This window comes from Diceros bicornis, chromosome 6 (assembly GCF_020826845.1).
Source record: "Diceros bicornis minor isolate mBicDic1 chromosome 6, mDicBic1.mat.cur, whole genome shotgun sequence".
Lineage (NCBI taxonomy): Eukaryota > Metazoa > Chordata > Mammalia > Perissodactyla > Rhinocerotidae > Diceros > Diceros bicornis.
This window is the reverse complement of record NC_080745.1, coordinates 80,543,875-80,614,505: the sequence shown is the minus strand read 5'-3', so window position 1 is coordinate 80,614,505 and position 70,631 is coordinate 80,543,875. Positions and strand designations below refer to the sequence as shown.

The 70,631-nt window shown below is 50.4% G+C and overlaps 1 protein-coding gene and 1 long non-coding RNA gene across 3 annotated transcripts; one reads left to right on the top strand and one right to left on the bottom strand.

Annotated features, from left to right (window-relative positions):
- Positions 1–26,445: 26,445 nt before the first annotated feature.
- On the bottom strand, positions 26,446–32,448 carry EMX2 (empty spiracles homeobox 2). Of its 2 annotated transcripts, XM_058542714.1 has the most exons (3): positions 31,415–32,448; positions 29,315–29,499; positions 26,446–27,087 (listed from the first exon to the last, which is right to left on the bottom strand). In XM_058542714.1, the coding sequence occupies exons 1-3, from the start codon at positions 31,818–31,820 to the stop codon at positions 26,920–26,922; spliced, it is 759 nt and encodes a 252-aa protein (XP_058398697.1). In that variant the 5' UTR covers positions 31,821–32,448; the 3' UTR covers positions 26,446–26,919. The 2 variants fall into 2 exon arrangements, with proteins under 2 accessions (XP_058398697.1, XP_058398698.1); XM_058542715.1 differs by lacking the exon at positions 29,315–29,499 and having other exon boundaries at positions 26,984–27,087.
- Positions 32,449–32,550: 102 nt separating this feature from the next.
- LOC131406827 (uncharacterized) lies at positions 32,551–62,547 on the top strand. The gene is made up of 2 exons (XR_009220357.1): positions 32,551–32,809; positions 61,468–62,547. It is a non-coding gene; the product is annotated as an uncharacterized LOC131406827 (long non-coding RNA).
- Positions 62,548–70,631: the final 8,084 nt, after the last annotated feature.

The following is a 70,631-nucleotide window of genomic DNA, read 5'->3' as shown; positions in this document are numbered from 1 at the left end:
GCTTGAAGTAAGGAGGAAATACCACCTCCTGGGGGAGCGGTGGGGGCAGATCGGGGGCAGAAAAGGTTGTGAAATGGAGATATGTCCACATTTCAACTACTCCCTTCAAAGAATTCCTCTGTCCTGGCCTCTTTATTTCAATCCTTTTATAACCTTCTGCGAGTAGCATTTAGCATCCTACTATATGTAGATGAATATCTGGATAGAGAAACTAGACAGTCTTCACAAGGTCACCTGGGCATTGAAATTCAAAAAACTCAGATTGTAAGTATAAGAAAAAAAGAATCTGGAAAGACAATTTAAAAGTAGATCTGTTGTACGTGAGGCAGTGCTGTTCATTTATCCACAGCTTTTTAGCGTGGGCTGTACTGGGCCAGACTCTAGCCAGTAGCTCCCACCTGGTCAAGGAGACACCCAAGAACAGACAACCAACTGGAAGTAGCACAAGACAAAACTCAAAAGGAAGGACGGGGCAAGTATGCGGGCTTTATACACCAGGCTAAGATGTTTGCATTTTTCCCCCTAAGCATATGGTTTCCCCATCAGGCATTCTGACCCCTGAGAGTCTGAGGAGACAGTTATGGGGAGGGGGGTCGATCAGCTATCGTCAGCTATTCTAGAAGCTTAGCAGGAACCATACATTTATCCAAGGTAAGTCTGCATAGTTCAGTAAACATCAAGTTTCTTTGCTTTGAGCTGAAATTTTATCTCTTGATAATCAACTATTCTGATTGGCAGCCACATGACTTTGATTATTTGTAAATGGAGACATGAATTAATTCATAAGTTATGGAGTTTGGTCTATACATGGTCCACAGAAGAAAATTATTAAAAGAGAGTACCATGGAAGAGGATGAGACTTGGGTTTTAGAAGCATCTCTGCAGCTGCAGTGGGGAAAATGGATTGAAGAGGCCAAAAACGGAGGTGGGAAAGCCTGTCAGGAAACTGCTGTGGCCACCTGGGAGAGGCTGGTGAGTGACCAAGACTCTGTCTGTCCATCCGTCTGTCCATCCATCCATCCACCATCCACCCATTCAACAAATTCATTGAGCAGCTATGATGTGCCAGACACTGCATGATGTGCTGGGGACTCAGCAGGGATGAGCCACAGAGATAGAGCCTGCACTTACCAAGCATGCCATCCACAAGGAAACAGCTGTGAAACCATCGCATGAATGGATGTGTGGTTAAGAATCAGGATGGGTTCTGTGAAGACAAAGTCCAGGGTGCTAGGACAGCAGGACAGGGTCTTGATGTTGATCATATCATTGTGCTTTTAAGGTCTGGGGAGATAAACGGGATCCCAAGAATGACATGCTGGAAGAAAGCAACAGCCATAACCAGAAAACCCACCGCTCTTTACCACAGAATGAGAAAGGACTGGGTCTGCCTCCCACCCCCGCTGCATGCTCCCATATTTACGGTTCCAGCTCGGGGTGAGTGTCATTGAGTATTTGTTGAGTGTATGAATAAAAAGATACCTGTAACCTCGGCTGGCGTTTTATTTCATCTAGTTAACAAACACTTACAGAATACTAATTTACCATGTCCAGATACTGCTGTAAGTTCTTTACAAATATTAACTCAGTTAATCCTCGTACAATGCTTAAGAGGTGGATATTATGACCAACCCCACATTACAGATGGTGAAACTGAGGCTGACAGACTATGTCCATCTACACCAGTGGCTCCCAAAGTGTTGTCCCCACACCAGCAGCATCCACATCACCTGGGAGGGTGTTGGAAATGCAAGTCCTCAGGCCCAGATAAGAAGGTCAGCTCTGTTTTTAACAAGCCCTCCGGCTGTTTCAGATGCCCGCTGTAGTTTGAGAAGCTCTGGGCCACACCTGCCGAATTCATCCAATCATACTCCTCCAATCGTAGGAATTTCCTGTGGCCTCATTGAAACTATGACTTCTTAACACACCCCCTCTTCCAACTTACTGAAGCAGATTGGGAGGGAACCTGAGAATCTGTATTTTTTAGCAAATTCTCCCATCAGGCAGCTTTTGGAAAGTTCGTTTTAACACTGCACTGGAAGAAAACAAAGACGAGACGTCACAGAGTGTGGTGGGGGTGTGCAAGTGAGTGGGTGTATAAACCTGCAGATGGCAGGTTTGTCTTTCCTGAAAGTAGAGTCAAACATTGCAGCTGTTCCATCCCCGGAGTTGAGGGGACAGCAGATCACAAGCGAAGTCACAGGTATAAATCTCCCCGGCTGGACCCCGGGTATATACTGTTCACAACTTCCTAATCAGAAGAGCAGATTCCATCTCCTACAGGAATGTTAATGCTGCCTCAGTCAGATACTTGCAGACCAGCCTCAGAAGTCCAATGCTCCGGGCAAAAGCTTGCCTTTATTGCTGTCTCTTTGAGAAGCAGAGACCGTTGTTGCCAGTGATTTCCTGTAATAAATACCTTTGTCATCTTGACTAAAGAAGCTGTTGACCTGAAACACCTTGGACTGAAATATTACCTCTGCCTACCTATCCGTAGTCACCTGGGCTTTCACGGTTTTTGGTTTTGGGGGAGGCTGGGGAGAGAATAGACAGGCCAGGAAGGACTGGGTCACCTATGAACAGTGTCATTTCCCCACAACCCCCAAATCTCCTGGTTTTCACCTACTGAAGACCAAAAGGGGAATGATGTCAAAAAAATTGGGTATAAGTTAGCAGAACTTTTAAGGTTAATATTTCTAAATTAAAAGGATAAATCCAGGCATGTGGCTTTTAACCCAGCTTTCAATTTATGATACACTTTGGAATATTCATGATGCTCAATCTGTCCGAAACAGACGAAAATATACTTGACTGAGCTACAGAGGCCAGGTCCTGCTCTGCCGTCATTGACAAGTCAGTGTGGCCTTGAGCAAGTCTTCACACCTTCTCAAGCCTTGGATTATTTACCTATAAAGATACATACCTGTAATCACACTCACACAGCCAACCTGGAGGATTGTTGGGGGGAATATATAAGAAGATGGCTGTGAAAAGTGCTTTACAAACTGTAAAGTGCTCTCCACATGTGGGGGGTTATCATGGCATCGGAGCAGGAATGGGCCCTGTGCAGATCCCAGACCTGCGAGTATCAGACACAGAGGAAGGTGGGTGGGCAGTGTGATGTTGCAGGCAGGGGGTGGGAGATGTCCACTCTGTGGGAACAGATGACTTTCACAATGAAATCCATGTCCTCAGCTTGTCAGTATGACACCCACTGGGCCATGGCTAAACGGACCCAGGGAATCATTTCTCTTCCCGGACCACCATAAAAGTCAAGATCTGACCCTTAGAATCCAGCTCTGGAGATAGAGGAGATAGAGACATAGGGGGTAACTGACTTGCAGTGGTCTGCTGGAGCCAGCTCACACCAGCTTACCAGAGCCAATTCTGCATCTTGTCCCAACTCTGCCTTCAGTGACATCACGTTAGTAGCACGAATGGGCCGTGGTGGAAATATTTACACCATGGAAATTGGCAAACACTACAAGTCAGGTGCTCTTTTTTTTTCTGCAGAGAGCAAGTTGTTAAACACTTACCAATGCATCACTGGGTAACAGCAGAGACAGGGTGGGATCTAAGTCCACTGCAAAAGTTGAAGAGAACAGACAAGAAAGTTCTTTCTCCACTCAGGAGTGGGGGTACCATTAAACCATGAAACTTCTACTAACTAATCTAGGAAGATTTCTCAGAGGAGAGAGCATTTTTTGTAAACCACTTATACAATGAGAGATTGCCTTCTCTCTATGTGCACAGGGGCAAAACTCACTCCCCCAACACACATGCTCCAACAGCAGACTCAGTGCCGCCACCTCCAGGCTGTCTTCCCTGATATTCCTTACCTTACACTACAGAGAACTCCAGCATCTTAGTTCATACACAGACAACAGAAGGTGGTTCTTCAGAGCTCAGGCTTTGGAGTCAGAAGGCTTGAGCTAAAAATCCCAATTTGACCACTTACTAGCTATTTGTGGGAAAGTCAGTGAACCCATCTGTGAAATGAGGCTAAAAGACTCTCTAGCTATCAGGAATTATTATGAGAGGATAAATGAGCTAATGCTTATAAAGTACTGAGCATAGTGCCTGGCACACAGTAACTGCTTAAAAAACACTCACCATTGTGACAGTGGTTCCTCTGCACTCTCATTTCACTTTTCACGGGCAAAGCTGGGGCTCTCCAGCTGGACTGAAGTTTCGTGAGGATTGGGACCTTGCCTTGTTCATCTCTCAGTCCTCCACAGGGCCTATAAAGGCCCGAAACACAGGAAGTCCTCAGGAAATCCATGTTGACTTAAATGGAATCAGAAGCCAGACAGGTTTCCTTTCTACAACTTGTCTGCTCAAAGGTTGGATGAACAAGTGATGAGAAAATGCCAGGTGGGAACAGGACAACAGTCAGTCAGGAGGCGTCTGCTGCACTGCGCAGCCGAGATCCCTCACAGCTGAGCCCTTCTCCAGAACCTGCCCTCATCCGGAGGAAGCTGCCTAGTCCAAGGAGCAGCCAATGTCCAGTGACTGGCCCTGGCCGGAGTACAAAGACCCACCCCCTAGCCTTGATTGAGGACATCTCTGAAGGGCCATCCCAGCCCCAGAGGTCTCCATGGGATCAGCTGGGGGCTCTGTTACAACTGCATTGCAATCCAATCTCCCGCTGCCCACTTTCCTCACCCCTTGGTAGGTTTAGTTCCTAAAAATCTCTCTCTCATAGATGTCCTGCATGCTAGTCTCTGTCTCCGACCTAGGGGAGGTTTGTGCCCCTGTCCGTAGCCAGGACTCACTCCCCAAGCTCCCACCTCCTTCATTCAGAAGAGAGGATGAGATCTCAGTTCTCTAAGATCATGGTTCATTCGCAAATAGATTCTAGCACATTCTCAGATGACCTCTTCACCACCTCTGTGCTGGCCACAGCTTCACTAAGTGCTCCCCTCGAAGGTCAGATTTTAGCAAAGGAGGTTCCTCTCCCTCTCTGATCCCGTCTCTTTTCACAATCTTGATCCTGGAGCCCTTGTTCAGCACCTGTGTTGGGTCGGGTTCAGAAGCAGATGATGAGATAAGAATTCATTTATAAGTGATGTATTAAGGAAGTGCTCCCAGGAGAGACTGGAGGGAGGGAGTGGGGGAAGCAGGGCAGGGAAGAGAGAGAGAGGAAGCCAGGGTGCCATCCCAGGAAAGTCCCAGGACCAGCCTGATCCCACAGGGCACTCGAGAGTGTAAATTACACCTCGGAGGCTGTCCCGCCTAGAGGTGAGGGAGCTCGGCTTTCATATTCTCGTTCCAGTCAATCACTGGCAATGGGCCACTCCAGTAAACTCAGGCACCTTCGGCCCTACGCCTGGGCAAATGGGTCCAGTGCTCAAAGGCAGCCTCCTGAAGAAGGTTGCAGGCGAGAGTCATTGGAAGCAAAGCGCACAGAAGCTGGCAGTGGTCACATAATGAGGATAAAGGGGCCCCGTGGATCTGGGCAGAGCGCCACAGCACCCGCTGCAGCTCACCACTGATATTTTTTAACTTGAGAATGGAAAACAAAGACTTCTGGGGAAAACTGTGGTGTCAGGAAGAGAACACCAGGCTTGGCCCGAATCCCAGCCCTGCCTGCTCTTTGCTGTGTGATCTTGAGCAAGTCTGAGCGCGTCTCTGAGCTTCAGTTTCGCCATCTGTAAAATCAAGATAATAAGGCAAACAAACCACTGCTATCTCTCAGGGCGGTTGCGTGGTTTAGATAGAATCATGTGGGGCACAGTGTTTTATAAACCACAGGGAGACTCCTGTCCTGGAAGATGCAGCCTGCTGTCACCAGCATAATCAAGCCCTATTCCCAAACTTAGCCTGGGATTTCCTCCTTTCTCCCCTGCGCACGCCCCCTTGCCCACTTCATTTACTCTCTCTTCTTAAAAGCTTCTATGTTTGCACTGCAGGCTGTTAAGACTCCTAATTCAAAATAACCTGATAAAATGCTCCGGGGAGCTTGCTGGTTCCAAATAGATATACAAGGAGCAGGTTGGCCTGAAACACGAAACTCTGAGCCCTAGCCGGGGCGGAGGTGCATTCCGCAGGCCTGGAAGAACGGCCACAGCCGCTGAGCTCTCTGCAGCCAGCTCCTTAAATCCTAATCACCGGGACCCTGAGCCAGGTGGTGGGGGCTGTGTGTCCAGCGCTGTGTGAGAGGCACTCGGGAGAAAATGATGCACCTCTTACCTGGAAGCCAGCCTAAACAGGACCCCCGGCCTGGGGTCGCAGCCAGCTGCCCACATTGCCCGTCCTGTGGTCGAGGACCCCTTCCCTCTTTCCTAGAGCCCTGCTACAAGCTGGACGCAGATCCATGGGGCGGACCCAATGCACTCGCAACCTGAGGGCTGCTTACTCCTCGGAAGAGGAAAACACAACTGATCCCCCAGGGCAGGTGAAGAGAAGGGCTGAGAAACTGCTGACTTGCTTCATTTCAGCCACATTTTTGTCAGCCGCTGAACCGGAAGCGCAGAAGCACCATAGCAGCAGGAGGACTGGCCTGGGAGCCCAGAGGTTTGGCCTGAGGCCCTGGCTCTGCTGATGGTTACTTGGGCAAGTCACTTACTGTCTCGGGGCCTGACTTTCCTCTCCTGCACAGCGGCAGTAGGAATGCATCTCCCACCTGTGCAAAGGGCTGCGAGGAACGCGCTGGAAGGAGGCGCGTGTCTGTGCGGGTGGAGACGGGACGAGGCTCAGCAGCAGCTTCCGTTCTGGAACCCCCTGCCATGTGCCAAACGCTCCGCACACACCCTCCCCCTGAGTCCTGCAGGACGCACATGACCCCTTTTGCAGTTGAAGAAACAGGCCAGCTGGCTCCAAACTCACAGTTTCTGCCTTAGAGGCGAGCTGCGGAGGGGGCCCAGGTCTGCAGAAATCCACAGGCAAACATTCCATCCTTCATTCATTCAGTAGGAGTATTCTGGAGCCCAACTACGCCAGGTGATGACAATAATGACACGCGGGGCTGCCCTCAGGGAGCATTTTCTCTCCTGCTTGAAGCTCTGCCTCCCTGTGGCCTGGTCTCCGGAGGCCTCTATGATCTAGTCCAGGCCGCAGGACAAAGCCAGAGCGGATCTGCTGTTGGACTTTTGCTGGGCAACTCACCAAGGTGGAGAAAGACTTCGCCGTGAGCTAACAGTCCACACTGCAGATCGGGAGGTCTGGGCTTAATGACGACAACAACAACAAGAACAGTAGCAATAACTAGCACGTGTTGAGCCCTCAGTCTGTGCCAGGTAGTGCTGGGCACTTGAGATATATTCTCTCAGTCCCCTCTGTGGTCCTACGAGATGAGGGCATTTGCTGTCCCAGGTCACCCAGCCAGTGAGGGGCAGCGCGGGGCTCGCAGCCTCATCTTTCTGCCATCAGGGCCCACGCTCTTATCGGCAAAGGCTCTTACCCTGACATGCTGGGTGACTGAGCAAATCCCTCCACTCCCTGGGCCTCAGTTACCCCACCTGCAAATTGTTGGCATAGGACTTGCCAGGATCTCATCCAACTCTGACAATGCAGAGTCTTGACCTGGAGCTGGAAGGGGAGGGTGGCCATGACTGGCCTCCAGGACCCCAGAAGGACCTCCTCCGTGGAGAAGAGGATGCACAGCCCGGCTGGGCCTCAGCTGAGTGGAAAGGGAAGCCTCCGGATGGGGGTCAGCCCTCCTGGACAGCTTCTCCCTGGAAGCCCAATTCTCACTGACGCCCAAGTTAAAGCCCCTTTGTGACCTCCCCATGGCAAGCTGCTCGCTGTAAGGGACTCTAATGCTGAGCGCTAATGAGCTTGGAATGTCAAATTCCATCAGTCAGGCAGCATGGACACGAAGTGATGAAACTTCCCATTCCAGGAGGAGGTATGGTTCTCTTGCCTTTTTCTGTTTTTGTGGTAACATTCGTCACTGCTACACATGAAAATAAAAACCAGATGGAATCCCTGAAACGGGGAGAGGGTGTTCCCCCTTGCTATGCAGTAGGACAGAGCCCTCAGTGGGCACCAAGGGTCACTGTGGGCAGGGAGGGGCGGGCTATCTGCTTCTCAGCAGAGCAGCCACCCAGCCAGGGCCACAAGATGGCAAACACTTGGGTCTTACCTGTCTTTTCTCTGGGCCTAAGGTCGTAGAGCAGGTGAAGAACTGAGGTCTTCCCAGACCTTCCAAACTCCAGCCCAGCCATGGACACTCACTCCCCTCTCCCTCCTCCCAGGAGCCTCTGTCCAACCCCTGGGCACAGTGCCAGGGCCACTCACTGACAGCATGCTCCGGTGAGTCCTGGCTACAAGCACAGGACACTGAATGGGAGCCTGAACCTCACCTCCTCCAGGCAGCCTCCCCTGACCACCACAGCCTTCTCCATCAAGGTCATCCTATACTTTAAAACCAAGTTACATGACTTTCACTCCCCACCAGCTTGCCTTGCTCGCTAAATTTGTTGTGTGTGGCTTGCTTAGATCCTCATCCAGGCTGTCAGCAGTTCCCGGGGGACAAGAAGCGCTCGATACTTGCCCTGAGGACCCCCTTGGTCCCTAGCATAGTGCCTGCTTCAATGAAGCTGCTCTATAAATGTGTGTGGAAAGAATGTAGTTACAGCATCACTGTCAGCATTAATAAAGCAGTAATGATCGTCTCCCAACCCCCTACTATGTGCTGTGCACTAAGCAAAGTCTTTTACCTGCATTCACGCATCCCACAACAACCCTACCAGTTGCGATTATTCCCACTTTACAGATGAGGAGCAGAGAGCCAAGACTTGTCCAAGGAATAGGACAAAGCACGATTTTGCGCCTGAGCCTGCAGGCCCCAAGCCATGTCCTTCAGCACTCCCTGTGTTGAGATTGGAGGTGGGTTGCCCCGCTGAGGTGTCTGAGAAGAGGACTGCCCCTCTGTTCTGATCTGGGAAGGTAAAGGGGAGGGTAGAGAGGTGGGTTGGCCAGCAATCCCTCCGTAAGCCTCAGCTTTGCCACACAGCTTGGTTGGTCCCCTGCACACAGTGGTGCCCACTAACTGCAGCTCCCACCTATGCTGGGTAGGCTGAAGCCCCACAAGCCAGGAGAAGCCAGTCCAACTCAGTCTCAGCCAGGAGCCAGCGGCCTCTTTCCAGTTCCACAGCAAACGTCCTAGAGGCCCAGGCAGAACCTCAATTTGCTCATCTGCAAAGTGGGGAGGGTCCCTGGCGGCTCAGATGGCTGGTGAACAAAGAATTAGAAAGAGGGCTGTTCCTAACTTAGGCACCTGAGGGTAGTGGGGCAGGGTCTGAGCTGGGTCCTTCCCATTCTCCCTTCTTTCCGACAAGGTGGTGTTTCCCTAAGTCAGCTCCACCTGGAACGGCAGCAGCACCCGCCCAGCTGCTCCCAAAACAACAGGCAGTTGGAGGGGTGAGCGGGTGGCTGGGTGTTGGTCCATGAGGGAGGAAGGGGGTTCAGCTCTCTGAAGACAGTGCAGGCAGGCACCTCCCCCAACCAAGCCCTAAGCCCTGCCCTAGACCTTTTCCTTTACTTTCTCCTTTTTTCCCCAAACCCCCAACCTGAGAGCATTCCAGATACACTGCTTGTCTGCGAGCAGGAAGCTCTCCATAGTGTTCAGTCTGATTCATCTCAGCCCTGGGGGCCTCCAGGATAGGGTTACCAGGCATCCTGTATCTACGGAATATATCCTGTATTTGCTGACTGTGTCCTGCATCCTGTATGGCCAGCAAGACATACTAAATGTCCAGTATTCCGCTTTGTCCATAAATGACAGACAGTCAGCCATTAGAGCTCTTTTTCTAATTTACCTGCCCATCTCGTATTTTTATCTGCTAAGTCTGGCCATGCTACTCTCAGGCAGGATCCAGGTGTTCTGAAACCAGCAACCACACCACATCCTGGGTGGGGGCAGGGGGGTAGTTTCTACATGGACCGTGGAAGCAGCTCTGTGCATGTGTGTGCATGTATGTGCACGTGTGTGTTATGTGTGTGCATGGGCATGGGGACCCCCAGGCCCACTGAGAGTGTACCCCGTGTGTGCACAGGTGTAAGCCTGTTCAGGGCATAGGAATGGGTCGTTTCCACCCAACTCTGAACAAAGCATGCAGGATAAAGGAAAACTCACCAGGGGTCTGGGTGAGTTAGGCTAAGAGGAAAGATTTTCCAATCACCTTTTCCACTGGAATCATTCCTTATAACTTAAGATCCCTCCTGCCAGGCCCGCCTCTGAGGACTGGACAGCGGCCCCTCTGGAGCCACTCTACATGTGATGTTCAAGGAACATTACAGACCTATCAGGCTGAGAAGGTCCTTTGGTCCAACTCCTTCGCTGCCCCAGTGAGAAAACTGAAGCCCAGAGAGAGAAAGAGACTTGCTCAAAGTCACACTGCCATCAGAGAAAGAGCTGGAACAGGAATCAGGGTCTCCTGGCTGTAGCCCAGGGCTCATCTTACTGCATAAGTTGATTCTTTCTGACAGCAGGGCACCATCAAGAGAAAGTTGAACTCTTGAGAATTCAATGGCAGCCATTTTCTCCCCAAACTGCAGAAATAATATAATAGTAGCTAGCATTTCTTGAGCGCTTACTGCATGCTAGGCTTACTTAATTTACATGGCAATTCCATGCTGTAGTTTTATCATTGCCCTCATTTACGCATGAAGAAACTGAGGCCAAGAAATTTTCCCCAGGTCACACAGCTGCTAAGGGAGTGGTCACTTTAACCAGACATGCACTTTGAACCATGGTTGAAAGCTGGCTTCCTCGTGTTAAATAAACTGGGTTCTATAGACAGTTCTTCAGAGGTCTGAATAGCTGGTATGAGGGAGGGTCCATTAAGACGGGCCATAACTTCATCACCAGGGTCTGATGATGTAGCCAAGGGCAGCTAGATCTCCTAGCCACTCCTCCTCTTGCCCAAGTCATTAATTTCAGCTAAGATTTTTAAACCCACCTCACTAAGGAGTTTCCAAGACTGATGCCCCAGACAGGGGGCAGGAGATGATCCTGTTTCTACTTTGTAAACCCTGCCTTTCAACTCACCCCTTGAGACAAGACACTTTCTCTTCTTTCCTCCTGAATGGTTCTTCCCTCTGCGCCCCCACTCCCCCCACCCCTGTCTTCCCGCCATCCTCAGCTCAGTCCAGCCACTTAATTCAGCAGCCGTTTGTCCCAGTGCCCCCGACACCACACAGGTGTACTGTGTACTTGCTTTCAGAAAAGTAAGTAGTTTTTTGGTGGGCGGCCAGTAAAGGGGACTGGATACGGGCAGAGAGGGCTACACAGCCCCCTCCCCAGAGGACTGCCCCTGGACATGTTATCGAGTGCTCCTGAAACCCAATGCCTGCCCGATGGGGCAGCCAGGTGTGCCCCAAGACAAGGCTGTTTTCCCTCTCCTCGAAGAGCTCTGCCCCTGCCGTGGGGGGGGGGGGGGGCTCTGCTTCCTGCAGTCAGTGCTGCCTGGGCCCCCCTGCAAGGTGAGGTCTCACCTCCAAGGACCCTCTGGCTGGGTCTGCTCGCTCTCCTTCCTCCCTCCTTCTGGAACCTAGATCTGACTGCCTAGTCTTGCCCCTGCTCTCCCTTACGTCCCCCATCACTCCTCATCTACCTCCTGACATTACTGGGTCTGTCAGGGTTACCCTCCTCCCACCTTCCTCTCCACCCTTCCCAGCATTCTGCTCCACAAAGCCTCTTCTGACCGCTGCCTCCCCCGGTGAGCTCTCCCTCCTCCCCAGGCTGAGCCTGCCACTCCTTGGTACCAGCTGCAGATGGGCTTGTCTGAGGCCATGTCAGCTCAAATCCCTGCTCTGTCATGTATTGGCTGTGTTACCTTGGGCAAGACTCTGAACCTCTCTGAGCCAAGTATCCTCATCTACAAAATGGGAATATGAGAGTCCTCACCTCTAGGGTTACCACTGAGAGGATTAAATGAGATAATGCACATAAATTTCAAAGCCCAGCACAAAACACAGTGAACAACCAATACTGCTAACAGAAACTGTAACAGGATCTTATAACATACCCATGTTCTAAACCCCTGCCCCCTGCCATCTTGACTCTCAATTTATGGTTTCCCCGGTATTGATTGTTTACTGTTTTATTTTTACATTATAATTTGTTATACTTCATATGTATTATTAATTAAGTTTAATTACATTTCCTGTGGTTTACCTATATTCCACTTCAATTTTTTTTTTGCTGAGGATGATTTGCCCTAATCTAACATCTGTTGCCAATCTTCCTCTATTTTGTATTTGAGCTGCTATCACAGCATGGCCACTAGATGAGTGGTGTAGGTCCATACCTGGGAACCGAACCCAGGCCACTGAAGTGGAGCACGCTGAACTTAACCACTAGGCCACAGGGCCAGCCCCTCAAATATTTTTTTGTAATGAGGCAGGAAAGACAGACACACAGAGAGACACACAGAGACAGGCAGAAGTGACAGGGAAGGAATGATGCTAAAAGGCCGAGGCCAAGAGAGAGAGCAGGGAGGAGAGAGCAGCAAGAGAGATAAAGGAGGAAAGACCAAGCAGCTCTGGCCAGATCTGAGCACCAAGGAGTGATTGAGGTGGACGATGACCAGCCCTGCTCCACCGGTTCCCACATGCTCCCATTGGAGAAACTGGATTTACCTGCTGAGAGGTAACTATTTGGGGCAGCAAGACGGGGAAATGATGGAGAGGCCACAGAGGGCTGGCTGGGAATTCCAGGTAGACTTCCTGGAGGTGGAGGGCCTGAAGACTGCCCTAAAAGGGCAAAGAAAGTATGAGGGGACAGTAAGGGGACAGAGGGAGGCATTTTAGGATCTTGTGAGCAAAGATGGAGACCAGCAACTTAAAAGGAAACCCCAGCAGGAAAGCTCCTCACGCTTGCTCCATTTCCCCAATGCACACACACGCGCACACACACACACACACACACATACCCATACACACACATACACACTCAAACACATACACACCCATCAACACATACACAACTATGGCTCTCTGAGGGGCCCTGCCCCCCCTCGGCAGTGTCACCCACACACACCTGACAGAGCCTACGACCCTGTGGAATCTGCAGGAAGCTGCAGGCCTGTGGAAGCTCTCAGGCCAGGCCTCGTACCTGCTGCTGCTTGACCTCGGCATGCTTCTCAGAGGCTGCTGGGGGCGTTCAAAACACAAAAGAGGGTGGAAGAAAGTGAGAGGCGGCCCACGGGGGTGGCCGTGGGGAAAGACTGCTCAGAGAGTCACCAGGACATCCCGGCTGGAGGGTCCCAAGGCTCCCGACAAACGGCACAACTGCTCCAGCCCCGCCCGCACGTGACCCGCCCCGCCTGGGCCCCCTGTCTCGGGCACACAGAGGGGCTGCAGACCTGTCTTCCATGGGTCCGCCTGGAAAGTTCTCCAGCCCCACTGGCCCCGAGGCCCCCGAAAGCCTACAGGCCAGCCGGGCCCACCACAGCCCAGAGATCTCCGTTTCTCCCCCAACCTTTTCGGCACAGGTAACGACAGCGCTCTGGAGGAAATACGAGAGGTTGGCTCCCTTGAGATGGAGAATGAGGTCAAGAGACACATTTCCCAACTTTCAAAAGGAACTGTTTGGGATAATTAATCAACACATCACCAACACCAAGGGATTGTTTTATATCGGAAGACATATAATTAAGAAAATAATAGCAGGCTTGCTGTGGGTTTTGTTCCAAAAGAATGCTAATTATGTTTAGCACCCTGACACATCCAAAGGTTCACCCCCAATATTTAGAAATCAAACAGAAGTTGGCTGAGAGGTACCTCTTCACCTAGACTTAGAACACGGAGGCTCTGGAACAAAACGGGCCTCCAACAGGTCTTGGGACCCGCTTTTCGGCCTGTGGTAGCTGTGCCAGCGAGGAAAGTCACTTGTAATTGCTAAACTGCGCTCACTATGGCTTAATTACACCTTCGGATCGGCACCTAATTTGCTTAGGGTGCAACTGAGCTGCTGTGGGTGTAATTACCTGCCAGGGACACTACTTAACAATGCAGCCACAGCCGGGGGAAATTGGGAGCCATGCTCAGCTCTGCTCAGAGAGGCTATGGTCACATAACTGTGGCTTCCAGGGCCCTGGACCCTGGCAGGCCAGTATAAAGGAAGGCAGCCCTGGCCCACCTGCTTCCCGGAAGCAACCTGGGTGCCAGGAAGCACAGAAAAGCCCACCTGGAGGTGTTCACAGAGCAATTAGGAGGACCCTCCTAGGCTGATCCTCCTGGTGGGTCCCTCCCAGCTGCCCCTCTGAGGAGATGACTCTAGAGTGTGACAGTAGCTCTGCCCACATTCTGCCTCAGTTATCTTGGTAGCCCTTGCTGGAGTCTGGTTCCCGTGGGTACCCCTGCTGGGGCACAGCAGGGGAGGGAGTGGCTAGAGGTGCTGGTTCCCAAGGGGGATAAGTGTATGACCACAGGCACCAAGGCCCCACGTCAGGGAGCAAAGCCCCCCTCCTGAGACCCTGGAGCCCTGCTAATGTATGCAGGATGGCCAGACTGGCAACATCAAGATCCATGGTCCCCACAAAGGAAGAGGGAGGCACCCACATTACCCCCAAAAAACACACACATGGAGAACTTCTTGGAAAGGAAATCCTCCAGATGGGAGGAGGGCACCAACATTTGTAGATGGGCCTGCCTTGTGTCCCAGATGGGCCGGGGCACTCCTACCTGTGGGGAGTTCACATCGGTGTGGGGCGGGGGGCGGGGGTGCAGGTCCTGTGGTCCTGTGTCTACTCACAGATTGGTGCATCACCTCACAGAGAGTAGAATTATTAAGGAGTTATGGTATCGGGGTTTAGATTTTAAAAGAATCCTGTTAGAGATACATCCTAAAATTGTTACTATTGAAAAGAGACAATGTCTGGAATTTGCTTCAAAATAGCAATGGGCTGGGGAGTGCCCCGGGAAAGATAGAGGGAACAAGATTGCCCTTGAGTTAATAGTTGGTATTAGGTGGCTAGGGCTGCTGTAACAAAGTGTCACACTATGGGTGGTTTAAACATCACAAATTTATTTCCTCACAGTTCTGGAGACTAGAAGTCCAGGATCAAGGTGTAAATAGGAATGGTTCCTCCTAAGGGTCGTGAAGGAAAGATCCTTTCCAGGCCTCTCTCCTTGGCTTGTAGATGGCTGCCTTCTCTCTGTGTCTTCACATCATCTTCCCTCTGTATCTGTGTCCAAATTTCCACTTTTTATGAGAACACCGGCCATAATGGATCAGGGCCCATCTAATGACCTCATTTTAACTTGATTACCTCTGTAAAGACCCTGTCTCCAAAAAAGGTCACATTCTGAGGTATTGAAGCTCAGAACTTCAACACATGGTGGGGGGGCACAATTCAACTCATAAGATAATTGTTGAAGATGAGAGATGTATACATTACACTATTCACCCTACTGTTGTATAAATTTGCAATTTTTTCCATAATAATGGGAGGGAAGGGGCACGAGGTGGCAATGCTTCGAACAATAGTTATGTCACCAGGTAAACTCCAGGGAGATAAGACCTGTTCTCCAGAGCTCAAAGAAAATCCTAAAATTCAGCACTGTTTCAGAAGAGACAAGGCAACTTTGGGAGGTAGTGAGCTTCCCAGCTCTGGAAACATCCAAGCCCAGGCTGTATGACCACCAGTGGGGCCTTCTGCAGGATTCCTTCTCTGGATGGAAGCTGGCCTGGCCAACCTCGATGACTTTGCCCAACTCTTGGTTGCCAAAATAGCCAGTGCTGTCTTAGACTGCATTAATGGAGGTACAATGGCTAGAACAGGGTTGGGAGAATCCTGATCTACTTAGAACTGAAGGGAACCACCTGGATCCTGGTGTTCCATTCTGGGAACCCCATCCCAAAGGGGACATTAAGCACTTATGGGGAACAGCCAGGTGCTGGAGGAGCTGGGAATCAGGCCATGGCATTCAAAAAAGACTGTGGAATCCACTTTTACCAGTTCCTTTTGTATCCACCTAGAAAGATGATACGCAACTTCAAACAAATATACACATGATTTTTGTATTTCCTTTACACTAATGATATTCCATGCACACTCTTTTTGCTTTTATCAATGAACATTTATATATCTTAGGGATTCTTCCATTTTAGAACATAAATTATGCCTCATTCTTTTTAACTGTGGCATAACATCCTATCCCAGAGTAAATTATTTTACCAATCCCCTACTGATGGATATTTAGATTGCTTCAAATATTTCCCTATAGCAAACAACACTTAATAATTAATCTCATGTATCTGTCGCTTCACAGGAATGAGTATATCTGTGGAATAAATCCCTATAAGTAAAGCAAAGAAAGAAAGAGGGATTGTTGAAGGAAGGAAGAAAAGAAGGAAGAGAGGAGAGAAGGAAGAAGCAAGGGAGGGAGGGAGTAAAGAAGAAAAGAAGGAAGGAAGCAAGGAAGAGAGGAGAGAAGGAAGAAGCAAGGGAGGGAGGGAGTAAAGAAGAAAAGAAGGAAGGAAGCAAGGAAGGAAGGAGAGAAGGAAGGAGGGAGGGAGGGAGGAAGGAAGGAAGGAAGGAAGAAAGGAAGGAAGGAAGGAAAGAAGGGAGGGAGGGAGGGAGGGAAAGAGGAAAGAGATGCCCAGAGAAGGGACCGGGCTCAGGGGAATGGCTCTCCCTCCTTCCTGGAGACAGACATGGGCTGATGGATGAAAACCACAGACAGGCATCAGGAAGGATACAGGGTCGTGATGGGGCTATGCTGAGTTCCTATCTCCTTACAGTGACCCCACCCCATCCCAGCTTCTTCCCTTTGACTCGTAGGAGAGAGCAAGTCAGGGGAAGGAGAGGACACAAGGCCCTCTCCCTCTTGGTGTGCCCTCCATCACTCCATTGGTCTACACTAAAAGACCTTGGGTACACTAGAAAGAGAGGCCAGTGAGGGCAGTGGGCAGGAGGGCAGTAACAAGGCCTTGACCTATGGGGAGGCACAGGGGGCACAGACTGATGTCATGCTTGTAAAGTGCTGGCACATAGTAGGTGTTTGGCGCAGAAGCAATGGCTACTCACCCCTTGCCCATGAGTTGGCCTACAATCTAGCACAGGGGCCAGTGAAGGGGAGGGAGCTTTTGAGATGAGCATCAAACCCAATTCAGACTCCCAGAGGCTCCTGCTTCCCACCCCCCACCCCGTTCCCTTCCCTGGGGCCAGAAATCAAGTGACCCCTCTAGATTGTTCTTTCTGGGGTTTACACTGCACTTGCTCTGATGAAACCTGTTCAGACAGCTGATGGGCTATAAGAACTGAGGACCTATGTCATCGGTCCACACCCACACATTACATGTGTGCACGCTGGTCTAACCATCCCTCTTCGTCTACCCTGCTGAGGCCAATAGGTGGGTCTGGTCTAGCATAGTCTAAATAAAATCTCCTTTTCAGCTGGGAAAACTCAAGATGTGGGAGGGAGCAAGTTGTGTGGGTGGCAGGGAGTGTGGGCAGAGAAGAGAGGCCTTTAAAGTGCTCTGGCTTTCTGTAAACTTCAGCACTGACCCCCCAACCTCCTCCACCAGAGCCCCTGGAGCTGGAAAGTCCCCTCTGTGCTGCCCCTCCCTATATGACAAGTAGGGAAAGTGACACCTCGATCAAGATGGTATCATTTACTTAATGCAGCAGTGGCCTTCTACTTGAAGTGATCTACAGTATTAGCCACCACTTCTGTTTTTCATGGAGGTCATAAGTGCAAGCATATAGATTGTGGCACAAGGAGAGCAGGGCAGGACAGGGTAGAGTGAGCCCTTCACGAGGCAGACTGCTTGGCCAAAGGGGGCGCCATGAGGCTGGGAAAGCCAGGGCAGAGAAGCCAGCTGTGCCCCCTAATCCCTTACACAGCTCCCACCAACACACTCAGCCATGCTCCCCACTGTGGTCACACCTATGCTCAACCACACACATGCACTTGCAGGCCCCCACCCACAAACTCAAACAAGTGTTCACAAACATTCACGCACTCAAACACTCAAATGGGCATTCATACTCACAGTTACTCAGCCTTACTCACAAGTGCAGACGTATCTGTGGTTACCAGCCTTTTGCGTGACATTCAGGAACTTTGTGTTGGCAGATACTGGTGGCTGTTGCATCCAAAATCTCCACACTGGGAAGGGGGCAGGGGACAGTCCTCAGCTTAAGTGCATGCCAGGGAAGGAGGGACCGCTCAGAACAAAGCTGATTCTCAATAATAAAGGCACCTTCAATAATATCACACCCAACACACAGAATCGCCACGAGAGCTCAAGTGTATGGCATACAGATCGTGCACTGCATAAGAGATCTGGGTGGGTTGGAGGGAGGCGGGGGGGGGGGGTGTCTATTCAATGAAATCCAGCTCACATGTCACTCTCCAAGCCAGGGGGCAAACATCCACCCAGAAGAAGGGATGTCTTTTCTTAAGCTTTGCTGAAACATTATGGGCCAGAGCAGCCCCTGTCCCCCAAGGCCGTGAGCACACCTACAGATCCATGTGTGTGATCCACATGCTCGAAGTTACATGCTGTGCAAGCACATTCAGGTACAGCCACTTATGCATCTGCAGCCACAAGTGTGCAAGGTACACGGCCAGACTCGGGCACAAAACTCTCTCCTCACCATGCTCACTCCCAGGGACCCAGGCACAGATGCTTGTCCTTGGTCTGGCTGATAATGATGCTCAACCCCCATCCCAGGTCCTGCACCCCATAGGCAGGTCCTCTGAAGTGTGGGGGCCCCCAGGAATGCTGCCTCAAGATCCACTGATCAGGCAGGCCACCCAAAAGTGACTCCACCTCTCCCTTCTTGTCTGGCACCAGAATGAGGCCACTGCCCACATAGTCCCAGCTGAGAGGAGAGGCTGGGCACTGTGGGACCCTCTAGGTGGCCAAGAACATGGCCGGCCCACCTCTTGGGTCTGCAGTGGGTGAATGGGTGTCTGGGGGAAAGGGACACCCTCCTCCAGGAAGTCCTGGCTCCCACCTCCCGGGACTTTGCAGTCTCTTGCAGCCGAATAGGGAGAGGATAAGTCCAGATCTGTGATTTCTAAATGAGCTGGACCCTCTGACAAGGCTGTGGGGTCCAACCCCTCAGCCCCTAGGTGCACTTTTACTTCCCAGGGAGCACAGGCGAAAGGACACCAGCCAGGCCTTGGGACACCTGGCTTTAACGACCTCATGTCTGGTGACTCCTGAAACTTTCTTATCGTCCACGGGTCTCCCTCCAGCCTAAAAAGTCCTAAATAGGGGCCCAGGAGCCCCCAACCTCTGCCCAAACACATGCCCTGAAGAGAGGCGGGGGAGACCAGGACGATGCCCCAGCTTCTATCTCCACCATTCTATCCGGGACAAGGCAGGGTCCAGTCCCAGGGGTGTCCGCTGACCTGGAGTCGGGGTGGGCGGTCCCGGGCGCCTCCCTGCACCCCCAGCTCCGCGCCAGCTCCTCTGGTTTAGGGGGGAGGGGCATACACGCTCTCTGGGGAGCAGAGCGAAGCCCCGCGAAGTGACCCCGTTTCTGAATGAAATTGAGCTGCCATTTTCATCTTCTTCCCAAATGTCAGCAGCGTTAGATCAGATTAGGAGCTAATCTCTTGCCAAAATTCATTTCCGAGCAAGAGAGGTGGCTGCGGGCGGGGTGGAGGTTTGTTGTTTGTTTCAGTATTCCCCCCACACACTCTTTCTCTCCCTGCTCCTGGGGTGCGAGTGGGGTAGAAGTCGGAATAGAGGCACTGAGGCCCCGAGGGGAGTTGCGGCCGCAGCGCCCGGGGAGCAGCAGGACGCCGGCGGTGGGGGCGGGAGGGCGGCCGCCAGGGCCCCGCGCTCCGCAGCAGCGCCAACCGGCGCATTTCTTCTCTGAACGCTGAGACTGCTCCGAGGCCCCGGGGCGCGCCCGGGGCGCCCTTCCCGGGCCAGAGAGGAACCGGACCAGAGGCCAGAGCGGGCAGGGCCCGAGGGACAGGCGCTGCGAGGGCCTCGATGCCGGTACCGCATCCTTCCAGTGAGGCTGAGGTCCCTCCCCAAACCCCGCCTACCTCCCCCCACTCCCAGCCCCCAGCCTCCCACCCCGTGGGTTAGGATGGTAAAGGGGAGAGAAAAGGCAATTGCAACCTCAAGCGAGGAGAAAAGGGGAAAGTAAACGTCCAAACGAACTGGTCAGTACCTTGCTGGAGGCCTCATTTGACAAGTGACCAGAACACAGCCGCTGGCCTGAATGCATAATTAGCCCCAAGTGAAAATTCCCCATCTAATTTGATATTTGGTTCTTTGAAGAAGCTATAGCCTTCGTAAATAATATACAAAGTAAGAAACCTAATCCTGCCTGCTAGAATGTTTAATTCATCATTATGCGAGCTAATTGGAAGGTGATTATATGGTAATTGCTCATTAGTGGTGTATATTTATCGCTGTACCTTATGTCAAGGCCATGGGAATTGTGTAGAGTCTGTTCTCTCATTTCAAGGATCAGTTTCAGAGGCAGGAGCGAAGCAGGCAAGATCAAGTTTTTCCTGACGTCAGGGTCCAGCCGAGGGCTATGGAGACCCGCGCTATATATAGGGCCTAGGGCCTGGAGCTGGCTGGGGGCAGGGGCAGCCTGGGGCCTGGCTGAGGCGGGGAGCTGGGAGGTACTGGGCAGCCAGACCACTGCCAGGCAACGTTGGTCCTCCCAGAGAGAGAGGAGAGGTGTGAGGCTGGGGGCCCTGGACCATTTTCCAAACGTGACCCCAACCCCATCTCAGGCACCTCCTGGGCCCTTCAGGTGCGTCTCAGCCTCTGAGCTTATGCTGAAAGAGGAGACCTTAACCCCGCGCTTTCTCTTGGGCTCCTCCGGTGGTGTGCTGAGGGCCAGTAGGTGTAGGGTAGAGGGGGGGACTTCGAGGCTTGATTTGAACGCTGGGTGGGAGACAGGGAGTGGGAAGGTGAGGTTTGATTGAGAGAGAGAGGTCGAATTTGGAGGGGTGGAGACGTGGGCTTCACCTGGGAAATTCTCTTAATTCCCCTACCCTGCGAGGAGGGATGCTGGCCTGACGAGTGCCAGTTGTTGCCTAGGAAAGGGGACCTAGAGTCTCTCTGGGTTAGGCGGCGAATGAACTCGAAGTGCAAAGAAAGGCGGTGGGACGTGAGCGCAACACAGCCTCGAGCGCTTGGGCTGGGAACGTGGGAGAGGCAGGAAGGCTGGCCTGAAATCCCGAAGGTGCGGAGGAAAGACGTGGGCTCAGTCTGCAGGTGGAGGTGGGGGCAGGACGAGGCCCTGGGCCTCCGCAGCAGATGGGAGGATCCGGGGGGACACTTGGAGATCAGCTTCCCGCTGAGCATCTTTGCACGTGGGCATGATCTTTGGCGCGCTCTGGCGCCCCCTCGGAGGAGTGCGACGCGCTTTTGCCCTACCCAGATCCCAGCCCAGGGCGCTGGACACCCCTACTTGCAGCCCCAGGACTCTCTCGAGACCCTCCTCCCCCCCGCCGGGCATCAGGCACTGATGAACAATAGGCCAATTAGACGCTGGGGCGTGGCTGATGAATGGACCTTTCGCTTTCAAGCGTGGCACCGCCTCGAGTTTCCTGGCGTACAGGGTCGCGCCAGGAGAAGCCGCCTCCCCAAGCCGGGTCACGGCGGGGGTCAGCGGGTTCTCAAAACTCCCACTTCCCCCTCGCTACGGGGCTGGTTGGGGGTGGTAAAGCCGGCGGCCGAGCGGCAGGCGCGGGAGCCGAGCTGCGGACAAGGCGCGCCAGCGGCCCCGCAACTCGGCCTCGGGGCCCAGCGACCGAACGCTGTAGGCCTGTTTCCTCTCCCGCCCTGCCTGGCGCTGCTCTGAGGTGGCACCCAAGTAAATCAAGCGCTGATTGCTGGAATAATAAAGACCAGCCTAAAAAATGCGCAGTTAAGAAAAAACGGCTGTTAGCCAAACTCCGGAGCAAGTGGTGCGCGCCGGGGGACAATACCCGAACCCAAGCCTCCACATATGCCTAGATCCCGAAATACGCTTAGGTGCCGGGCATGGACACCATCACACGAGAACCCCACTCAAACACGGAGAAATGTTCCCGCGAGTCACACACACATTGAGGCCATCCCCACCCTCTGAGATCCCCACACTGGGGACCAAACCCCGGCCCACAAATTCTACACACAACTGCATTTCTACACCCCTGTAGGCACTCTATTTACAGCCGCACAACTGCACATCCTTGCCCACAAGGAAAGCTGGACACCTTGACACACACCCGCAATCTACACCAGTAGCGCTGTCCTCTCCAGCCTCTAACTCAGGCAATTAGCACAATTAGCACCTACACGTCCTAACTTACCTCCTGGCTCAGACATACAATTATCTCTCACACAAACACAACTGTTTTACAGATCTAACTCATACACTCAACCTATACAGACAACCACAGCCTCTCACCCTAACGCACATCCACACCCTTCTTCCGACTTGAAACTGCCCACAAGCGGGCAGCCAAGCTCAGATGCCCCCACCGCGGAGCGCGGCCCGGGGCCAGGCCTCCGAGACGCCCGAGTTCCTCCCCAATCGGCCTGCGCTTCCGAGACTTTGTTTCCTGCGACTCAAGGCGGGGCCGGGGAGGAGCCCAGATTTCTAAGGCCGCGCGCAGGCCCGAGCCCCCTTTCTGCCTGGCCCGCTTGGCGCGGCTCTCTGCCTGCCACAATCCGCCCCTAGCACAAAAGTGGCCCGGCAGGTTCCGGGCAGCCGCCAATGCTCCTGCTCCATCTTGGCTTGGCTGCCAGGAGCAGAGTCGGAGGGAGCTGGTGGCACCGGACAGCAGAAAAGGGTAACTGTCCAAAGCTTCTCCCATCCCACAAGTTTCTGGTGCCTTGAAAAAGCTCCCCCGCCCCGGCCCCCTTCCCAACCCGGTGCCCGCCTACCGGGCCCTTGGCCGTGCGGGGAATGGGATCCCAGGCGAGAAACGCATAAGGAGCACACGTGTACCATGCAGGAAGGAGAACGCAGCTGGGGCACACTTGCACTGTGCATTCCGTTTGACACTCTCAGGGAAACGCAAACCAAGAACCCATGCCTGTCGTCTCACCAACATTCGCTTGGCACAGGGGAGGCAAAGAAAAGGCCCGCAAGTAATCAACAGGAGAGCAAGAGGTAGATGAAACGTGTAACCTACATCCCCATTCGGGGTAACGGGCAAGAGACAAGGCAACATGCATGCAGTTCATCACCGGCAGGGAGGAATGCAGAATCTGGCCCTCCATCCCATAGAGCCCTGCCAGGGGCATCCAGGCCTGGCACCCATGTACACGAGGGAGGACACAGACCTAGGGTGCACAGCTCCCACGCATCCCTGCTCAAGAGGCTCCAGCCCAGCACGCGCGCACTGTGAAGGGGTCGCAGCCGCAAAGCACACGCGCCCCTCACTCTGCCCCGCGCCCAGATAGTCATCGTGGGATGGCATCTCGCAAATATTTATATTCCTCAGCGCCACGGCAGCCCGCGTCCACATTAGACGCTCTAATCCTGCCACTTTAAATAGACGAATTAATAAAGCAAACGAGCGGCTAATAAGCTGACTGTCCTGCCTTTTTGAGGCGGGGGAAGGACTCGAAAGTGCGCCAAATTTGTTTGCAGTGGATCAAGGCGAGCCGCCTCTGCTTCACTTTCTTTATCTTAATTCCGACTTGAAAAGATATAATTATCTAGTTTGAACAGAGCTGCTATCAAATCCTTCTTTGGGCCGGGAAGGGGGCGTTGGAGTGGATTGCGGCTCTCTGAGCCGCTCGGTGCAGCCGGAGATAGCGCGTAATGAAGATGTGGAGGCCTGAGATACAAAGGGCATTAACCTCATTAGCATGAAACCTTTTCTTCTTACCATTGTGGGACCCTTTCAGCCGTCTAATCCCCGCTATTTTCAAAGCTTGGTTTGTAATAAAGCTTTTAGTTTTTTTTCCCAAAGCTAATAGTATTCTCTGATGATTTTATTGCTGTTACACTACATAGGACGTTTACCAAAAAAAAAAAAAAAGAAAGAAATCTTCGTCACCCTCTCCCTTTTCTTGTCCTAAAAAAAAAGTATATGGTTTCCGCAGAAGCAGAAATAAGCCTTTTATCAAGACGGGGAAAATTTCTTCTAGAAAGGCCAATCTGAATTTTAACAGGTCTGTGCTCCGTGTTTGAGGCATTCTGGGTTCGGGGAAGTGGATAGAAGGAAAAGGTAACTTGTTTAAAGGAAAGACATGCAGTTCTGGAGCAGTGACTGCAAAGCACTCAAGACGGCTAATGGTCACGGAGGTCTCCGCTGTCGAAGGGGCTGGAAACCCCTCTTGAGTTTCTAGGACACGCAAGGCAGTACCTGTCCCTTCGAGAGGCAAGGCTGGGTCTCCCCAGGTGGCCTCCTCTTACCCCAGCATCCTCCTGCAGATGAGTCTCCCCCACAACACATACACCATCCTAGAGGAGTCTGCGTGAAAACGCACCAGGAATGGCCCTGGTGCTCCAGAGGAACAGAGACAGAGAAAAAAGGAGAGATGGGAAAAGATAAAGAAAAAAAAAGAGAGAGAGAGAGACCAAGAATGAATTCTACTTTAGAGGAGAGGAGGGGAAGAAAAAAAGAGAAAGAAAGAAAAATTTCCATAGTGCCCTACAGTCCTCACACGTGCACGGAATGTCTAATCTTAACTTTTCAAGGCAGGATGTTAACAAAGCTTGTATTTTTTCCCTGCATTGTAACTTGGCCTTATCACAGTGTAAAGGGTGGGGAGATTGTCCTAAATTATGTCCAGGCAGCCCCCCTGGATCCGTGGATTAAGAGATTAAAGGAGACCACTGGGCCAGGCCTCCTCTTTCCCCTTCATATTCCTGGTATGATAATTGCTTAAACTGATTTGCACTTGCACAAAAGCTCACAGGACGCTTTGTAGCTCGAACAGAACAGACGAGGTTTCTCTATCAATGGAAATAAAACTGATTAATGCAGCCTATCAGGATAAGAAGCAAATGAAGCATGCAAAAACAACCTCATACCCCTAGAAGGGGGAAGGAGGGAGAAAAAAGCTAAGTTTCCTCCAAGACTGGTTACAACTTTTTCTTTAATGTTAAAATGAAGAGTTGAAGGTTTCTCAGAATGCTTGCCTTATAAGGCTGCTGAGGCCCTTGGGTTTGCCTCATCACCTTCGGCAGATTGGGGCCAGACAGAGAGGAAAGAAAGAAGGAAGGCAGGAAGGCAGAAAGGAAGGAAGGAGGGAAGGAAGAGAAAGAGAGAATGAGAGAGAATGAGAGAAACTTGTATTTTGGGGTTTGAAGTTAGAAACATAGTTTAAAAGTCCCAAGATTCTGATTCTGCTAAGTGTTTTCCCCAATCCTGGGGGACTATTCTTCAATGCATAACTATATGTCCAGATTATTTTTTTAAATAACTAGAGGTTAAGAGAAATAAGCATTTTTAACCTGAAATTCAAACTGAACTCCCTCAGTGACCCTTGCAATGGGCAAAGGTCTGGTTGGAAAAACTTTTCTCCCATCCCTTTTCCGAAGGACTTAAGTTTTCCTAATCCTCTCCCCTTTCTACCTTCATCTCCCTTTAAAATGCCCAAGAATCCATCAGTCTGGCCCTTTTGTGGGTGGAGAGCCTGGGTTCCTTGAGCCTAGTTGGGGAAAGACCACACTCAAATTATAAAGAAATGATTTTTTAAAAAATTCACTTCCATTTCCCAAGATGACTACTCTGAGGGCATATTGATAAATCTTTATTGACAAAATATTGACATTGACATACTTCTTGGAAGTATATAGTGTGTTAGAATTCTAACAAATTAACACAAAACACAAAAATATTTACATTCTGGTATAGAAGACATTAAGGAAGCATTTGTCACTCTCTTTAGTAAGTCTATGATCTTGGAATAGAAACTCAGTGCTCGAAAACTTGCCGCCATGTCCGTGGCCACACTTAACACCATCCCTGCTAACTACAGTCCTTCAGTTTTTGCAATAGAAAGATTTAAAGTTTGGAATGGCCTTTACAGTGAATGGTTGAACTCAGCCAATATCTCCAACCACTAAAAGGAGTTTACTTCGTGGTTTTAAGCCTCAGGATGTTAGGAAAGGGAATGTCCAAAAAATATAGTTAATTTAGGGGTTTTTTTCCAGCACAAGTCCTGAATCCTCCTGTGGGCACCCTCCCCTGCCACCCCCAGCCTCCCATCCTGCTCCCATATCTCTGAAAGAGGACCCCTATCGCTGAGCCTACATCATTTAGCTTTCACAATCACTTGGACGTCAGAAGATATCAAGAAGTGTTTACAGACTGCACATTTCTGGAAAAAAAATCAAAATCAAAAGCACACAGAACCTGCCTTTAAAAGGAAAAGAAAATTACAATTCATTTTCCGTCTTTAGACTCCATTCACCCAACAACTGCTACATGCAATTCAAGTTTTTGAACAGGTGTGGGATGGGGCTGGATATGGAATTTCGATGGTTATTACTAATTATTTTTAAAGATTGGGGAAAAACGCTGCGAGGTGCAAAATAAAAAGTCCTGTGCCTGGTTGGGTTTTTTCTTTTATCATCATCATCATTTTTTTAAAAATCGGACTGCCATAAACGGAATACCTGCCAATCATCTTGTCTCCCGGTTTGGCGTTTGACTGACAGCTCCCCTTGTCAGAGCGCCTTCGGCTTTGCCACATTTCTCTCTCTCTCAATCTTTCTCTCTCTCTCTCTCTCCCTCTCTCTCTGTCTCTCACTCACTCAGCTGCCTCTTCAGACAAGGGTTGCATGTTGAACAAGGAGCCTCCGTCCTCTGCCATCTTGGTGCGGCCTCGGATCAGGACCCTGCGACCTCGCTGCCCCAAGTCTGCGATGCACCGCTGCTCTCTCTGACTGCCTCTCCCCTTCTCGGTGAATGTGTGTGTGCAGTTTGTTTTTGTTTTGTAGGGTTTTTTCTTCTTCTTCCCCTCCTCTCCCTGTCTCTGTTTTGCTCCGTGTTGTCCGTTTCACTGGGGTTCGGTTTGCGTTTTCAATCGTCTGAGGTCACATCTATTTCCTCGGGACTCGCCTGCTTGGTGGCAATTCTCCACCGGTTAATATGGTGCGTCCCTTTTTTCTTTTGTTGCGAATCTGAGCCTTCTTCTTCCAGCTTCTGTCTTTTGAACTTCGTCCTTCGGTTCTGAAACCATACTTTTACCTGCGGGGTGAGAGGGAGACGGGCGCGTTAGCTCCTCTATAGCGCCCTCCTGCCTCTTTCTCCTTCAGCCGGCTCAGACCGCGGTCTGAGACTGCATGAGTCCAGTCCCCCAGCTGCATATCCTAAGGGCCGGCCTCCCATGGCTTCCCTTCAGAGAGCAGAGCTCCTAGTGCGTGGTGGGTGGGAAGCCTGGCTCCCTGCCCTTCTGGGCCCTCCCAGGGCATTTTCCCCAGGCCAGGCGGCCCAGAGTGCACAGCACTCCTTCTTGCCTTACCCTGCAAGGGACACCCATACCCCACTGAGAGCAACAGTCCTGCAAAGCATGGGGAACCCCTACAAAAATAGTAAGAAAAAAATAACAAGAGACGTCCATAACTCCCTCTACCTAACTAGTGCAGGAAAGACCTCATTCCGCGCTGCTGCAGCTTCCTGCAGAGCCCAATGTGCTTTCTATTTTCTGCCGGTTTCCACAGGCAGCGTTGCCTAAATATAGCACCTTCTCTGCAAGGCCGGGGCCCTGGGTAGGCTGTTGGATTTGCCCGAGCTTCCTCTTTCCTGCCCAGGGCTCTTACAGGTGAGCAAGAGTTGGGGGGGAGGTGGGAGAGTTGCCGGAGGAAGCCATGGGGACAGTGTGATGCAGAGGCCTGGGGACCAACCCAGCTGTACCTTTCCAGCTAGGAAAAGAGGCTCAAAAGTGAAAGCTTCTGAAAGACCTCAGGATAAAGAGAAAGTAAGAGCAACTGAGAAAGAGGACAGGAGAAGAGAGGGAGAGCCCTCTCTTCCCTCCTCCTGACCAGCCCCAGGACAGGCCAGGGCCAAGCTCCCACCAGGTCACATCTCTTCTCACCTGGGCGGGGCTGGTGGCCTGGCCTCCCCAGAGCGGCTGCTCGAGGTCTGGGGAGCAATGAGGCGAACTCGCCTGCAATCCCCATTGCCCTCTGGGGCAGCTGGGTGATGGATCCCCATTCAGCGACCAGACTAGACAGTAACAGCGGCCCAGCCTACCAGCAGTGAAGTACTGGTGAGGGAAATGGTGGTGACTGCACCTCCCATGCGCCCGGGCCTGTCCCATCCTGATAGCAGTATCCCAGGCCCCTGAAGTCCGCTCCACTCCCTCCTTTTAGAAGGCCAGCCCAGGTTCCCGCTTGTTCTCCCCTAATGCCGCAGTCCCCCGAAGTGCCCCATGAAAAAGCCGAGCTGGAACAAGGCTGAGTTTAATTTGCTTTGAGTTTGCTAATTGAGGGGGAGGACGGTTCATTTCTCCCCGGCGCTCGCCCAAGGCGCGCGTCGGTGCGCTCGGGGCTTGACACGCACACAAAGACTCCAGGCAGCGTGGGCAGCGAGGCAGACAAAGACCACCGCCGCCTCGGCTATCCAGGAGAAATCAGCCGGGCGCGCCTTGTGCGGGGCCCCGCACCAACCCGCCAGGCCCTCCAAGGTTTTGTCCAGGGGGACGTTCTAAAACAAAAGCCTCGACCTCCTTGCGCCTCCCAGAAAAAGTGTTACTACTTAATCGGCCCGAAAATGTTACTGTTTGCCGAGAACTTTGACCCCGCCCTGAGGCTCCGCGTACAGTAGCGCCTACTGTAGCCCTAAGCCCCCTCCCCGCCCTGGGGCAGGCCAGAGCCAGGCCCGCCTCGGGACTCTTGCGCAGGAAGGGTCTGTCCTCTGAGGTAGCCCCTCTCTGCAGCTGTTTCTCTGATTTGGGGACACACCTAAGATGCCCGGCCTCCGCTGCCGTTTGACTCTCCGATCTCCTCAGGGGAGTAACTGGAGCCGTCGGTGTGAGCGCGGGCCTGCAGTCGCACAGAGCTCACCCTTACCCCACTCCCAGCCCTCTCCAGCCTCTAGTCCCATACACCCCCGACACCCTGCTGGGTGGTGTCCCTCTTCCTGGATCCCAGCCGAGTCCCCAGACTCTCACCGAAAGTCTCACCAAAATGCACAGGTGTCTTAGCTAGAGCTGCAAGGCATGCCCGGCCGGACAGAAGGAGCCACTCAGCGCGTGCCCCCAGAGCCTGCGGTGGGTCGGCTCTTACAGCGCCTTGCTGGAGCCCGAGGAAGCCGGGCACTTCGAAACTTACACATCCTGAGCCGGGGCGTGGAACCAGCTCCCCGGCTCTTTGCCGAAGGCCCTCTCCGAGCTCCGCGCTTGTGCGCCAGCTGCGGGGGGCCACAGATTCGGGATGGGGTCGTCGTGCCGTGCGGGGGGGGGGGGGCCATTCACCTGAGTTTCCGTGAGGCTGAGGCTGTGCGCCAGCTGCTTCCTCTCAGCGCCCACCACGTAGTGGTTTTTCTCGAAGGCGTGTTCCAGCCTCAGGAGCTGGGACGGGGAAAAGGCGGTTCTGATCCGTTTCGGCTTTCGGGCCAGCGCGTTGTGCAAAAGGAAGCTTTCCGGGCTCGTGTCGTTCCCTGCGGGGGACACAGCAGAAGTCCCGTTAGAGGGGGCGTTCTGGCCCGGGCCGCAAGCTTCTCCTGAGCCGGGCTGGCGGAGCACCGTGCTGAGGGCCTTCGCGTAGCCGGTGCGGCTCCGCCGAAGGGGCCGGCGGCCCTCTGGAGGCGTGCGAAGAGGACATCGGCCCAGCCGCCCGGCCCGGCCCGCCTGGGGTGTACCTGTGCGGCATCCACCCAGCAGCCGCCTCGGCGGGGCCAGTCCCCACGCTCCTGACCTCGGCGGGCTCCGCAGCCGCCCTGGCGCTGCGGGCCTCGCCACCCCCGCGCCGGGCGCCTGGGGCAGAGGAGGCGGCAGAAGAGCCGGCCCGGGGATTGGTGCCCACGACCCAAAGAAAGGCTTTTTCTTCTTCCTAACCTCTCGGGGAACTCTGACCCCGGGGTGGTGAGGCGGCGGGCCGCTATCCAGAGTTTTCTCAGGGACTTTAAAATTATTTAAGTTTTTCCCCTCCGGGAAAGTGGAGAGGCCGGGCGTGTCCTTGCAGCCCGGCCTAGACCGAAATCTCGCCGGCGGGTGCCCCCGGCGGCAGAAGCCGGGACCCGGCTCCCCCGCTGCCCGGCTGGAGAGAACTAGAAGACGCGAGCGAAGGGATCGAAACTCGGGGGTTCCCGAGCTGCGGGCACCGATTGGGACAGTCCGCGGCCCCCGACGATCCCCGCTACTCCGGGGCTGATGTGGGGACAAAGAGCGTGGCTGGCAGAGAATGACGAAAGGGAGCCCTAAACTTTGCGAGCAAAGATGGAGAGTTTCGGGTTCACTCATTAGGATGGGAAATCGATTCACCAAAAACCCAAACAAAGAAAAACAAACCGACAGTTCAGGCGGGAATGGAGGCAAACCCGGTGCAGGAATAAGAGTAAGGTTGTTTTTGATTTGTTTTTTAAATTATTGGGGGGGGTGGCATCTACCCGATTCTAGACTCTGGCAGGAACTCAAAGGGTTAATGAATGAACAAGCCGCTGAGTATTGATCAGCTGCCGCAGGAGGTAGGTCTTTTCCCAGCTCCGATCGCTAAACTAATTACTCGCCTCTTTTTCTGGAGTTTTAACTTTCCTCCCACACCCACTCAGAGAAAAAACAAACAAATCAAAAAAATAGCAAGAAAGGAAACACCCAAACAGATCTTCCCCTCCAGCCCGTCTCCTGACCCGGTTGATTTCTTTTAAAAGGAAAACACAAAAACAAAAACAAAAACCAGACCGAACCTGCCTTCCCGCCGCGGCCGCTCGGCGCCCCAATTGAGCCGGTCGCGGCGACAGTGCCGACCCCGGAGGTTTCTGCACGCGCGACTTCCCGCCCCTCCCCGGGCCTCTAAAAAACAGAAAGAAAAAAAAACAAAACAACCCAGACCTTGCTCCGGAACACGAGGGTCCCCTGGCCGCCCGAAGAGGGCCAGAGACCGAGAAGTCGCGGGTCTAGGCTGAAGGGGCGAGGATCGAGTGGCGAACAGGGTCGCACGCAGTAGAAAGCGAACCTGGCAGCTGGGCCCTGTCCGCGCTCCTCTGAGCCAGGGCGACGAGGGCATCGCCGAGGAAACGGGGAGCCTGGGGACCCCGCGGGCTCCAGGACTCCTTGGCGGCCGGCACTCGGAGCAGGCTGTCCAGCCTGCCTCGACTGGAGAGCACTCGGGCACAACTTCTCAGTCTGCGCCCCTTCCTAAAGGTCAAGCGGCCTCAGGCCAACCCCCAAACCGGCCGCAGCTTCGGAGTCTGGGGACCAACACTATGCCCGGCCCCTTGCTGCCCAGTTTCCAAATCAGGCGCGCGGGCCGGCGAGCCGGAGAAACCTCCGCCAGGCTTCGCCGAGCGCCCACCCCGAGCAGGCCGAGGGCAGTGCGGGATGCGGCGCGCTGCAGTCCCGCGACGTGGCACGTACCTTGGAAGCGGTGGCCCAGATATCGGTAGCGATGGATGAGCCAGGGGTAGAAGGTGGACGGGTCCCGCTGCTGCGAGGCGAAGAGGGGGTGTGGCGAGTGCGAGGAGGGCAGGGGGTGGGCGGCCAGGGCGTGCGGCGGCGGCACCGGGTGCACGGGCACGGCGGGGTTGGGCGGGTGCGAGACCGCCTCGGCGAACACCAAGTCCGGGTTGGAGTAGACGCCCCTGCCGGCGGCGGCGGCGGCGGCCGAGTGGAAGCCGTTGAGGAACGGGTTTATGGGGCTGGAGTTGGCGTAGCTGAGTGCCGCGGGACGGATGGGGTCCTCAGAGCGCGAGGCGGGCAGGGGACTGTCCTTGGCCACCAGCGACTCGATGGTGAAGCAGCGCTTGGGTGCCGGCTGGAACATGCTGCGCCGAGGAGCGGGCGCCCGGGGCTCCCGGCTCCCGGCGACCGCGGCGCGCTGCCTCCGCCGCCCGCTGCCCGCGGCGAGGACGGACGAGAATTGGGGACTTGTTTGTTTGGGGTGGGGGTTGGGGGAGGAAAGAAAGAAAGGAAAGGAAAGGAAAAAGGAAAGGAGGGGGGAGGGGGAGGGAGAGGCAACGCCGAGGATCCCGAGAATCTTGCACCAAAAGCGCCCAACCTGGAGAGAGGGGGAAAAATCCTTCCAGAAGAATTTGCAGGCGTGGATTGGGGTAAATTTTTTTTTTTTTTTTTTTTTTTTTTGCGAGATGGCGTGGGGGGATCGGAGTTAGAGGCGGGGGGGGGGAGTTTCTCGGGGGAGGCAAAAAAAAGTTTTCTCTCCTCTGCAAAAGGCGGGCAGGGCGCCCTAAGTCCAAGGACAATCCATAGAAGTGTTCGCTTCTTCACAAGTTGTGCAAACGATTTGTTAGTTCATGAGCCTAATTAGTGCGGGGATCACATAAACAGCTTCCTCCGAAGCCTGGTAAATGGCTTGATGATTGGTCGCTATTACTCGCCCTGAGGTGGAAGGGGGGAGACTCTTTAAAGTGCGTCAGAGGGAGGCAGGCGCCTGGGAACCCGGAGGCCTGGATCCGGGCCGAGAGTGGAACGGAGTCGGCGCCGCTGCCTCGGCTGTGCCTCCTGCGCCCGCCCGGCCGCCCGGCCTCTCCGCGCCTTCGCCCCGCGCTCCTGGCTCACTTGCTCCCGCGGTGCCCGCTGCAGTTTCTCCTCCTCCTCTTCCTTCGGCTTCTTCTCTTCCTCCTCCTCCTCCTCCTCCTCTTCCTCCTTCTCCTCCTCCTCTTTCCCCACCTCCTCCCCCTCAGCTACCGCCTCCTCCTCCACCACGATCACTCCCTCCGGGGCACCCCGGTCCCCGCAGAGTCCCGGCCGGCGCCTCCGCTGCGGCCCCTGGATCCCGAGCCTGCTGAGTCTGAGGTAGGACAGACGTACAGACAGACACGCAGATTCCTCGCGCCTAGCGCTCCGCCGCTGCTGCCCTCCGCGGCCGCGGGTCAGGGGAGCTGGGATCGCCCCCGAGCACCGCGAGGGTAAGCGGGCAGGGGTTGGTTTCGGCGAGGGCTAACGGGGCCGTTTGGTTATACCAATCCTCACCCCCAGCAAAACTCTTGCCGGTTCCTAGGTGAGGAGGGAGCCTAGGGGCTGGGAGCGGGGGGTCCTCCAACCACGCGTAGCCTAGAGGTCCCAGGGTCGCCGCGTTCGCGATCCTTGACCCGGCTCGTTCGTTTGCAAGTTGAGACGGGAGTCGGCGACCCTGCCGGGGCGGCGGGCTTCCAACTCGCCCCGCAGGCTCTCGCTTTCTCTCTCTGGGAGGGTGCTCACCTCATTCCTAAAAACAATTTTTTCTGTATTGTCTGGACTGGAGGGTGCAAGGTCAGAAGAGAAGCGGATATGGTTCAACTATTATCGTTCGGTTGTCGTTATTATTTTTGGTAGTGTTGTCATTGTTATTATTGACGCTATTATTTTTTTTTTTCTATTATTATTCTGCCATCTGTCGTCCCAGGGGCGGGTTGCTGCGCAAACCCAGGACTCGAAACTGGGGACTACAGATCGCGTCTCCGGTCCCGGACCGCGTCCGCATTTTCGAGCTTGCCCTCTGTTTTGGGCTGATTTTAGGGCCGAGTCCCCTCGTCCCGATTGGCTTACGCAGCGGCATAATTATGATCACATCCCCCAGGCTGCTGGCGCTGCTCTGTGTTTATTGGTGGTTAAAGATCTATTATCTATTCATCAGCCGCCTCTTTTTTCCTCTTTTTTTTTTTTTGTCTATTACATCCTTCTAAAGTGAAGTACCAGCAGGTATTTTGCACGTTTACAATTAATGATAAAAAAAAAAATCAGGCGTCCTTTAAATCTATTACTTGGAAGCCCACGTCATTTCTCTTAAGTACGAAGAAATGTCTGTTTGGTCACTAGGTTGCCGCGAGACCCGGGAAAAGTCTCTTGGGAGGGGGAGAGGAGCTAAGTCATGTGAGCGAGGCTGCAACGCCACCAGATTCATCAGTCCAGGCTCCCTAGGTCTTAGGACATGCTCCCGGGCTTCCCCAGCTACACCCTTCCCTGTCCTGGGGTCTTCCCTGACCCTCTCTGGTTTCATCTGCTGTGTATTTATGTTCATGTCAATTTCTGGATTTTTTTATTCCAGGCATAGTTTGTGTTGGGAGGGGGTCCCAAAACCCCTTTTGGAAAACCCTCCAGGCAGTAGAGGAGTTAGGAGTGTGTTTTCTGGGGTTGTCTGGGTGCCTGACCTTAGTGAGGGGCCAACAGAGATTATCTGCTCTGCCCCTCTAACCTCCCCAGGGCACACACACATACACACATTCCTCCGAGACAGGTGTGGGCCTCAGCTTTGCCCTTACACTCAGAGAAACCTGTGCCCCCTGCCTCCAACTGTGGACCTCTGACTCCAGCTCTGGGCTGGGCTGGTGGCTGGGTTTTCACCCTCACTAGGTTCTCGTGGGCTTGCTTTGCAGGCAACTCCCCCATCCTTTCTCCCAGGCCTAAGGATACAGGGTGTTTGATCCAGCTTCTTGGAATAGGGTGCATTCAAAAACGCACTTCCCTGGGGCCTGAACCGCCACCTCCAAAAATTTTATGTCCAGTTCAGAAATCCCTCCCTCAGTTAGGCTGTGGGGACTGAAGCCCCACGGTGCCCAGCCCGCAAAGAGCCCAGAGCCGCTGGGAAAGGTGGAAGTCTTTTGGCTATGCCAGCCAGCCGGCCGGCGGGGTGGAGGTAGAGGTCAGCCCGCCATTTCTGAAGCTAGACAGCAACATCCAGTTTAGGCAAGCTGTAGATCCCAGGTCCTGCAGCCAGAGGTAGAGGGCCCCTTTCTCCATGGAAGGCTCTCCAGGAGGGCTGGAGAGTCAGGCTCCGGCCTCCACCTCAGGCCAGGCCCTCCAAACTCACCCTGAGACTCCCGGTGGAAAACTGGGGGCACTAAAGGCGCGCCCTGAGTGCAGGGCAGAGAATGACCATTTATTGCGCAGTGTTAGTGATCTTGGCTGAGGTATGACAGTAGATGACCTTGAGGGCAAAGGGGAGCCAGTCAGTGTCTGGGAAGTGGGGTGAGGCCCACCATGGTGACATGGAAGGACATTTGCCCTCTTTTAAAACTCTCAGGCTGAGCACTAAGGTGTTGTCAGTACCCCCATAAGCCCTTTCCCCCTTTGGCCAGGACACATAGAGTGTCCCCAGGGAGTGAGCCACAGTCTGGAACCCAGCCCCCTCAGCCTCCTACTGGAGGCAGGAACATTTGGCTGGGGCAGAGGATCCAGGCTCCTCCGAGGGGGGTCTCCCTTGGTGCAACACCCTCCGCAGGCCACCCACCTCTTGCAAACTGCCCTGAGATAGCCAAGTTTGCCCCGTGGCTCTAGTTGTCCAGCAGGCGGCCGAGGGTGAGAGCCAGCCAGGTCTGGTGCCCACCCTCCTGGGGGAGCAGAGCATGCCAGTTCCTCTGCCTCCTGCGCCTCTGGCCCCCAGCCTCGTCGACCCCACAAGGGAGAAGCCGGTTTCCAGTGAGTCAGGGGCTTCGCGGAAGCCTTAGAAGCCGGATAATCTATGCTAATTCATGCGCCCGACCTGAGAAGCTCGGGAAGGTTCGGCGCTGCCGGGCCCGACGTGCCGGGGAATTAACTAGGAGAGTAACTCATTAACCAGACTGGCGGGTGGAGGCGCGCCAGGGTGTTAGGCACTCTGGTGTGGACTCGGACCCTGAGCTGCCTCTGGCCCCGGCTTCTTGGACCCCGTGTCTGCCGTTCTCTTGACTCGTGGCTTCTGCCTTGCAAAGCCGGGCCCCTCTTTGTTCCTTGGCTGCCCTAGAAGGGCGAGTATGTGGTTCAGTACCGGCGCCTGCCATGGGAGATGGGGAGATTTCTGAGGCTCCATCGTAGAGCTTGGGGCTCCCTTTCCCCACGCCCCAAGCCGCTGCGGGTTGGGCTCTGTGGATCAGGAATCCACACTCTGCCGGCAGCTGGACTGGCAGACACATGATGAAGGTTCGAATCTCAGGTGGGTCACTTACTGGCTGAGCGATCTTGGGCAACACTGCAACCTCTCCCCAACCTCCATTTTGTCATTTGTGAAAATACGGCCAGTGCTGCCTGCCAGGAAGTGGAGAGTAGGAGTCGGGCCTATTTGGGGGAGCAATAGAATCCTTCTACTTCCTGATTGTGGTGGTAATTACACGTCTGTATGCGTTTTTCAAAACTCATAGAACTGTACACTACAAAGGATGGATTTTACTGTATGGAAGGTATACCTGAGTAAACCTGCCCTCCCCCCAAAAAAACCAGTCCAGCCTGGGTGACCTTGAAGAAGTTACCTATCCTCTTATGCCTCTGTTATGTCTTCTGGGAAATGGGGATAGGTAATAGTATCTCGGCCCTTGAGGTTGTTCAACGGGATAAACCAAGCAAAGTGCTGAGATGGTGTCTAGCCCATAATGAAGGAGCTGTAATAAAAGTTAGCTCCCGTCCTTGATGTTGCTGTTATTATTACCCACTCACCTCCAGGGCTTGTTGCTGGACTTCAAGACTGAGCAATGCAGTTGTACAAACATAAGCTAATGCTTGTCTCACTCTCCTGGCACGAGCTCCCCTGTGCTCCCCAAAAGGCCAGGGACTTCCTTAGGGCTGTGTTGGGGTGAGAGAGGCCGGAATTCCTGGCTAGTGGGAGGCATCAAAGGGCAGAGATTTCTGGGGATCTCCCACAACCATCTGCTCCGGGTTCCCGGCCAGGCCCCCTACCTTTGGAGGAGCAAACAGCAGTGATTCTCCCTGACCTGGCGCCTGCTAGGCCTGTGTGATAATTGGCGTGGGTGCATAGCCTCATGCAACGCAGGATAGATGCCCACGTGCTGCCTGGGGTCACTACCTGTGTGACCTTCACCTTCTTGAGCGTTGGTTTTCTCTTCTGAGAAAAGGAAATATCAATATCTTAACAATTGTTGAGAGGAGTAAGTGAGCTAACGCTCGGCACAGTCACCGTTCAAGTATTGGTTAATATCAGGCCCTGGCATTGTGCGGTGCAGCCCACCCGGCGCACGCCGCCACATCCGGGTCGCGGCCTTTAGGACTCTCCCGGGGAGCCGGTACCATAAGCCCACACTGTGCGCGCGCCAGACAGCGCGGGAAGCGCGGACGTCAGTGAAGGGTGAGTCCTTTCCTGGATCCGAGGTATAGGAAAGGTGTCCCGGGATGGGGAGGCCTTGGAGCGCGGTTAAGAATTCCTCCGACCCACTGTGATTCCCAGTCACCTGGCCTCTCCGAATGCGTAGGGCGGCGGAGGGAAAACGAAAAGAAGAATTAATATTTTTAAAACATTTTTTTAAATTGTTATTACGGCAAATCCCTTTCTGGTGTCCTCTCTAGAGGCCGCTCGCTGGGCCGGCGCGGCAGCCCGGGGCCCGGATCCGCGGGTGCGCAGCGGCGCCTAGTGGCGAGGGCAGGGCGCGGGCCGGATACTGGCTGAGCCCCTGAGCCCGGTGCGCCCAGGGAGTGCTGGGGTTGCGCCCCACTGCCAAGATCTTGCTGCAACCGCAATCTGGGCCAGGAGAGGAAGTCTAAGGAGGCTCACTAGCCACTGAGAAGAGAGGACAACTTGGAAATGCGTCCCTCCTCCCTCCATCACTCCAGCTCTCCGCTTCAGAGTTCACCATCCACGCTAGAATTCCAGCTCCACTAGGAGTCAGGCTTCCTTCCGAAGGGTGCAAGGAGGTGGGGGATGGGTTCTGCCCCAAAGGACGAGGTGGCGGTGATCGGTGATCACCTCTGCCAGGGCGATGGCCAGCTACCGCGCAAATGAGGCCACAACTCCATGCCTGAGGTCCCAGATCCTGCGGCCCGACCACGGTAGCTTCAAAGAATGGGCCCATGAGAGCCTGCGCTGGTCCCGCCTGGGGTGGGTGGAGTCGAAAGAGCTGGGGTCGACGGGTGCGGCTCTCCCAGCTTCGCGCCCCCTCGTGGCCGGTCAAGGACGCCCCGAAACAAGGGTCCTGGTGGTTATTGCGGAGGTGGAGATTGATCGCCAACCGGATTGGGCGACCGCAGCGGGGTGACCGGATCCTTCCTCCTGGAGCGCGCCGATCCCATCCGTCCCGGCAGCCTGGCTCCTCCCGTGAGGTGAGGCCTTGGAATCCGCGTAGGGTTCGCTGGAAACCCTTGCGGCATAACTGTTCAAAGTATTGACCTGGGGAGTCAAGCCCTCGCGGGAGGGTCTGGAATCGCCTCTGCTGCCCTGGGCGGCTGCAGGAAACAGGCGCTGCCCTTCTCCGGACGTTAGCAGGAGCCTGTGAGCGTCTGGGTCTCTCGAGAGCCATCCGTTTTCAGATCCAACGTTTCAGAGCCAGGAACTCTGCACTGCCGGGTGGAGCCACACGCAGGACCTGACCGTCGAGTTTCACCTCCTTTATCACGTTGAAACTTGTCAATCCCTCAACCCGCAGGCTGTCCCGATTCACTATTGAAAGCAAGGACACAGAATCAAAGGAGATCCTGGTTTCTTTCTCCCTCTGCTGACTTCAAGTGAAAGTCTAAGGCTGAGCAAGGATAGGTGAGGGACAGACTGAGGGACACAGACAGGGATGCAGAATTAGGGAACGTGGGCGCTCTTGCTCAGGCGACTGCTGGGACAGGGGTGGAGACAACTCTGTCTCCCCTGCCCTCTCCCCGCGCCCATGCATGGTGGGGTTGTCGCACTCCTCTCCAAATGCCCCAAAAGCTGCGTCTCCATTGGGCCAGAAGGGCACTGGCTGTTGCCAGGTGCTCCCCGAGACAGGACAAGGTGGCCTCCAGCGGGCCACAGGACTAGCATGGGAGGCAGGGCACGCACCTTTCCATGCCTCTGCTGCCTTGTCTGGCATCTTTTCGTTTGAGACTCTGTTCTCGCCACTGGTCACCAGCCTTGTAACATGGGGTCCAGTCCTTTAAGGAGCTCCTTGGGGTGGTCAGTGGCAATCCTCCTGGAAACCTGGGGGCAGCTTCCGAAACACTACATCCCACAAGCCCCTCTCTCAAGAACTTAATTGTCTCTTTTTAGTACCTCCCGATTTTCTGGACTCTGGGGACTGGGCTAGGGCTTAGAAAGGAGATCGTGGCCACTTGAGGAAAGAAGGAAACTAGAGGCTTTTTCTCTTGGATGCTGCACCTCTCCTTGAAACCTGGGGAGGATGCAAGGAAGACAGAACAACTCCTCTTACCTGTATCGAGTGTTAGTTTAAAAGCGTTTGCTCACACCCATGATCTCCGTGAACCTCACAAGCTGGTGTGGAAGGAGTCATGATACCTATTTTCCAGATGAGAAAACTGAGGCTCAGAGAGGTTACACAAAGCACTCTCACCTCCTGGCCGTGCATGCAGTGGTCACTCTATGAAGAGTCCCAGGACAGTCCCGCCTCTTCACCCTCCTCCCCAGCGTCGCCAGACACCGGCATTCAAGCCAATGAGAAAAGGCAGAAAGGAGCTCCCGCAGGCGGACGGGGGCCCCCAAACCGTTGTATGCGGCGAGGCTCATCCAGACGGCCCCGCATAGTCTATCTCCGGTGCTTGTCTCGAACCCATTTGCCCATCATTGTCCTCCAGGCCACTTTTTCCGGCCTCAGGCCTCGCCCCACGCCCTCTCTCTTCCCCCGTCGCCTCCTGCGGACCCAAGCCCTGGGTTTAGGACTAGAGGGCCGTCGGCGGCCTCCCTGCGGCCAGTGAGCGGAGGAGCTGGCAGGGCAGCGCTCGGGGGCCGCGGCGCTCCGGGGCCGCGGCCGAGACTCCGTGCGCTCCGCACCCTCGCGTTGCTCTTGTGGGCGACTCCAAGCGGCCCTGAAACCTCCGGGGGTGCCCACAGAGCAGCGCCTGCCCAGCGGACAGAAAAACCGGAGCCCAAGGCCCCCCTCGCAGCCAGCAAGGCGGCCCGAAAGGCCTGGTCCAGCGACCTCTGGCTCCCTAGCTCTGCCTACCCTGTGCGGAGCTAGCCGGGGGCAGAAGAGTGGACAGGGGCCGGGAGCTTCCAAAGAGGCCCACAGAGAGTATCTGACCGCCCCCTCCCGTAGAGACCCCATCCCTGAGCAGCCGCAAGCCGGCCGCGACCCTGGCGGCCTTTAATAACAGGCGACCGCAGCGGCGGCCAGGCCGACCCCAGGGTGAGCTCACGGAAAGGACTTCTCTAGTTCGCGCTCCCAGCTACTCCTCCCCTGCCACACTCACATTCCGGGCCCCTATTTGGACAGGAGGAGGTTGGACACTCCATGCCCCACTCCCCTATTTGCGTCCCCTCGGTGCCTGGGCGCGGGGACATGCCGTGAGCCCCGCTTCCCCCAAGGCCCCGCGGAGCCCTCGGCTTCGCGGCTGGCCCCGGGTGGCTGGAGGAGAAGCCGAGAGTGGGGTCCTAGGGGACTTCCAGGGGCCTGCCGGCGGCTGAAGCCCGGTTGGGCCTTTGAGGCCTCCGCGCTGGGTCCGGCCTGTCTCCCCCCGCCCCCGGCGGGACCCAGAGAGGCCGGACCGCAGCCGCCCTCCGCTTAGCCCGGCCGCCGGCGCCTCGCCGGGGACTGCGCAACAAAAGGTGGCATCGCGGCGGCGCGGGCAGGGACCTCATTGGTTCAATATTAGCTTTTCATTCCAGTCTATTGTGCCCATCTGAGATAATATTGACTCTGAGGTGAGAGCCCACAGACGACAGGGCTTGTCTAACACTCCGCGGCAGGGCGCTCCAAGGAAAGAGAATCAGAAATAGAGAGTTAAAGAGATTGCAAATAAAAGCTGCTCGCGCGGCGGCGCGCCCCGGAGCCGCGGACGGCCCCGGCAGCCAGCGCTCTCCGCGGCGTGCGCCCGGGCCTCCGACCGGGAGCCGGGGGTCGGGAGAGGGTCTCAAGCTCCAGAGGCCTCTCTAAGAAGGGGCACTGCGCGTTCCCATCGAAAACAGCCCTTGTTTAACACACACCCCCATCTTTCAGACAGTTGATTTTGAGGTTCCGTTTCCAGGTAACTCTGGAGAAAAGCTAATTCCCATACACACTGTTTTAGTTTGCCAGTAAGCCAACAGCGGCCGCTGAGATATTTTCCCCTTTTAAACGACGTAACTCTTTAGGGTAACTGCTCTGTCAGAGTGTTTCTCCTATTTCCCCAGCATAAGAAGAGTAAACATACGCAGCAATTATCATTAAGCTGCATTACTTGTGAGTGAGCGGTTAATATCAAATTTCTATCTGTACATTTTGCTTTGCTTTGAACCGCCTCCTTGCAGCCCATCCGCGGGTTTTTTAACTGCCTTTCTAACCGCAGCTTTAAAGGCCCTCTGGAACGTTCAAGTCTTGCATATAAAGATTCGTTTCAATTTCCAAATTGCCTCTAAATGCTTGCGTTGGAAAAATGGCACTTTAAATTGTCTTACGTGTCTGAGACAGAACACTTCGGTTTACGCTCGCTGGACCAAGCGCCGTACGCTCGGGGCTGGCAGGGAACGTGGGGAAGGATCCTTTTGGGTCTCATTTATGAAATTTGTGCCCCCACCGCATTGGAGTCTGACCTCTGTAAGAGATAATCTGTTAACTCATTAGTCCAATAAGGAGCTGGTAGTTTGAAATCTTTACGTCCACCCCAAGACACGTGGGCGTGTGGGGAATTGGGATGGGGCAAGGACTGGGGTGGCGGCACCAACCACCGGGGAACCGTTGTGCGCATCCCTCCTTCCTCTCAGGCGCCCAGTACTGAGCTGGAACCCCTTGATACCAAGCTTCTAGCACCTTGGACGTTTCAGAGGAGGACATTCTGTTTAATATATGCGATCTATAGTATATTTTACATATATGGTCTGTTTGTATTATATATTAACATATATATTATATAGTTTTATCTTATATACTACTGTTTAGCATATATTTAACATCTAGTTCCTGTATTACATTATCATTATATTACTTAACGTATAATATATTTTATTATACATTACATATAATATTGTATGTTGTATACAGCTCTGGGTGTATGTGTACATGTACATATATTTATTTTACCTGTGTGTGTAAAAGTATTTGGGGAGCCTTTAATCTCCCTGCAAGTACATATTTGATCGTTTTAATGTCATGTTATAAAGTCCTAATAGAAACCACTTTGACACCAGCTATGTCTTTATAACAAATACCCTGGGGTCCAATTTCGGCTCCAGGGAAAGGTGGGACAGGGTAACTCTGCCATAACGGACAGCAGGTCCCCTCTAGAAAGTAGCTTTCCAAATGCCCAGTCCCTGGGGACAGAGGAGCCAACGTTCTGGACCCGGCGGCCGCCTCCTGTCTTCACTTGCGTTGTGGTGTTTTTTTTTGGTTTTGAGCGAGGCTGTTTAGAGGCTCCGATGGTCCCTAAACTGATGTCATGAATTAAAAATGAAATTGGGGAGTGCAGCATATGCTCAGCTGGGGCGTCTGAGAGAGCAGCGGCGGCCTTTCACCCCGGGTTCTGGGCTGCAGACGCGGACTGAGGCTCGGCCTCGGCGCTGTCGCGGGCGCACGGCGGTGCGCCCGGCTCACGCAGGTCCCTGCTCCAGCCCCCCGCCGCCCTCGCGACCCCGCGCTAGGAAAAGCTGTCCGTGGCTTGGAGCGCTTGCAGATCAGGTGGTCTCAACTACAGTCCGCTTCTAATATCGATTAAGAGCTAAAATAAGCAGGCAGTCGGGAGCTCCCGCAGGAGGGCAGGGACCAGGTGGGCCCGAGGAAAATAAAGTCGGGATTTCAGATGTCTGCACGTTATCGCCTCTTTAAAAGGTAGGGACCGCACAAGAGACCCAGTTTATGGAGGGAAAAAGAGAAAGAAAAAAAATTTAAAAGATCGAAATCAGATAAGGCCGACTAAAGCATCAGAAGAGAGAAATAGGATAAACAGGAGGTGGCTACTTCCGAGGCCTGGGAGTCGGGAAGAGAAATTGGGGTCGGGGTGGGGGTGAGGGCGAGGAAGACCTAGCGAAGGGGCAGGAGGAGGCCGAGATCGCCAGGGTACGGTGGGCTGTGGATTCCTAAAAGCACCGCCCCCAAAATGGCTACCCGGTGAGCATCTTGTGGAACAAAACGGTGAAACTTACCTAAAATCTGACCAGGAGGCTGGGGCTCCCCACTTCCAGCAAAACTCTGACTCTGATTGGTCCAATCCCCAGCCTTGGGGAAAGGTTTTTGTGGTCCTCGAAGAGTGGAGGCTGTGTCCTCCCTGCTCTGTCCCTGATATGGCTCCGGGGTATCAGCTAAGATGACCTGGGGTCGGGGAAGTGGGAGAACCTCTTCAAGTTGCTAAAAATAAAACAAGGGCCCCCCTCCTCCTCCCCCTCCCCAATGGCTGCAGTATCCAGTATCTGAACACCCACAGGATGCCAAGCCTTCCAAATGAAGAGTGGATCACAGTGCCAACCATGTGGACGTGGATTCCCCCCAGATGGGCTTCGGCACATCTGGCCCAGCTGTAGTATTTTCTCCATCCAGGTGATCCATCTTGCCCATGCCCAGAATGGTGGAAAACTTGATTCTAATTGCATAAGCATCAGACTTCCATATTTCGCCCCTTGCTCTGAGCCCCCGTGATCCTGGTTTAAGGAACACCTGCTCAGGGTGTGCGGAGAACAAGATAGGGCCTATTTCATTGCTCATTTGCCACCAGGGCATCTTGCATGAGAGACAGTCCATTTCCATCACTGATAGCACCTGTACAGACACTATGCTAAGTGCCTGTTACAGGCTCTATCTCCTCCAGTCCTTCCAGCAATCCGTTGAAGTATTCCAAGTCTATTCCCCTTTCCAGATGAGAAAGCTGAGGCTCTGAAATGTTAAGAGGTTGCCCACGCTCACACACACACAGCTAGTCAATGAAGGAGTTTGGATTCCAACTCAGGTCTGCCTGACTTCAACAGCTTCCCTGACCCCATCTCTTATTTCCTATATAAATACCACTTTTTCTCCAGTAAGGAAAAATACACACACACCACAAGGTGAGGAAAAAAAAAAACACTGTGCTCTGAGTCCCCCAAAAAGTTAACGACCATAGGATAAAGAGCCTGGATCCCACATTCTCTCCAGGGTATTTATTCCAGGTCCGAAACAGAAAATAATACGTGGGTAGCATGTGTGGTTTACAAAGAGCTTCTCACACCCCACTTCAGTCACTGCTCCCACCAATCCAGGGAGGTGGATTCTGCCATTATTACCCCAGATAGAAAGGCAGACACAGCTGTGAGGTTGAACAACTTGTTCAGTGCCCAGTGTGTGCAGAGCCCTGGCACTAGTCCGGGCCGGCCCATTCCAAGCCTCCCAGCTCTATAGATAGCACATATGGGAACACTTAACCAATGGAGTTAGGCCTTGCGTTCTGTTGTGAAATTGCTAGGTTGTTTTCTCTGTTTTAAGTGTTCCTGCAAATATTATTTCAGGATTCAAAACTTTGTGTTCATTTATGCCTCTCATACTCATTCTTTCTCCATGTTACGTACCCAACTGTGTTGCAGGACCATCAAGGAAACTCAGAAGAAGGAGTTGCCCCTTCTCTGTGCTCACAAGATATTCAGAGACCGTAGTGTATAGATTTTACCTACAGTTATATGTTTTGCTCTATTACCATTTGGCATACTTGCATCACTAATACTTAAATGTGTGATCAAGAGTTTAAAATTATGTGTGTGTGTGTGTTTTTTCATGACTTTAATAGTATTTTTAACCCTTGCATAAACAACGTTTTCTCTTTGCGAAGATCCAAAGGGAAGGGTTTGAGGTTGGAGGAATCCCTAGGTCAAATCGTTCCATAGCCAACGGGATAACCAAGAATCTAGATAGGAAATAGCTCAAGGGGGCTCTGACCCTGAGATGATGTACCAAGTCCCCTGCCACTAGCAGGAGCCTTGCCAGGGAAGGGTGCTCTCAGCCTTTGGACGGCCAGGACTCCATCCCCATGCTCATTCTGAACCTCATTTTTTCACTCTCCACAAGAGTCATGTCCTGCCATCCCATGAAAAAGCTTTATTCTTTCTCATTATTATAAAATCATATGTATATCTTTATATTAGACCAGAATATGTATAGAAGAAAGTAACAATCACTTAAATTCTTCCTAGCCAGAGGCCACCACTGTCAAACATTTGGAGATGATAACTTTTGACACCTTGGAAATGAAAAAAAATTTATGTCCACACATTTTCATTATTGTTGTTCTAGTAAATCAAAAAAGGAAAGAAACATGCTGTGTGATTCTGTTTACATGAAGTTCGTAACTGGATATAGAATTCAGACCATGGTTGCCTCTGGGAGGGTGTTGACTGCAAGGAGGCACAAGGGAACTTTCTGGGGTGCTAAAAATGTTTTGTCTTGATTTGGGCAATAGTAGTATGGATGTATACAATTGCCAAAACTCATTGAACTTATGACCTATGTATATTACCATAAATTTTTATACCTCAAAGGAAAGAAAGGAAAGAATCTTGGACAAATATTATAGCAAAAGACCAAACTGAGGAAGCAGAGAAGAAGAAAACGACTGGGCTAAAAAGCATGAGATGCTGAGTTGAGACAAGCCACACACGGGGTACCTGAGCTTTGCCGATAGGGATTCCAGGCTTGGTCCTCCCATACACCAACCTCTCCCAGCATCCCCCCTTTGCGAGCCTGCAGTTAAATCTAAGGAGGCTAAAGGCTTAAAAAGGTAATGCAATCTTAAGATCCCGCTGGGGCCGCCATCTACCAGACTCTCTCTTCTTTGATGCTGTTAGTCTGCCATGTCGGTAGCGAGGCACTGCATTTCCTGATAGAGGTGGGGGCCCCTTGGAGCCTAACGAAAATCTGTGCTTGAGCCAGGAAGGGAGCTAGAAGGCCTTAACCTTCAAATAGATTATGTTCCAAAAGTTTCTTCCTCAGTCATGGTCTGGGACTCAGAATGTTGTCCCTCATGGAAACAATGTTATAAATGGTAGTCAAGGTTCCAAGTTTCTCCCCCCAAAAAATCTATTAAATGCCTACTCATAAAATATAGAATTTTAAGCTTGGTAGGAACATAAGAGTATTGAGTTATAGTGGTTGCGTGCCACGAAAAAAATGGGAAGAAAGCAACATCCTTTTTTTTTTTTTTTTCCAAAAACATATGTACTATCTGCCAGGCACTAGGTTGGCATTTGGGATTCAAAAATGAAAAATCTCATGATATCTTCCCTCAAGCAGCTCACTGTCTAGTAGAGGAAGACTACCTTGTCAATAAGTAAGTGCCATAAAATCTTATAGGTGTTGTGATAGAGGTGGTCATAATTAAACAAAACAGAAAAATAGAAGTGAATACTAGGTGGCAAGGGAAACACATTCTGAAGCAGGGAGAGTTGATGAGATAAGAAATTAGGTGAAGACCCGGAGACAGACTCTAAGGGGTCATGGGGTGCTTCGAAGGGCAGTGGCCCTAATCTGATTCTCCTTCCCAATGCCTTTTCACTGCTGTCAGAGCATTATACTTTGACTTCTCAGACACGGCTGGGGTTGGTTGGCTGTTTTTGACTTTCAAATTATTTGAAGGCAGTGAAGGTGGGCAAGACTTGCAACTGAGAAAAGGGAAAAGGACAGAAAATTTCGAAGGTATGTAAACCGAGGAGAAGGATGGTCAGAGGTAGATTTGACCCAGTTGTGAGGGAGGAAAAAGCATAACTCCTACCACTGGGGAAGAAAGAAAAGGCCATCCCCACACGGGCCACCAGAGGGTGACACTGGCTCAGGACAGCTTGGTTGCTGTCTCGAAAACAGAGTAGAGTTGGGAGGCCCTGTGCCCTCAGAAGTACGGGACTACTTAAAGTCACATATTTACAGTATTGGGGGATCGTTTATTCCTTCAACCAATATTGTCTATTCACCAGTTATAAGGAAATTTACAATTGACCTGTAAAGAACAGGCTAATTTAGTGCATTATGGTCCTTGCCCTCAAAGACTAGTTGGGGAACTGGAGAACTATTATTTAATGTGCCCAGATGTAAAATCTCCTATATTTTTTCCTCCTGATGCTGTTCTCATCAGTAAGTCGGGGGTAATAACAGTGCAGGATCTACTGACCACACACAATTGTTCTGAGGACAGAATTCGATTAGGGAGTAAAAATGCTTTTGTAAAGTGCAGGCATTAGACAAGCATTAATTGTCAAAATGATTTTCAGCTATGTCCTCCCCTTGCTGGTCAATTTTTCATTCAACAAGTTTTCATTGTGCATTTCTGCTGAGCAGGCACTGTTCTGAGCACTGGAGACATAGCCAGAAATGAAAACAGAAAAACTCCCTGCCCTCATGGAGCTGACATTCCCCAGTAGGACAGTCTGCTGACATGAGTGAAAAGACTCATCAGGCACGTGAAAGGCAGAAAGCTTAAGGCTGAACAAAGCTATATAGTCACTGTTTGGAATGCTGAGAAGTTGGAAACAATATAAGTGTCCCTTAACGGGAGACTTGTTAAAAAAAAAAAAAAAACTATGATGCTTCCATACTACCAAAAACTGTATAGCAATTAAAAAGATGGAAGTAGCTGTCTGTATGTATATTATAGAAAGATCTCCAAGACCTGTAAGGGAGGGAAAAAGCAAGTTCCAGAAAAACACCTCATATGATCCCATTAGTGTTTAAAATAAACACTACCTGTTTGTGTGTGTTTTGTTCACATGCTAATATATAGTGACATGTGAATACTTAAATGTAATCTCAGAGAAAAGCTCTGGAAAGATACACAATTGATCATTGTGTTACTTCAGGAGAGGAGAGGGGAACTGGTGAGGGATGGTGTGGAATGGGGCCCTTTTACTGACTACAATGTATACTTCTTGATTGTTTAATTTCTGACAATAGAGTGCATTCATGTGTTGCTTGTGTAATTAAACAAGGAGACACATGCATGTGGGTATAATTAATTGAGTTATAGCAATATAATTGAGGATGACAATTGCTACTCTTTTAATCTCCTTTAATGTTGTTTTAATATGTCTATAGAGAGATATATACACATAGATGAGATGGTGCCAAAACATAAAAGGTGGAATTAAAACACGGTGTCCTGGCTCGGAAATCTTGCCTCTCCCCACCCCACCAGCAGTTTATAGTGAAACCTTTTTTAAGAGCATCGTGGGCTGTTGGATAGAAGTCCTTGATCTCCCAGTTCTGAAGCATATGTAATTATTTCACAGTTAAGTAGCCTCAAGGATCTTTGCAATAGATATGACTTCATTATGGGAGCATCATGCCTTTCCCAGCAGTAACTGAGCTCTGCCTAGAGCCCATGGTGGGGTTCTGGTATGTGATGGGTGGCTCCCAACATGGTGCCCCTGGTTCTCAAACCAAGCCAAGTGAGCTGGCCTTAGCTTTGGCTGATCTCTGAAAACCAGCTCATGCATCCTGCCCAAATATCTTCCATTGTCTCTCTCTCTGTGACCTTGGGCAAATCTTTGCTGCTTCTGGGTCTCCAATGGAGAGAGTTGGACTGTATGGGTTGCAACGTCATTTCCAGCCTTAAACTTGTGATTTCGACTATGGCAAGTTGTTACAAGAGGAGAGTACATTTGTTCCCATGCGCCTACCATGTGCTGCGGGCAAACAGAGAAGCAGAAAGCTTAAGTCAAATTCTTGGGGATGTTAAAGTTGGTGAAACTGCTAGAAAGGTGGACTCAGAATAGGAGTTTGGAGATCCTTCTCCATTTCTCTGCAGTCTCTGGCTCTAAATCTCTTGGATAAAGTTGGCCTCTGTTCCTCCAGCCCCTTTGTTCTGAAAATAAAGCTGGTAGAGCCCCTAGCCATGGTAGGTGGCTTCAGGTCCTAGAGACTAACCCACACCCATGTTACAGTAGGGAAAGAAGAGTCTCAGAGTGGGGACAGGGATAGCCTGAGGTCAGGGTGAGCTCTAGAAAGACTGAAATTGGGACCCAGGATATTTATAGCCAATCCACTGATTCAGCAAACTTCTCTTGAGCCTGCCATATGCCAGGCACTTTGCTAGACTGTGGGAGCACAAATGTGAATCAATCAAACGTAGGGCTTACAGACCAGGGTTTAGTGGTTAGACGCCTTTCTTGGGCAGGACAATACCCTCCGTCAGAGAACCCTTAGGTCTGTGCCCTTCTCCAGGGCCCCCAGAGGATGAGCCCAACCAGTCTTAGAAGGCAAGCAGCAGAAAGCTGCTGAAGGAGGCCCAGGCATCCTAGACACTGAGTCAGGAGCTAGAGGTCAGAAGTCATTCTCGACTGTGCGGAAAACTCCACAGTGCCCTTGATCAAGGCCAATCTTGAGCAAGAGGAACTTGCTCCCACGGGCTGAGGGTAGGTGGGTGTTCTCCCAGAAGAGTGAGGGCAGTGTGGCAGGAGCAGAGAATTAGGGCCAAGCTGACCCAACCTCTCGTCCTCTCTCCACACCTTCTAGCTGCGTGACCAGGTAAATGGCTCAACCTCTGAGCCTCAGTTCTTTCTTCTGTAAAATGGGAATAATAACCATCATGCTGGTTCTCCTCCCTTTAGGAGATGATTCTGGAGATCAAATGGAAAAGTAAATTATAAAGCACTTTAAAATACAAGCTGATGTTGTTGTGCACTCTGAAGCGATGCATCTTCCTGCTTTCCCCCTCTTCATCCTCCACCCACTGGGAAGACCCTTTGCCACGCAGCTGTGTGAGGTTTCTCAGTGTCGTGAGTGCAGGAGCAGTAATGGGAGGGGCAGAAGGAATCCTTGGCCTGCTCACCACTTGTGAGCAGATTCTCCTGCAAGATTTCCCTTACGAGGCAAGTGGGCAAGCGGGCACTGACACTGGCCAAGCAGCCCCTGGAGAGGGGACTGGGGAGGCCCCATCACTGCTGTGGGTTCAGGCCGCACCCTGAAACCCATTAAACCAATGCCTTGTATGGGAGCGCCTCCGAGCCAAGAGTGCTGGCACATGGGGTGGTCACAACCTGAGAGGTGGCAGCAAGTGGCATTTTCAGAAGACTTATGGGCTCCTTTGGGGGAGAGGCTCTGCCTAGGTCGGTGGGCTCCTTAGCAGAAAGAAGTGACTCTTTGGGGGCAGCCGGAGCCTGGGCATCAGGAAAACCAGAATCTCTGGTCCTCACATGCTGTCAACCTTGGGCAAGTCACCTCATTTCTCTGGGCACAGCTGACAGATGTGCTTTGTTTTTTATTGTAAAAGTGACACATGATTATAAAAAGTGTAAATGTGGAAAAAGCCAGTGAAGGTGCCTCCCCATCCTACCACCATTGACAGTCTGCTATAAAATCTTCTCTCGATATACTAATAGCTACCTATGCTTCTCAAACAGAAATTGGGATCACAAAGATACAGCCTTCTCTTGGACTTGCCTCTCATTGTATGAGTCCACCTCATTCCTTCAACCAACTGCACAGTATTCCAGCATCTGTTGGACCATTTTGTCACTATTTCCACAGGGTAAATTCTCTGAAATGAAATTACTGTATCAAAAATATTTCTCGGCGCCGGCCCGGTGGCGTAGCAGTTAAGTGCGTGCGCTCTGCTGCTGGCGGCCCAGGTTCGGATCCCGGGTGCGCACCAACGCTCCACTTGTCAGGCCACGCTGTGGCGGCGTCCCATGTAAAGTGGAGGAAGATGGGCACAGATGTTAGCCAAGGGCCACTATTCCTCAGCAAAAAGAGGAGGATTAGCATGGATGTTAGCTCAGGGCTGATCTTCCTCGCAAAATAAAATATATGTATTTCTCCACATCCTCAATACGTTGAATATTATCATTCCTTTTTAAAACTTCGATAGTGATGAGTGAAAATATTGTTTTCTTCCAATTTTAAACTGTTTGATTATTAATGATATTGAGCATCTTTTTTTCGTGTGTTAGTGGCTATTTGTATTTCTTTTGTAAAAAGCTTCTCAATTTTTCCATTGGAATGATGGTCTTTTTCTTATCTTAAAACAGCACTTTATATAGTAAAGCTCTTTATCAATTGCTTGTCATGCAAGTTACATTTTTTCCCTAGTTTGTCGTCTGTTTATAGTGTGTGTTTTCCATACCAACGATTTAAATACTTATACAGGTAAAATTGTTAGTTTTTTTCCTTGAAGGATTCTGAGGTTTATTGCTTTTCAAGAAAGGCCTTTCTCATTCTCAAGATTATGGAATTATTATTCTTTAGTTTCTTTTGCAGCTTTTATAATTTTTAAAAATGTGTGCATCTTTAATACATTTGGAATTTTTTTTCTGTGAATGTGGCATGAGGTGAAAACCCACTTTTTCCCCCCTCCAAATGAATAACTAATTATTCCAATTCTGTTTATGGAACAATCTAGACTTTTTCCACTAGCAGGAAATAACAATCTTTATCACATACTAGATCCCCATATATACATTTTATTCCATTAACCTGTTTTATTCTATTCTACATTCTGTTTTATTCATTAATCTATTTGATATTCCTACAACATTATCATACCGCTTAATTACTCTGACTTTGTGATATCTTTTAAAAGCCAACCAGGCAAGCCTCCTCTCGTTTTTCTTCTTTTATAAAAATTACCTATTCTCCTGGATAATATTTAGAATCAACTTATCAGTTCTTTTAGTCAGAAATTTTATTGAAATTGCATAAAATTTATAAACCAATTTGGGGGAGAATTTAGATCTTCACAATATTTAGTCATCCCAAGCAGAAATGCAGCAATTTACTTTATTTAGATTTTCTTTGATGTACTTCAATATTTGCTTCTAAACAGGTCTCAGACATTTCTTGCACAAATTAGTGTCATCGTATTTTCAGTTTTGTGGGTGATTTATGCTTTGTTTTGCTTTGTTTTTGCTATCATGAATGGAATGACTTTACATTTTATATTTTCAACTTGTTATTACTATTATATGAGAGAACTATTTAGTTTGTGTCTTGGAATCCTGGCGAACTCTCTTATTTTTTCTATTAAGTAATCAGTTGCATCTCTTGGATTTTCCATTTAATAACTGCTTTACTTATTGCCAACATAAAACATGTCTAGAAAATGAAAACATACAAAAAGAAAGAAACAAACAGTGCCTGTAAAATCTACTCTTTAGAAAAAGTCAGTCTTAACATTTTGATGAATCTCTTTCCAAAAAAATATATATTATATACATATATACACATGTATACATACATACACATATGTATACATACACACATGTATACATATACATACACACATATATATACTTAAAATAGTATCATAATATATATAACATTATACATATATCTACCAAAGTTAGACATATATATATGTCTAAGAATTAAGTAGACATGTACATAGAATTGTTCAAATAGCATCATAGCGTGCATAATGTTTTGTAATCCACTTTTCCTACTTAATAAAATATTATAAACCTTTTTTCCACATTATTATTCTACATTATTTTAAGAGCTGCATTAAATGTTTGAGTTTATTTAAACAATCCCCTAACTTCAGACATTTAGTTGAGTCCATCTTGTAATATTATAAATCTATAGTGGACAACTTATTACCTAAATCTTTGTGAATATTCATGATTATTTCTTTAGGAGAAATTTCTAGGAGCAGAATTTCTGGGCCAAAGGCATGCAGAAATCTAAGGCTTTGGCAACGAACGGATAAATCGCCCGTCAGAAAGCTTGTGCCAAGTTATTCTCCCTTCTCTGCTTTTTAATACATAGTTCCTCTTGGTATCCCCCTTTCTTCAGTAAACATTATACCATAATCATTTCTTAAGTTCTTAAACTCACTGGCAACATCGTTTTAATAGTAACAGAGTATTTTCTCAGCCACCAACCCTCTGTTGGAGCCTCCACCTTTCCTTCTGTTTCCTGGGATAAACCCAAGAGTGCCCCACTTCCAGACGGAGCAGCTTCATTGGATGATGAGGAGCCTCAGCTCTGGGCTCCAGCTTCTTAAGTAGAAACAAAATGGTTAACTCAGCCTCGATCATCTGCTCTCTGAAGCAGGAAGGTAGCCAGGGGGCTCCATGAAATTTTATTCAGTCTAGGAGATCACTACCTACAAGTAGCAGAAGATCTATTTGTGCTTTAAATAAAAATCGCCCCTTCACTGTCATTTTTTATCAGTGAAAAAGGTGTCATATTTCTCCCCATTAGGTGTTCACTTGGCAAGAAACTTCTAATTCAGAAACCCTTCCAGCAAGGAGATAAGTTTTTCTCAGCAGCAAATGACTACAGACACATCTGCATTGACAAGTCGCAACTTATATCCTTCTGTGGTGTTTCTGCTCTTTTGAAATTGTTAATAAAAACTTAATGTGGAAAAAAAACAACTTTTTCCAAATATGTGTACCAATGAGCCCGAGGCAACTCATACTTTCTTATAAAATAAAGTAGGTCACTCACATCAATCATGTTGTCTTAGCACATTTTTTCCAAATTAGGAATTCTCAATCCATCATACCACATTATGGCATCCCTTTTCCAAACATTTCCTTTTAATATGCTCTTTAACATGATAAGCAAATCTAATAGAATACATTAGTGTCACTTTCCAGTGATGGAGTGTTTCCTCCTGTTGCTATCCACGATTAGTTCAGGGAAACGTTTTTACTAGTTCACTCTCTAACAGTGATCGCTTGTTGAAAATATGACAATGGTCTCAAAGCTGCCAAGGCCACACTTGAGTGTTAGCCTGACAAAGATCACGGGACGCCTACCTCACCTCTCCATGTGTCATCTATGTAGAAAACTCAAAAGATGTGTGTATCCCAAAGCCAAATAATAAATCCAGATCTTGTACGTGAGAGGAGTGTTTCAATTTCGCCTGCCGATTCTGTAGCATTGCATGTGCTCACATACTCTCCTATATAGATCAAAAGCTTGTCCTGGGCTTCATTTTAAAACCACATTGCTCACAGAACATTTCCAAATCTCCTGGATCATGCAGAAAGGGAGGATCCTTGGCTTAATATGTGTGAGATTCTCCAAAACCGGTTGCTATCTTTTTGCAAGTGAATTTGGACCCCGTGTGAGAGGCGTATTCTGTTTACAACCCACTTGAGATAAATATATTTGCATGTTCTTATATTTGACAACATTTACCTGGCAAAAACAGGGTGTCTGTTTCCCCTCGGATCTCTAGTTCTCGGACTCATGTGTTCAGTGTTAGCACTTCAGTTTCTTCAGGGATTTTTTATTTGGACAGAGTTTTGGAATAAAACATTTGGGAAAGTTGGGAATGGGAGAGGTTTGTAGAGCGCCCAGGAATTCAGCTGTTTCAGGCTTTTGGCCACCCAATAGGAAAACATCTCAATGGAAAAGGGAAAGTTCAGTTTGTTTTCTGGACCTTTCGTCTGGACACGTGCAGTCCTGTAGACACTGGTTTAGATTGCCCATTCCAGAAGTCACATCACTTCTTCCACACGTTTAGGCAAAGAGGAAGGTAAAGTTATGGACTCTGATCAGCCATAGCTTCCTAACACTGCCCCTTTCTGGCCCAGAGCTAATGGCTGGAGGCTGTGTGTGCCCAGGAGATGTCATAACCTCCTTTATCACAAAAATGACTGTGCTCGGGGCAGCGGAGGACACGGAAATGAGGCACAGTTCCTGTCCTCAAGGAGCTGGAAATCAGGCGTGATATCAAGTAGAACATATTGAGGAAAAGAAAAACATACCTATGGAGTTCAGAGGAGGGAGAGGTCACTGCCCGGTAAGGGTGGATGTAATAAAAGGTTGAGAAGAAGATGATCATGGAACTAGGCCCCAAACAGTGAGAGGGCTTTGGATCTGCACAGATAGGGGAAGGGCATGCTAGGTTAAGGGCACGGCAAGAGAAAAGGGGCAGGCTAGGAAAGTTTGCAGGGAGTGGGGACATGACCAACAATTCAGGACCCACTGAACACAGGCTGCATAAAGGGACGTGTGAGAAGAAATCGGGGAAGGGAGATTGAAGCAAGTGTGTGGAGCCTTGAATGCCGAGCTAAGGAGCAAAGCCAACAGAAAGTGCTTCCCCTTCCACCCCCCCAAAACCGTTCTGGTCACAACAACACCTTTATCTGGGATAGGAAGATTATTAGGGTGACAGTACTTACATTGGTGCATTTGAATCCCCTCAGTCTTCTATCTCTTTTACACTTCTTCTATACATAGGCAAGTGCCATAGCAAATTAAAGTGTTTTCCATTGCTGAGGTTTAGAGCATTGTCCTGGAAATTCCTACTAGTCTCAAAACCATTGCTCACAGAGGTTGAAGATTCTCCCAAGTTTCAGTATTTTCCATGAATTGATTAAAATTTATAGAAGCTGCTCTTTTCCTTCCGGTCCAAGGACCCCAAGGGGACTACGTAATAAAGACTGCCAGGTGCTTTGGTAAATCCATTCGTTTGTTCATTCAACATTTATTGAGCAACTACTATGTGACTTAACATTGCTCTATGTGTGTAAACAAAACAGACAGGGTCCCTGTCTGCATGGGGTTTACACTCTGGTAGGAAAGACAAAAAAATTCACAAGATCCTTTCAGAGAGTTATAAGAGAAACAAGGGTGCCGAGTGCCGTGCTAAAGAGTGATGGGAGGCAAGAGGAAGACAACCATGTCAGAGAAGCAGGCAGAGAAGGCCTGAAGGATGGAGGCTGAGAAGGAGCCAGCGGGATGAAGAGCTGGGGGAGAAACAGCACGCAGAGGACACAGCAAGTGCAAGTGGGGGTGAGTTGAAAGAAGCCAGTAAGCGAGAGCGAAAGGGAGCAGATGGGGCTGGGAGTGCAAAGGGAAGCTCCTTTAAGCGGGGCAGTGACAGAGCTGTGGATGTTGGGGCACCCACTTTAGAGCCGCCATTAGCCACCAGCTGCCCCAGCCTCACCATCACCGATTTTCCCCACCAAGTCAAAACGAGCACTCAGAGAGCATCAGCTTTTATTTTTACAGCAATCTTTGTACCCAAACCACTGTAGCATTTTTAATAATAAACTGGCAGGGAGTCAGACATCTGTACTTGAAAAAAACAGCCCAAGCCAAGTATTTCTAAATGTTTTATATTTACTTGTAACATTAGAATAACCATGAGGTTGCTTTTTGCATAATCGGAACCATTCTCATTAGGGTTCAACAGATCTCGTCCTTCATGGGCTTGGGCGGTGGTTTTCATTATAGCAGTGACATGGATCTGACGGGAGTGAATCTCTCCTTGAATGTTTGTGGATAAAAGGGGAAGAAGTTGAGAGAAGCTAGGGCAAGCTAGGAAAATAAGAACTCTGAGAAAATAACCATCTTTGGAGAGCTTGGCACTGGGGTGCTGTGGAAAGAGCCCCCCCAGGCTTTGAAGTTCAGCAGAGCTGGGCTAGAAGTCCAGCTGGGTGATCTTGGGCAAGTCACTTAACCTCTCTGAGCTTCTGTCTACTCATAGGCAAAATGGGGATGATAATAGAAACTACTGCATGGAGCGGTGGTGAAGTCTAAATGAAATAACATAGGTAAAGGGGCCTGGTACAAGGTTGTTTTCTGGTTGCCTTCCTCCAAATTTAGTATTTAACATCCAAGATTGAGACACTACCTCCTTCTTTTTTCTAAAGTAGGCTTGCAAGATTTATCAAATAAAAATACAGGATACCCAGTTAAATTTGAGCTTCAGATAAATAACAATTATTTAGTATAAATATGTTCCATGCAATATTTGGGACAAACTTAGAGTAAACAAGTATCTGTTATTTATCTGAAATTAAAATGTAACTAGGCATCCTGTATTTTATCTGGAAACCTTAAAGGTTTAATGATCCTAAGAACATTAAGAAAGAGAGTTTTTGAGACTCAGTCTGGTCTTGGTACACTAACTAGGCCCCTGTGTCAGAGGTGGTTTAATATCCTTGTAAAGACTATGTCTTTCTGGCTCTCTGAATCCCCAGTGCCTGGAACAGAACGTGGCGTACAATAGGTGCTCAATAAAGATGGATTGACTGAGCAGCTAAAAGACTGTAAGACCTTGTTACAAGTCAGTCAGATTTGGTAAGTATATACATTTTAAACATGCCTTACAGATCAAGCATCTCCTTTATCTGAGGTAGGTGAGAAGACAGAGACCCACTGACCACCCCAGCCCCTACTCCCCGCCAGCAGAATCAACTTGGAATTGAAAAAAAGGGTAGCCTTCATGCTCTCGCCTTCTCTCTCAGCCACCTGCAGCCAGATCTACGCCGTTTACATCTCAGCCCGTGTCCTGAACCCTCCCCACAAAACATGGGCTGCAAGAATATTTCACACCAACTCATTTCATCCTCACTTACCTTATTAAAAAAGAAGATAAAACTTCCGAGTTCAGAGTCCACTCTTTCCTCCCCCTTCCTTCTGGCAAACAGGAGACATCTGGGCGGGAGGTGGGGAACGGTGGGGGTTCAGGCTGGGAGAAGCTGCTGGTGGAGGGTAAAGTCAGGCGTGGCCCCTTCTGAGCTTCCCGGGCCCACAGACGTCTACATTTCCCAGGAAGTTGTGAGAACAGAGGATTTCCCCAGGAATCCGGGCTGGGCTTGTAAAGAAATGATCCCAACATCAAGAAAAGAAACCGGCCAGTCAATTCCTAGTTGGTTCGTTTTCTAAGACTTCTGAATGTGTTTTGAATTTTCTCTAAATTAAGATAATCATAAAAGGTTAAGATATTTAAACAGAGCTCCACCTGATCCCAGGGCTTGATTTGTATGCTTAATTAGTTCCCGAACATATGGTTCAGAGCTTCTTATAGAAACAGGGTAATGACTCGAGGTATGTTTGGGTATTAGATTGAACCATGTTAGAGGGACATTCAGACCCATCTCAAAGGCCTTAACCTGCCCTTGATCTGTGCTGGAAGCTTTTCTGACATCTGTTTCAAAGAGATAGCAAAAAACTTTCCAGTGGCCTGATGATAAAACAAAAATCCATACGGAGATAGGTATCAGGCATTAAAATACTTAGGATTCAGCATTGCCTGAGGAATGTGTGGCCCCAGAATAAAACAATGGGGGGGGGTCGTCGAGGAGGGGCTCACGCAAAGACGTAGACGGCAGCTCTGAGCACAGCTGCGAGTGCGGGGCCTTGGCTCAATATGGAGAGGGAGCAGCTGGGTCACGAATGTCCCCGGGCCGTTTGTTCTCTCGTGTGTTTCAGTCCCTGGTAATAAATCAGGTGCTCCTGTGTGTGGAAAAGAATTCAGGTCACCAGGAGCCACTTCCCCAACTCCCATGCAACCCCACTCTTCCCCCACCCTCTCCCAGGAAGGCCCTTTTGGAGAGGTATTACACTGACTTATCCACACTCAGTGAGGTATTACACTGACTTATCCACACTCATCCTCATATATGTGTGTATATATATAATATAGTATATTATACATGTATATGCTCTGCGTAACATGGCTTCTAGACAAGCCCTTCCCCAACTTCCAATCAGATTTCTGCCACTAAGCCCTTCCTGTATAGGCATGCTGGGTCCATTCTATTTGTGAAAATTTGGGCCATGTATGGGAATTGTCCTAGTTAGACAAAATCATCTAGGGCCATAAAACAGGCCCCACAGGGGATTGGGCCCATCTCTTTGGCTTCAGTGTACCAAAACTCTACCCAAATTCATTCATTCATCCACACAGTCACCCACCCACCGTATTCATCAATTGTGCTCATGAAACACCTATTGTGGGGGAGTGGGAAGGTATGAGGTGCTATGAAAAACCAGAGCTGATTTAGGTATAGTCTTGCCCTCCAGGAGCTCACAGTCTAAGGAGATAAGGCAGATACAGGAGGACAAGTATTAAGTGAGGCCATCCCATGCATTTGAGAGGGTGTGAGCACATGATGTAGGAAATGTGAGAGGAAGAGCTCATTTCAGGCAGGGCGAAGAGGGCAGCTTCACAGAGGACATGGTGTTTGCCCTGGGCTCTGAATGATGTACCCATTTGGACAATAGGAACTGAGGGTGACAAGGCACTCCAGATGGGGGGAATGCGGTGAACAAAGGCCCAGAGAAAGGAACTCACTCTGGTGCAAAGACAGTGAGTTGCTTTCCAGGTTGAGAATGGTGTACACATTCCCACTCATCTGATCCTCAAACATCCTTGTGAAGCTGATACGACAGGTATAATTAGTTCCACTTTATGGATAAGAAAATCAAGGTGCATAAAGGTTATATGATTTTCAGTGGAGCTCAAATTCAAACTCAAGCTTAAACTTCCCAGATCTACGTAAGGCTTAAAAGTTAAGAAAAGGTCAGATTACCAAGGGTCTTAAAGGCTGAGGAGGTTGCTACTTCCTCTGCAGTCTCTGGGAGCCATTGAGGACTTTGAGCAGGGCTGAGAGATCTCCTGGGCAGCTGTGAGCAGAAGAAGCCAGAGCAGAAAGAGGCTGGGAGCAGGAAGACAAAGGAAGACAAAGGAAGAAGCTGTGGCAGTCCCTCATAGATCCTTAGATCCCACCTGGGCCGGGGGCCAGAAGAGGAAGGAGAACATGGATGCAAGAAGGGGGAAGTTAGGCTCCTCTCATACAAAGGGCAGGAAAGAGGCTCTGAAAACGTTGCAGCTGTGCTCCCAAAGGGCGGGCTCTGGCTCCTCCCAAAGTCAGCTGAGTCGTGAGCATCAGTGACAGCTACAGTTCACAGTGACTATAGAGAGCCAGGCACTTTCATGTGCATTTCCTCATTTAATCTTCATAACAACCCTATGAAGTGGCTCCTCTTATTATCTCCATTTTACAGATGAGCAAACCGAGGCACACAGTTAAGGAACTTGGCCGTGGTTACCCAGGGAGGAAGCGGCTTAGACTGGAGTCTGAACAGATCTTCCCACCCGGAGCCTGAACGCCTGACCACTACCTACAACCTCCCCGTTATGTCTTACAGGCCACTCAGATGCCCAGGGATGCGTGGCTCCCATCACCATCAGAGTGCATCTGCCTAGCTGCCCTTGGCCTACAAAACCCTCCCTAATCTGGCCCAAAGTTACCTTTTTCCTTTGTTACCTCCCCCTGGGTCCTGAGGGATCCCGCTGCCACAGCCCGGCAGGCAGGAGGCCAGATGCAGGCTGTGATACAGAGAGAGGAGTCTCTGTGAGCCGAGACCCAGCCTGGGGCATCACGGCAGGAGACGTCAGAGCCGGTCCAAGCTCAGTGGGACTGAGATCAAAGCCAGCGGGGGGTGGCAGAGCAAAAAGGAACAGAAATGAGCAGGGGTCAGGCTGGTCCCATACCATTCCTGTGGCTGCATGGATGGGCTGGGCTTCGTTGAAGGTCTGGGACATCCACAACCCGGGGTGCCAGGCAGAAGACCTCCTCCCCTCCCTGGTCCCCATGCCAGGGGCTGGGGGCCCATGAAATGGGGGTTGAGAAGTTGTCTGTGAGTAAATGAGAGTTCAATCTCCCAGCCCGGCCACAGTGACCTCTCCTGGGAATCCCTTCAACTTGCTGCCTGTTGGCAGCACCTCAGGATGCTGTGTCCACATCCGTGCTCTCTGGTGTAGCTGCTTGTTGTCCTGTGTGGGTGTGGATCCCTCGTGGCTTGGTCTGTTATGCTCTTCATGGCTCTGGGCATAGCACCACGCACATTGTAGGACTCAGAAATCCTTGAGACCTCCCTGATGGAGAGACACATCCTTCGTATGGCCCTAGGACCGTAAAAGCACATAGGAGGGACATTTACTGAGAGCCAGCGTGGTACACAGTGTGGGAAGAGCACTGTCCAGAGAGCCCAGACCCAAGGTTCTATCCTGGCTTTGCCACCAACTTCCAAAACAAGCCACATCACCTCAGTCTCCCCATCTGTGGCACTAAAGAAAGGCTAGCTGTCCTAAAGTTTCCATGAAGTTCTGACCTGCCAAACCAAGGCATGTGTGGTGCTTCCTCATCCTCACCTTGCCCCTTGAAAGATGGTCAAATGCAGGGCTTCCTCATTTTTGCCTACTGGCCACCTCTTGGTTAGTTCTTAGTTCCGGGTTGCCTCCTCCAAGAGGCCCTCCCTGACCACCCAGGCTTCAGCAGCCCCCTCCCCTCTCCCAGGCAGTCTCTACTGTGTCACCCTGTTTGTTGTCTCCATCTCCCCTTTTCCTGTCAGGGTATTTTTCCACTTGCTTGTTAACTGTCTCCCCAAATAGAATATAAGTTCCAAAACAGCAGGGAGCCTGTCCAAGCTTGCCTCTGATGCTCCCTGCTCTGTCTCCAGAGCCCAAGAGAGAGCCTGGCATGGAGTAGATGCTCAACTAATGTTTGTTGAATAAATAAATGAACCATGAGCACTTTTCTTTGTCATTATATATTCTTCAAAATTCATGTTTATAATGGCCATAAAATAGTTCAGTGTGGATGTATTAAAATATATTAAACCAATCCCCTATTGTGAGACATTTAAATTAATAACTATCATTTATTAAGTACCTAAGGAAAGTCACTTTTGTTTCCCTATTTACTGTCTCCCACAGCAAGCACATCAGTGCCATGGGAGCAGGGACCTTCTCTTCTTGAGTGTCACTGTCCCCAGCCCCAAGCACAGGGCCGGGTGCACAGGGGCTGTTCAAAGGTATTTATTAAATAAAGTAAGGGCTTTCCTGCCCCCAAGAACTCTTTCAATTATTTTGCTCCTCCCTACAGTTCTACACTTTGAAAGTTGTTTGTCTACCAAGCAAATGCATTTATTCTGTACTAATTGCTTTTCTATTTTAAAAAGTCAGTTCTAGCTGCAGTCCTGCCATTTTGGCAGCTTCTGGCCACCAGGAGGGAATCGGCCTCACCGTGTCCAGCCGATGTCATTCCAGATCACTGCAAAGGAATGTGGAGTGTCAGGTAGCCCAAGTGCCCTTGTTGGGAGTGACTCCACCATTGCAAGAGACTCTTAGAAATTGCAAAGATGCACAGGAATCCGCAGAAGAATCTCGGCGGACCCTGGAGCCCTGGGATCCCTGGACTGTATATGTCATTCTTGCTAGGGGTGCTGGCGCGAGGGACCAGCAAGCCTTCATCTCTATCCCTCACCGCTGCAGCCTCTGCAGAGACCCACAGCGCAGCCTCAGTGCTGAGGCCAAGGAGGAAGAAGAGGACAACTCTTGGGAGTGTCCACTTGGGGTCTGGCCCCCAAACACGTGGAGTACAGAAAATTGGCTGGGCGCAGAAGCTTCTTTGTGACTGTGTAAAGCAAGTCCAGATGGCACGAGATACAGCACCACTGAAGCCAAGGAATCCTGGGTGTGCCCCTGGGGTGTCCCCTCCAAGGGCAGCCACAGCCCAGGCATGGTGCACTCCCAACAGGTGGCCGAAGGAGCACAGAACCACCAGCCTGTAAAGAAAATTCGGTGAATGTGGTTAGATCGCGTCAACTTTAATGTGCTTCCATAGTACTAATAACACCTCTACGAGGTACCTTTTGACCTTCAAAGGCTTCCCACAGGCAATATGTCCTTTAAACCTCATTCGGGAAAAAGACAGAACAGATGCCGTGGAGGGTGAAAAAGATGTTTGACGAGTCTGAGGTCCAGCAAGGTGGTGGTGGAGAGGCCAGGACTGGAGCCCAGTTACTCACACCAGGCTTCAGCCAGAGGATGCAGACGGAGACTGTGTACCGTGAAGAGGCTGTCCAGAAGCTAGGAGCAGGGTCACCCCATACAGTTGGGCAGGTTGTGCTCTGCATCAGGCACCCCTACCAAAGGGGTCCTGATCACTTCTTGGACATGGTAGATTTGTATATTTATTCCATTTCTCTGGATTGCAATAAAGTGTCTATTCTAATAAAATCAGTATAACACTTGCACAACAGACAGAAGTGGCGTTTCTTGGGGAAGAAGCCCCTTTTTCTAATCTGCTCAGAGGTCCTGCAGGACTGGCAGCAGCCCTGATAGAAGCCAATCATATTGGGGAGACTGCACTTTTCTGGGCAGAAACAGAAAGGAAGAGTGGTGGTCTTGCTACGCCCCCAGAAATTCAGCTGCCCTAATGGCAGAGGAATCTGGGACAGGCAGCATGCAGTATATGTGTGTCTACAAATCAATAAGACAAAAGGCAAATAACCTAAGATGAAAATGGGCCAAGGGCTTATCCATTGACCCACAGATGAGGAAACAGGCAGGAACGTAAGAAGGTTGGTTGTGGACATTTGTCATTGTTCGTTCTGCACAGCATCCCAATCCCATTCCTCCTGACCCTAGCTGACCTTTCAGGGCACAGCATCCTTCTCCCCAAGTTGCAAGTTGTCATGGGGAAAGGCAGATCCCCCCTCCCGCTATGGAAGCCCAAGGAGGCGATTCCTCCCTCTCCACACCCCTGGGGCCATGGGGACTGGACACAGGAACATTCTGGGTGTGGATATTGGGGTATATGACAGATTCCATGTATGTCGCACATGCAATGCTCAACTTCCTGTAATCAAAGGGAACATAAATCAACAAAGAGATTAGTTTTGCACTCATCACATTAACATAATTTGAAATAATTGATAATATCCACCAGCAGTGAGGCTGCAGGGAAGCACACTCTCACGCACTGATGGAGCAAATGTAAATTGTACAGCATCTGTGGAGGATAATTTGGCAGTATTTATTAAAAAAGCACCTATTCCTCCACCCAGTGCTTTCACTTCTAGTAATCCACTCTGGAGAAATTGTCACGCATGCACACAAAGATACATATATGAAAATATTCATTGTAATAATGAAAAACTAGAAATGAACTCCATAGCCAGACATAGGAGCAAGGAGATATACACCAGGGTAGCTGGTCTCTGGAGCAGGCAGGCAGGGGTGAGGAAGACAGAGACAGTGCTGTCTGCACTGATGTGAGAATACTTCAGAGACACATCTACAAATGACAATTGGAAAGACAAACTCCTTTACCTTTAACCTCTTATAAGTACAAACACAAACGAGGATTGTATTCCTGATTGTACCCGTGGATGCAAACACTTGGGGAAAGATCCGGATAGATGCTCTACAAAGTGTTGACAGTGGTTGCTGCCAGGAAGAGAAGTGGAATTTTGCTGTGTTTATTCAAACTTTCACAAATGAGTCTGCCCCCTCAATCTTTATGTTCCTGGAGAGCCAAGTAGTTAAACTCATTGACTCTGGGATTGAGCTGCCTTGAGTTCAAATCCTGATCTATCTGTTTTCTTAAATGTCTGACTTTGGGCTCATGATCTGAGCATTAATTTTCTTAACTGAGAAAATCCACGTAATGGGCATAGTTAGCACAATGCCTAGCATATTAGAGTGGCTCTATAAGTGTCTTATTATCTTGGTATCTCTGCTCTCTCCCACTCTCCAATCCTTTCAAAGCCATAGTGGATGCTAATAAATGTTTGATGAACGAATAAGGTCGCTGATGGCAAGACTGTCATTCTGAGGTCTAAAAATGTGAGATAGGTTTACACAAGCCAAATATTACTATTCTCATATTTCCTCTAATGTAGTGTTTTTCACATGTAGGTCACAATCATTTAGAGGGTTGTAAATCAATTTAGTAGGTAGCAACCAACATTTAAAAAATATAAAAAATCAAAGTGTAAGTAAGAACGAGTATTGTTCCATGAAATTCGTTTTGTGGGTGTGTGTACTTGGTTGTAATGTAAATTGTATTTTTTACTGTTAATCATAGTAAAAATTACATGAGGAAACCCTGCTTCAGGTGCAGACTTACTCACTAATCTGAGTGTGCTGTGCTCAGCTCAGCGCCGTCCAGTTCGGTGCTGAATGTCTTGGGCCAGGGAGAGGCAGAGTCTCATGCAGCAGCCTCATGAGCCTGGATGGTGGATGAAGGGGCCTGGCACCCACATGAAGCTTTCTCCTTCCCTCCCTGCCAGGGGTCTTCCCTTTATCAAGACGGCGCTGACACACGGGAGAGCAGAAACCTCAGGCCCTGAATGAATTTCTTGGGGCTGCCATAACAAAGTACCACAAACTGGGTGGCTTAAAACAAGGGAAATTTATTCTCTCACTATTGAAGAGGCTAGAAGTCCAAGATCACGGTGTCATCAGGGTTGGTTCCTTCTGGAGGTTCTGAGGGAGAATCTATTCCAGCTACCCATGGTTGCCGGAAGTCCTTGGCATTCCTTGGCTGGTAAAGATGTAACTCCAATCTTTGCCTCAGTCTTCACATTGCCTTCTCCTCTCTACCTCTCTGTGTGTCTCTGTTTCCAAATATCCTGCTTATAGGGACACCAGTCATTGGGTTAGGGCCACTCTAAACCAGTATGAACTTACCTTAACTTGATGATATCACCTAAGATCCTATTTCCAAGTAAGGTCACATTCACAGGTTCTGGTGGATGTGAATTTGGTCTGGGGACCTGGAATGCTAGTCAACCCAGGATCTCCAGCCCCAGAGAGAGGAAGGAAGCACACCAATGCTTCAGTCTGGAAGGAATCAGGATGGAGGTAACAGCGAGGCTCTCCTCTGGCCAGTATGCTGGGAGCTTCAGCTGGGGATTCTAGAACTCAAGACACTGCGAATAGAAGAGACAAGTTCCAGTCTGTGGAACCTGTGTCCACACCTTCAGAACAGCCAGAGTGGCCTACACAGCTGGCAATAAGATTTGGGTCATTATCATAGACTCTGAAGTTTTTTGCTTGAAAGATATTAAAGATCACACCCACCTTCTTCTCGTTTAACAGTTGACAAAACTGAAGTCCAGGGGAGTCAAATTATTTTCCTTAAGGTGAGTGGCCAAGTCAGGCCAAGAGCCCAGCACGGTGCTCTTCATACGTGGCCTTTTGTCTTAAATATCTAATTCTAGCAACAGTGCTGGCACCTATGGGTGGCTTTCAGGAATGGGGGAGACTTCAATTCCTCCATAATCTTCATCAGCTCCCCTCAAAGGCACTTCAAGTTTAAAAAAAAACAATGTTATTATTTGGTATAGACATGCTCTCAACCTTATGAAAATGTGAATAAAAGCATCTTTAGAAAATTTGGCAGATATCTTTTTATTGTAGCATAAGCTGATGCAGTCAGCAGGCTTGATATGCAAATGTTGTAGCTTCAGTACATGACCCCCTAGTCACCTCCTCGCTTTGCAATGAGATTGTCCCCCTACTCCCTCCAACATGAAATTCGAGAGCCTAATGGAAAGTGACAGTACCCACTGCCGCCTCCTGAGTGCCTAGGATATGCCAGGCTCCACGGGAAGTGCTGTACATGAGTTACCTCATTTTTCCTTCCAACAGCCCTTCGATGGAGGAGCTTCTATCTCTTCTAGCAGATGGGGAAACTGAGGCTGAATCTGGCCCCCAGGCTTGTTTTGGGATTTTTTAGTCTGAATGTCTCTAGGTAGGACAAGCTCTCTCTAGTTGTCACAGGTTCCATCGACCACTGTTATAACCACACTCACTTGAAAACATAAGATAATGTTTTCCTTTTTTAAAAAGCAGCTTTATTATTGAGATATAATTCACATACCATATAATTCATCCATTTAAAGCATACAATTCAATGGTTTTTGGTATATTCACAGTTATGAGCAACCACGACCACAGTCAATTTTAGAACATTTTCATCGCCTCATAAAGAAACTCTGTACCCTTTTAACTACTACTTCTCTGTCCCTCTATCCCCCCACCAGCCCTAAGCACTCGTTAACCTACTTTCTATCTCTATAGATGTGCCTATTCTAGACATTTCAAATAAATGATACCATACAATATGTGGCCTTTTGTGTCTGGCTTCTTTCACTTAGCATAACGTTTTCCCAGTTCACCCACGGGGTAGCATGTATCAGTCCTGCATTTCTTTTTAGGAGTGAATAATATTCCATTGTATGGATAAACCACATTTTGTTTATCCATTCATCATTTTGGGAGATAGTGTTTTCTTGATACTATATGCCAGTTCCTGTGCTAAGTGCTTTATCTTATTTAATCCTCACAATGACCTTGTGAGGTAGATGTTATTATTATCCCTATTTTACAAAGAATGAAGTACAGAGAGATTATCTAACTTGCCCAAGGTCACACAGCTAGTGAATACAATTCCCAGTGGCACATGATCCCTCTTTTTATTAGTGTCTTCAGGGGCAGCTCACTGCCCCTCAGCTCACTCATTTATCCCTAAGTGGAATCCAAAATGGCCACCTCGCCTCTCCTCACCACCACCCCCACCCCCAACCCCACCCAAACTTGGCTCCTTCCCAGCCTATTCAATCATCCCCTCAGTCAGGAACATTCTGGAAAACCACTTCTGCAATACAGACAAACACCTTTATTCAACAAATAATGTTTAGTCAACAAAGTCCTTCAAGGAGTGTCATTTGGGTCTGTAAAATCCTTATTGTTTGGGACCTCTCTAATTCAATATTTGTGGTCTTTTCAAGAGGCCGTGCTGGGTTAGAGGATGCTTTGGTTAGCAGACTTTTCCTCACTGTGAGTTACAAACTCATAGTGTAAACAAGATTATAGAAGGCATGTTTAAACAGTGTTTTCAAGCCTCCTCAAAAATCACAGAAACCCCCAGGAGCAACCCTAGCTGAGATGCAAGTTACACACACTCTTACCCATCCTTTCAGCAGGCCCCCTAAAGACCCGACGGGTACGCTTGCCCAATGGGATGTTGACGATACCGTCAGGACTCAGCGCAGCGTAACTGCCTCCTATCAAGATGTGTTGTATTTCAGACCCTCTCTCTGATTCTCCAAACCAGACCTCGTCCTCAGCTTCGCTTCTACAGGAAAGCCTGTTTCTGCCAATCAGACATTCAGTAGATCTAGGGAGCAAGCTTCAAAATCCCCCTTGAGCCACACCAGGCTGAGAAACATTTAAGAGCAGATTCTAGGCAGCGACCAGCAGGAAAGGGGCTCTGGAGGGGACTTCCAACCTTGAAGATTCCTTCTTCCTTACGCAAAACCCTGTTATTCTTCCCACAGAGAAATTACGCCTAGCCGAAAAGTCTGAGGACGGGGTGACAGCCCGCAGCTGCCACCAGAGACACGTACTCAGTACCTTCAGCCTAGTGAGCCCTGGTTGCCTTTGATGTAGGCATTTCCTGTGGTCCAGCAAGTGAGAGCGAGGTGGAAAAGGCTGGCGTGGAGAGTGTCTGCCTTCCAGTTGAAACCTTCAAAGTGAAACCTTCCAGTTCTCTCTAGAATCTTAGGCCCTGCATTGTAGAATGTTGTGGGTTCAGGCTGCCCTAGTCCATCCCAGTTTAGGAATTCACTATTTTAAAGTGACAAAGAAATTCCAGTCTTCTGCAGCCATCCAGGAGGCACCTTTTATCCTGTCTGCCGAGCAGCACGGGTGATAGTCGTTGGGGGTGGGAAGCAGGGGTGAGAGCAGAGACCCAGCACAATGCAGAAATTTATGACCCACTGTCCCTTGGCTTCCACCAGCCCCGCTGGTGTGGATGCAAAGAATACTGGGCAGGGAAGCTGCTGCTCGGGACTGGCTTGCTAACTGTCTTTATAGCTGACTTCCTCTCTCTGGGTCTCTGCTTCTTCCTGCCACAAAATAAAACATTCGACTGGAAGGGACCACAAACAGCTTTCAACTCATGCCCTAATTCTGATCTATTGGTAGATCTGCCTGGAGAGCCGTGTTGAGGGATCTGAGAGCTAGTGGGGGAGAGAGCTGGGATCAATTAGCAATGTCTGCTATGAGCATGGGAAGGAGAGCAGAGGCACTTTTCCTTGCCGTATATTTGCCACTCCTGACATTGATATCCAAAGTCCTCTTTGCCCCAGATCTTATACGATCTTATGATTCCTCTTGCCTGTGCTGTTTTCTTTGCCTTCTCCAAGGAGCTATTTCAGGGGGTCGTTCCCGCCCACCGGGCATCGACAGTGGTCTACAGACAATTGCTTGCAGTGTTGGGCCATGCAAGTTAGAGACAACCAAGGCCAGAGGAGGCCAGCTCTCCTTGAGGCTGGAAATAAGCTGAAAAGAGAGTCTTTCTCTGTCAGTGCTGAACTGAAACCCACAGGGCATGAAGCACGGCCAAGGTGGACCACCCCGTCCCAGATTACCCAAGAGACAAATGCAAGATGTGGCCTCTACCCACATGGTTTTGGCATGAAGGACTGAGAAAGCCAAATACCATCTGAAAAAGGGAGAATTTTGAGCAGTCTCCCTGTCAGTAAAGCAGAGATGACAATAGTCCCTCCTCCACCAGGGGTCCTTATGACAGTGCAATGGGATAATGCATGCCAAGTGCTCAGCACAGAGCCTGGCACCAGTACTCAATGCCTAATAAAAGCGATCCAGTGTCCATGGTATTATTCTCTAGGATCACTGTTTGGTGGCATTGGGCCTATGGATATTAAATCTGCTCTGAAACCAGCCCTCCCCTCGGCAGGGTGGGAGCCTGCTATCTCACCACTGGGGCCCTGCGTTGGCCAGTTCCAATAACACGATTAGTCATTTTTCATTCCTGAGATGTCTACCCATGGGTGGGTGCATGTGTGCATGTGTGAGTCCGTATGTGCCTTTCAGAGCAGGGGAAAATCCATATTCTCTCTCCTCTGACCGAATTAATCAAATAAATCTTCTGTAAGGAGCTGCTAAATGAATCACAGATGGCTCTGCCCTTTTACAGGTTGCAGAAAGCCCCCGTTACAGTTCTTTTAATTTATCAGAGGAAAAAAGATGCCCTCGTGTGCCCCTTCCCGCTTGCAATAATAATCAGAACCAGTCTATTTTCCAAGGGTCCGAGACTCATTTTCCAAAAATGTGTATCAATCGATGGAACAGCGGGAAGATTATTTTGCCAAGTTCCAGCCTCTAGCACAGCAAAGGTGCCCTGGCTGGGGAGATCATTTATAAAACCACGTTTAATAAAAGAGAGTGTTATATTAAGTATGTTTGCTAGTGTATTTAAGCATATGGTTTCCATATCAGGCGTAAAGATGGCAAACACATGGTTTACCTTCTTTCTAACCTTTCCAAGAGACGTCCTTTCTAGGGGGTGGTGGGATGGGAGGATTTGGGGTGGATGTGAGTGTGTGTGTGTTGTGTTGTTTTGCTTTTTACAACTCTGGCTCACATGGAAAAGCACTGTGGAATGTTCAGAAGACATGTGAAGACTCCCTGCCTTTTCTATTTATGTAATTAGCCCAAGAAACTGGCTTTGCTTACTTTTTTCAAGTGTCCCAACATTCTCGCAGAGCTCCCACGCCTCCTCCGAGGCGCTGGGGGCTGGCGGACTTTAAAGTGTGAATCAACTTCAGCTGCAAAGAACTTGAGCTCCTGGATTTTAAACGTGAAGCCTTTGGTAAAGCAAGGACTCCAGGAACTGCTGTCCGGCTTTGCGTCCGTGTGTCCCTCTCTACCAGTGAGCCATCCGGCTCCGGGATTCGTCCGCCCAGAGATCCCCTTTTGGTACTCGGGTGGGGTACTGGGGATTTTATCTTTTTCCTTTAAGTTAGAGGCAATGGGCTGTGGCCCTGTAGGCCTGGGGGCCCCAGAAAGGCAGCCAGGAAAGGCCTCCACAGCCCACAACCCTAAAACAATCTAAAGAGTCCCCCCAAATGCCAAACTAGGAAGGGCACTGGGTGGGGGCATCTGCAGTGGGGCCGCCCTGCCCACCCCCACCAGCCCCAACAGATTCGCCTGAGCGAGTTATAAATCTACGGGTACCATTTCTTTTTCGTCACTTGCCTAATCCTGTGCCCTTCGTTTCATGTGCTGTAATTACTAACATCTGCTTTCTGAGCCTGGGCCGCTAGGAGTTTGCAAAGGCAGTTTTCAGGCCAGAACAATGGTGACAGCTGTTTCATTTAGCCTAGGGCCAGCACTTCCTGTTCAGTCTACATCTGCCCTCCTGTGTCCAATTTCTGTTTCGGGGTTTTGTGTTTTGTTTTCTGGGGGTTTTTCCCCTTCATCTGACCTTACTATATATTTAAAAAGAATTTCTAACTTCGCACTC

What these genes read in the sequence shown, in the direction of transcription:
- EMX2 (XM_058542714.1), bottom strand. Translation starts at nt 31,820, where the DNA reads ATGTTCCAGCCGGCACCCAAGCGCTGCTTCACCATCGAGTCGCTGGTG. An exon ending in TCTGGGCCACCGCTTCCAAG is followed by an intron (nt 29,500 to 31,414) that starts GTACGTGCCACG and finishes TGTCCCCCGCAG; the next exon opens with GGAACGACACGAGCCCGGAA. An exon ending in TCAGCCTCACGGAAACTCAG is followed by an intron (nt 27,088 to 29,314) that starts GTGAATGGCCCC and finishes CTCACCCCGCAG; the next exon opens with GTAAAAGTATGGTTTCAGAA.